The 72089-nt window shown below is 44.8% G+C and overlaps 1 protein-coding gene across 2 annotated transcripts; it reads right to left on the reverse strand.

Moving 5' to 3' along the window:
* Positions 1–38242: 38242 nt before the first annotated feature.
* LOC125546261 (protein DETOXIFICATION 35-like) lies at positions 38243–40988 on the reverse strand. 2 transcript variants are annotated; one of them, XM_048710472.1, is made up of 7 exons: positions 40948–40988; positions 40554–40839; positions 39841–40466; positions 39456–39751; positions 38926–39044; positions 38765–38851; positions 38243–38583 (listed from the first exon to the last, which is right to left on the reverse strand). In XM_048710472.1, exons 1-7 carry the CDS (start codon positions 40971–40973, stop codon positions 38497–38499), a joined length of 1527 nt encoding a protein of 508 aa, XP_048566429.1. In that variant the 5' UTR covers positions 40974–40988; the 3' UTR covers positions 38243–38496. The 2 variants fall into 2 exon arrangements, with proteins under 2 accessions (XP_048566429.1, XP_048566430.1); XM_048710473.1 differs by lacking the exons at positions 38765–38851; positions 38926–39044.
* Between the last annotated feature and the right edge of the window lie 31101 nt (positions 40989–72089).

Below are 72089 nucleotides of genomic sequence, written 5' to 3' on the forward strand. Positions count from 1 at the left end.
TTCCTAGACAATTTCCAGGGCACTTATGTGCGAACCCCAGATGCCGATGACCTAAGTCACGTAATTCAGCAGCCAGATGAATCGACTAGGCAATTCTGGACACGGTTCCTAACAAAGAAAAATCAAATAGTCGACTGTCCGGACGCCGAGGCCCTAGCAGCCTTCAAGCAGAATATCCGTGACGAGTGGCTTGCCCGGCACCTTGGATAGGAAAAGCAGAAATCTATGGCAGCACTCACGACACTCATGACCCGCTTTTGCGTAGGAGAAGACAGCTGGCTTGCTCGTAGCAACAATATGACCAAGAACCCTGGTAATTTGGATACCAGGGACAGCAGTGGCAGGTCGGGTCGCAACAAGCAGAAGCGCCGCATTAACGGCGACAATGTTGAGGATACTGCAGTTAATGCCGGATTCAGAGGCTCTAAATCCGGTCAGCGGAAAAAGCCATTCAAAAGGAATCCTAGGGGCCCGTCCATTTTGGACTGAATACTCGACCGCTTGTGCCAGATACATGGCACCCCCAAAAAGCCGGCCAATCACACCAACAGGGATTGTTGGGTGTTCAAGCAGGCAGGCAAGTTAAATGTCGAAAGCGAAGACAAGGGGCTGCATAGCGATGACGACGAAGAGCCCCGGCCGCCGAACAATAGTGGACAAAAGGGTTTTCCCCCACAAGTGCGGACAGTGAACATGATATACGCAACCCACGTCCCCAAGAGGGAGCGGAAGCGCGCGTTAAGGAACGTATACGTGGTAGAGCCAGTCGCCCCAAAGTTCAACCCATGGTCCTCCTGCCCGATCACTTTTGATCGAAGGGACCACCCCACTAGCATCCATCATGGCGGATTCGCCGCATTGGTTCTAGACCCAATTATTGACGGATTTCATCTCACTAGAGTCCTTATGGACGGCGGCAGCAGCCTGAACTTGCTTTACTAGGATACAGTGCGGAAAATGGGCATAGATCCCTCGAGGTTTAAGCCCGCCAAAACAACCTTTAAAGGCGTAATACCAGGTGTAGAGGCCAACTGTACAGGCTCAGTCACACTTGAAGTGGTCTTCGGATCTCCGGATAATTTCCGAAGGGAGAAGTTAGTCTTCGACATAGTCCCATTCCGCAGTGGCTATCACGCACTGCTCGGGCGTACCGCATTTGCCAAGTTCAATGTGGTACCGCACTACGCATACCTTAAGCTCAAGATGCCAGGCCCTCGAGGAGTAATTACGGTCAAAGGAAACATTGAACGCTCCCTCCGAACGGAGGAGCACATGGCGGCCCTTGCAGCGGAAGTACAAAGTAGCCTCTCCAGGAAGTTCTCCTGTCCGGCCACTAAACGACCGGACACCGTCAAGCACGCCCGGAGTAACCTACAACAAGACTGCCTGGCATGATCCGAGCAAGCGTCGCAATGCGGCCCCAACCCCAGCCCTAGCAAAAAGGCGATGCCAGTGCTTCGCATACATAACTACGCTCTAGAAATACCATGGGTACAGGGGGAGGGGCACCATCACGGCACGCCTGAAACACGGTTTAAACCGCACCAGGGGCTGCCAATTTTTTAATTTTCTCTTACTTTCAGGACTCCATTCTTCGGTAGGCCTGTTCGGCAGTTCAATTGCCACACAAACGATGCAAGAACCAGGGAAGCAGACAAGCCATGCCGCATTACGGAACTCCCAGGTGGTCTCTATCACGAGCAGCATACCTGTTTCGCATATTATTCCGCAGCTTGCCCCTGGAACGGACATGTTAAATAGTCCAACCTTTTGCTTATTGCATTATTTGTATCGTTCTGCTTTGATCGCAGCCCTCTTTAATAAACAATGCATAGCTTTTGTCTATTTTTGCATTACTCTTTTTCTATATGTTCCTTAACGACATGTTGCACCCGTACACTTTGGTACGGCCAAAATACGCCAGGGGGTTCAGTACCCCTCAACATGGTGTGAGAAGTCCGAACACTTTAACAAGTGCGGCACCCCGAACTTATAGCATTATATGCATCGGCTCCGAATCATGTCTTGGGTCAATAGTTGGGTTTGCCCGGCTCCTATGTTTTGGTGCCTTACGTTCCGCTATATCGGCTAAGGTAGCACTAGGAGAACCACTGCGATTGTGCCCCAGTTGAGCTAGGTCGAGCACCTCAATGGAGAAAGCTAAAACTGACTGTCATGATGAAGCGAGAGCTGGTCGCTGTTCGAGAGGTTTTTTCGAGTCCTTAAAGACTTATGTCGCTTCGGGCGAGGAGTCGGCTCTGTCCAGCCAAGGCGTGGATAGCGCCCCGAACTCAGTCTTCCGAATACCAGGGGCTTCGCTGAAATTTAAAATTATAGAATTCTATGGCTAAGTGAGAGTGTTCACGCATTATAGTCCGATTGCCTTGTTCGTTGGTCTGAGCGCCTCCCTCGAAGGACCCAAACATGGGAAAAAGAGCACTCAGGTTTATCCCCGAACACCCCAGCACTAGCGGCACGGGGGCAGAAGCCGATGACTCGCCATCTCTAAGAATTGATAAACAGCCGCACAGAAGGTAATATTTTAAATTCAAACAGCATTGCTTAGCGCATATGAACAAGTTTTCAGCGCACAGGACAAAACAAGCGAGTTTTACTCAAAAATTACATCCCTAGAACATTCATCCGCCACAAGGCGGGCACCCTTCAGAACATCCTTATAATAATTCTCAGGCTTGCGATGCTCTTTCCCCGGCAGTGGCCCGTCCTTCACAAGCTTCTCAGCATCCAGCTTGCCCCAGTGCACCTTAGCACGGGCAAGGGCCCTACGGGCACCTTCAACGCAGACGGAGCGCTTGATGACTTCGAGCCTTGGACAGGCCTCCACCAGCCGCCGCACCAGCCCGAAATAGCTCCCAGGCCGAGCCTCTCCAGGCCACAGCCGAACTATGAGGCCCCTCATGGCCTGTTCGGCCGCCTTGTGGAGCTCGACCAGTTGCTTCAGCTGATCGCTCAGGGGCACGGGGTGTCCGGCCTCAGCATACTGAGACCAGAACACCTTCTCTGTCAAGCTGCCCTCCTCGGCTCGATAGAATGCGGCGGCATCAGACACACTCCGGGGAAGATCTGCGAACGCTCCTGGAGAACTCCGGATTCGGGTAAGTAACAAGTAACTCACATTTATGTGTTTGCTTTTTATAAAGAATTCCTTACCCGCCGCTATCTTCTTCACCTCATCCAACTCCTGGAGGGTCTTCTGGGATTCGGCCTTGGCAGACTTGGCACTTTCAATAGCCGCCGCGAGCTCGGACGCTCGCGTCCTTGAGTCAAGCTCCAAACTCTCATGTTTTTCCATGAGAGCCTGGAGCTCTTGCCGCACCTTGCCAACCTCGGCCTCATACTTTTCTCGCTCGGTGCGCTCCGTGGCCGCCCTCTTCGCGGCCTCGACCAGCGCTTGCTTAAGGGTCGCCACCTCAGACGTGGCCCCTATAATAGCCACGGTAATCCTGTCATTTTTTGCAATTGCACCTTTTTATATATATTTAAACAAGGTATTTCTTACCTTCATTGTCCTCGAGCTGCTTCTTGGCATGCCCGAGCTCTTGCTCGGACCGCTCGAGGTTCTGCTTTAGCATGTCCACTTCCGCAGTCAGTGCGGCGGACGCCAGCAGAGAAGCCTGCATACGCATATTGACTCCTTTTTGTTAGACTCCTGCGAATTTTATTTGATCCTCTATTCGTCTTTTCTTCCCGAACGCCAAACAGAGCATCAGGGGCTACTGTCTATGCAGTAATATTATTTACACATTCTTTACCTACCTCAAAGCCTGTTAAAAGGCTAGTACAAGCTTCAGTCAGTCCGCTCTTGGCGGACTGAACCTTCTGGACCACCTCACTCATAATGATGCGGTGCTCCTCGTCGATGGAGGCGCCTTGGAGCGCCTCCAACAGATTGTCCGGCGCCTCCGGTTGGACGGAGGTCACCGGCACGGTGGGCTTGCTCCTCTTGGAAGGAGGTCCCCCGCTGGACTCTGGAACTTTTGAAGGTTCTGGAGCGGTGTCCGGCCTAGGGCCGGAATTGGAGCCCTGGGGTGTTTCATCCCCTTTACTCCTGGAGTCCGGGAGGTCGCCTTGCGGCGCCTCCAGGACCACCTCCTCCCGGCTTGGAACCTGTTGGGACAACACTTTGGTGTCGTCCGTAGGGCGGGGGGAGGAAGCCGTCGGAAGCGAGTTCAAATCCGACGAGTCCAGTGAGCCGCTCGACGACGCGTCGAGCCAGTCTTTGGGTGGGCTGCATAAACATATTCGACATAAGGGAAAGTTGTGGAATAAACGAATACTATGAATTACTCTGGTATCCGGATACTTACGATGTCGCCAGGGGCTTCGCACTGGGCGGCCACTCCTCTTCGCCGTCGTCGGCATTGGTGGAGTAGTCCGGAGGAAGGGTTCTCCCCTTCTTGGACCCTTCGGCCTCCCCAGTTGGGGCGGCCTTCCTTTTCTTCCCGTCCCCCGCTGGAGGGGGAGGGGTCTCTTCTTCCTCCTCCTCGTCTTCATGGGAGGAGTGCGTCTTCGATTCGCCGGATGATGAATCCGACACCTCCGAGCGTCGGGCACTCTGTCGAGTCCCCGTGGCCTTCTTCTTGGCCTTCTTCTCCGGCACTACATAGGGTGTCGGAACCAGCAGCTTCGCCAATTGGGCATCGGCTGGGTCTTAGGGAAAAGGTGTCGGACAGTCGATCCGTCCAGACTTCGCCTGCCAATCGTGTCAAATGTAAGGGAGCTTAGATCCCGCACAGAGTTAAACTATGAAAAACTAGTGCCCTGTAAAAGGTTCAAAAAACTTACTGCGCTAGCGTGATGCTGTGTGCTGAATCCGCGATCCTCGGTAGCGGATGCGGGAGCCTCGGTGCCTTTGAAAAGCATCTTCCAGGCATCTTCGTACGTCGTGTCGAAGAGCCTACTCAGAGTTCGGTGCTGCGCCGGATTGAACTCCCACAGATTGAAGGACCGTTGTTAACATGGGAGGCTCAGGCGGATGAGCATAACCTGGATTACATTGACGAGCCTGAGCTGCTTGTCCACCAGGGATTGGATGCATGTTTGCAGTCTGGTCACCTCTTTTTTGCTGCCCCACGACAGGCCCGTCTCTTTCCAGGACGTGAGCCGCGTTGGGGGTCCGGACCGGAACTAGGGGGCTGCGACCCACTTAATTAGGGTCGCGCGGCTCGGTGATGTAAAACCACCCCGATTGCCACCCCTTCAGGGTCTCCACAAAGGAGCCCTCGAGCCATAAGACGTTGGGCATCTTGCGCACCATGGCACCTCCGCACTCCGCCTGGTTGCCGCGCACCACCTTCGGCTTGACATTGAAATTCTTGAGCCACAGGCCGAAATGGGGGCGGATGCGGAGGAAAGCCTCGCACATGACGATAAACGCCGAGATGTTGAGGAAATCCAGGCCATAGTAGAACATGAGCCCCCGGACAAATGGGTGGAGTGGGAAGCCCAGTCCGCGGAGGAAATGGGGGAGGAACACCACCCTCTCATGGGGCCTAGGGGTGGGGATGAGCTTCCCCTCTTCGGGAAGCTGGTGCGCGATGTCGTTGGACAAGTATCCGGCCTTCCTTAGTTTTTTGATGTGTCCCTCGGTGACGGAGGAGACCATCCACTTGCCTCCCGCTCCGGACATGGCTGGAGAAGGTTGAGGTGGGGAGTGCGGACTTGGGCACTGGAGCTCGAGTGCGCGAGAATGGATAAGCAGGGGAGGAAGAAGGAATAGGTGAAAAGGTGGATCCTTATCCCCTTATATGGGTGGACGCAACTACGTTTCCCCACCAGCCTGGTGAAACTCGCTTATCTCCCAAGCACCGTAATCAATGGCGCGGTTGGGTTACCCACGCCCGTATTGATGAGAATCCCGGAATAAGGGGACACGATCTCTGCTTTAACAAGACGTGCCAAGGAAACCGCCTCGCATGACGTGCTGAGGTGGGATAATGAAACGACTCGGATAAAGGCTTGGCCGTGGTGTGTTGCACTACGGAATACGTCAGCAGATTAGATTTGTGTAAATATTATTCTCTCTATGGCAATATGTGGAAACTTGTTTTGCAGAGCCGGACACTATCCTGGTGTTCAAAATCTTCTATGAAGTACTTGGAGGTGGAACCGGCCTTGGAATGCCGAAGACAATCTGCACACCGGACTCGTCGTCATTGAAGCCTAGTTCAGGGGCTACTGAGGGAGTCCTGGATTAGGGGGTGTTCGGATAGCCGGACTATACCTTCAGTTGGACTCCTGGACTATGAAGATACAAGATTGAAGACTTTGTCCTGTGTCCGGAAGGGACTTTCCTTGGCGTGGAAGGCAAGCTTGGCGATACGGATATGTGGATCTCCTACCAATGTAACCGACTCTATGTAACCCTAACCCTATCCGGTGTCTATATAAACCGGAGGGTTTTAGTCCGTAGGACAACATACACAACAACAATCATACCACAGGCTAGCTTCTAGGGTTTAGCCTCTCCGATCTCGTGGTAGATCTACTCTAGTACTACCTATATCATCAATATTAATCAAGCAGGACGTAGGGTTTTACCTCCATCGAGAGGGCCCGATCCTGGGTAAAAGTTCGTGTCCCTTGCCTCCTGTTACCATCCGGCCTAGACGCACAGTCCGGGACCCCTACCCGAGATCCGCCGGTTTTGACACCGACAAGCATCATGTAGATTATTATCACAGCAACAAATTTAAACATAAGACTTTTTATCATAGAACTTTTATCATAGACCACCCATGAATAGGTGACAATTCATCACACAACCGAAGTATAAAGCATAAACTCTATTAGAAACCAATAAACTATGTTCTCAGTCAACTTTGCAACTACAATTCATCATCTTTCCAAGAAGGGTCACGTATCGGAGCCTTTAGGAAAGTCCACGTACTGAACCATCATATAGTCTTTCATAATTGCTAACACTCACCGCATACACATGAGCAAAACGTTTCATCCGGACACATAGAAAGATAGGGGCTTATAGTTTCGCCTCCCAACGTACTCACCTCAAGGGTGATGTCAACAATAATAACTCATGCCACCCATATTCAACTGGACATATGTGCCTAGAACTTTCCTCACCACATGATGCTTGCCAAAGGAGAAAAATAAAAGGAATAGAGAGAAAAACTTTGACTTTTGCATAAAAGTAAAAGATAGGCCCTTCGCAGAGGGAAGCACAGGTTGCCATGCACTTATTTGTTTGTATGCTCAATCCCTTAGTGCAAAAGAACGTCACGTTGTATTGCCCCTTAAGATGGCAACCTTTATTATGTAGTTTGTCGATTTTATTCTTTGCCATCCAAGTTTGTACAACGCTCAATTTTCATATACACTAAATGATCTCACATTTTTAGAAGCAATATTTATTGCCTTATTGCACCGACGACAACTTACTTGATGCGGAATTTGGGTTTAAGGGTTTTTGGATGCACAAGTGGTATCTCTACTTAATGCGGAATTTTTTGGCTAGCAAAGATAGGGGCAAGCACCACATGTTAAAGGATCAATGACAATAGTACTTCTATGTGAATATGAACAAGAATAAATCATTACGTTGTCTTCCTTGTCCAACGTCAACAATTTTGGCATATAATATTTTGATGAGGGCTCACAATCAACAAAAGATTTCTAGGATAGTATATTTATATGTGAATCTTCTCTTCCCTTATTAATTCTTTCATGAGTTGCATCATTGACTAATGCTATGTTTGTCAATCTCTAATAAAATTTTCTACTTATACTTTTCCTTATGTGGTGTCATCACCTACCATAAGATTAATATATGATCTTTTTCATTCATTTATTTCCTTTCCTTTTCATTTACAGCAAGAAAGTAAAGAAAGTAAAACTCAAACTAAACTTTATTATATAACTTGCACATGATTACAAGGATATATCACTAAGCAAACTCTCGAAAAGAAAGGATCGAACTAAACTTTTCTTGGTCGATCTAAAGCAAAAGATCGAACTAAAATAAGTAAAGCAAAAAGATAGTGGGGTGATACGATACCGGGGCACCTCCCGCAAGCTTGGCGGAAGCCAAGGGGAGTGTCCATACCTGACACTCAATTCTCTTTTGGCGGTGAAGAAGATGATGGTGGTGATATAACTCCCAATATGTCCACGAGTGTCTCCTTTATGCTTTGAATCTCACCAAGGGCTTTGTGGAGCAGCTCCCTATGAGGCAACCAAGCATCAACCCGTTCATGATCAGAGGAGGGAGATTCCATGGTACCTGGCCTAGCAGACCTGATGGAAATCAGCAAGAAAAAACAGAAGATTTCTCCGCGATACGGTGGTTAACAGGTTCGGGGAGTATATATAGATTTTTTATCTTGGGAAAGAAGACAGCTTCAGAAACAGAGTCCAGAATGTGTCCTAGGTGGGCACAACCCACCTAGTCGCGCCGTATCACGCACCTCCTTATTTTCACGATTCTGGAGTGTTCCGGAAGGACTCTTTGATGTGTTCTTTCGGTGTCAAAGGTTGGATAATATTCCTTTCAACACTAATGGGCATACCTGAGATATAGTGTTTTATTCATTGCCCATTGACAACCTTCGGATTAGTACCTTCGGCGTTATTTATTTTGATGGCTCTAGACCTGTTGGGATATAACTATTGGATATGACCCGCCGTGGAGGGGTGATACGTCCATTTTGCATCATGCTTTTATATCGATATTTATTGCATTATGGGTTGTTATTATACATTATGTCACAATACTTATGCATATTCTCTCTTATTTTACAAGGTTTACATGAAGAGGGAGAATGCCGGTAGCTGGAATTCTGGGCTGGTGTAAGTGCATCAAGTGCCACCCCTAGTTGATTTTGGAGTATTGACGACAAACCTAGTTGAGGGACTAATGTGTTTGTGAGAATTATAGGATAACACAGGTAGAAGTCCCTCATTGATTCAGTTTTCCTACCAGAGATGACCCCTAAAAATGTATGAAGACATTGAAGTCAAAGGTGGTATGTGAAGATATTCACATTCAAGACTATGCAAGAGAAGACATCGCATGAAGCCTATGGAGCTCAAAGACTTAGATCTTTTGTAGTTCTTTTTCTTTGTTGAGTCATAGGAACCACCGTACTGTCAAGTGGGGTTCAAGAGAACCAGTCAGAATGACTGAAGTGATGCTTAACCAAAATCCTATGTCTTCGAGTGAAGACTATGAGAGCGAATCTTGCCCACAGTTCGACAAGTCAGCTTTTCTTGTAGCCCAAGTAAAGTTGCCATGTGTGTTTGAAATCTGACCGTTGGAACACGTGTCAGTTCCTTAGTGACCCAGGGTCATTTCAGATAAATCAGGTCGGGTTTCCTAGTGGCTATAAATAGCCCAACCCCTACAACCATAAACGGTTGGCTGCTCAGAGTTAGAGTACGGCTTTTGTCGTTTGAGAGCAACCCACCTCGAAGCCTTTGAGAGAGAATTCCTTGCGGCGATAAAGCCCTAACCACCCAGAGCCAAAGAGTGTTAGGCATCACTTAAGTCTTCCTGTTTGTGTGATCTGAAGACTTATTACACTTGAGGACTGTGAATCCTCCAGCCGGTTAGGCACCGCGTTCTGAGCATCCAAGAGTCATTGTGGATCGCCGGTGAACGAAGTCTGTGAAGGTTTGGGAGTCTACCTTGAAGACTTACTAGAGTGATTGGGCGAGGTCTGTGTGACCTTAGCTCAAGGGGAATACGGTGAGGACTGGGTGTCCTGAGCTGTGTGTTCAGGACTGGGTGTCCGGGACTGTGTGTCCTCAGGTTTAAATACCTAGCCGCCCTAACCAGACGTACAGTTGTCACAGCAACTAAAACTGGTCTAACAAATCATTGTCTTCAACGAGTCACTGGTTTCATCCTTTCCTTCCCTTTACTCACTGTTGGTCCTTGTGAAGTCATTGTATGATTGCATTATCCTTTGTCTTCACTGAGTGACTGCTTGTTCTGATTGGCTTCATAATATCTTCCTACCTGATCCTTACTACCTAGCTACTATTAGTCATTGTGCTTTCACTTCATTGAATACTTGACTATGGTTTGCCTAGTGTAGTCTACCTTCCGATGCATGGTAATAGGTTTATTTCTATCATTTGTCTTCGAAACTTCCACGTTTTGAAGACTTTCATAAAAATCGCCTATTCACCCCCCTCTAGTCGATATAACGCACTTTCAATTGGTATCAGAGCAAGGTACTCCCTTGTTCTGTGTGATTCGGTTTAACCACCTGCAGTTTTAGCTATGTCGACTGCAGGGATAACTAAAGTCTCCGCTGCATGCCCCGTCTTCGATGGAACTGAATATCCCTACTGGAAGAATAAGATGCGCATGCATCTTGAAGCCATTGATGTCGACCTATGGTATGTCGTCAAGAATGGTGTTTCCAAGGCTGGTGAAGGTGTCACCGCTACTGATGTCAAGAAGTTCGTTCAACTGGACTCCACTTCTAAGAACATCATCTGTGGTCATCTGACCAAAGGACAGTATGGCCGTGTAAGTGCTTTGGAAACATCTAAGCTAGTCTGGGACTGGCTCTCCAAGGTCAATGAAGGCGTCTCAACCCAGAGAGATCGGAGAATCAGTGTCCTTCGCAACCTCTTCAACCACTTCAAGAGAAATGACAATGAGAATGTCCAGCTCACGTTTGATCGACTCACTGACATCACAAATGAGCGTCAAGCTCTCTGCGCCACTGAGATCACCAAGCATGAAGTCGTCAAGACACTCCTGAGATCACTTGACAGCTCGTTTGACACCCTAGCCCTGATGATTCAAGAACGTCCTGACTTCAAGACACTCGATCCGTCTGACATACTTGAGAGGCTCAACACACACGAGTTTTAGCTTTCTAAGAAAAGAGACATCTACGGTACCAACTATGGGCGAACTCATGCCTTGAAGGCAAAAGCTGTCTCCACATCTGAAGAAGAATCTGATAGCAGTTCTGATGATCCTGAAGACATTGGAAAGGAGCTTGCTATGCTTGTGAAGAAGTTCCAAAAATTCACCAAGAAGAAAGGCTTCAGAAAGTCTTCACGATCAAGCTCAAGGAATGATGAAGCTTCTTCTCATGACAACAAGAAAAGATCATGCCACAAGTGCAAGAAACCTAGCCACTACATCTCTGAGTGTCCGCAGTGGGACAATGAGAACAAGAAGAAGAAGAAGAGCAAGGAGTATGAATCTGACGACAAGAAGAAGAAGAAATACTCAAATTCTTCCTCCAAGTCTTCATCACACAAGAGGAGCTCATCTGGCAAGGCACGTGCGTTTGTTGGCAAGGAAATGGATTCAGAGGAGGAGTCTGCTTCTGAGGAGGCGGAGGTGGAGTCTGAGGAGGAGTTCGATTCTGGCGTTGCGAGTCTGGCTACAACATACGTTGCCAAGTCCATCTTCAACACTGAAGACAATGACTTCATCACTGACACCGATGCAAATGACAAGGACTACTCCGCTCCTACCTACTGCTTCATGGAACGCGGTGCCAAGGTAAACACATGCACTACTCACTATCAAACATCTAGTGAAGATGACTCTGATTGTGATTCCAAACCCAGCTACAAAACACTTGCTAAAATTGCAACTGAACAACAGAAAGCTATGGAACATATTCAAAAACTGTTAGACAAAAGCGATGATCTGTTAGACGCTGAAATGACTCGATGTCAGTCCTTAATTGAAGACATCAAAAATCTTCATGTTAAGTATGAGGAACTTGAAAGTCGTCATGAAACGCTCTCAACAACTCATGAAAGGCTTTCCTATGATTATGTTTAAAGGAAGCAAGATGTTGAGAAATTGAGGACGGCTCATGAAGATCTTCAAAAGGAAAACGAGTCACTTCGCGCCAAACAGATCAGTTCCGCTCAGGAAGGATTTGAACCACCATGTCTTAAATGCATTGAGCGTGATAACGCTACCTCTGTTGCTGAATGTTCTACTGTTGCTACTATTGCAATATCTTCAACTGTTGATGTGGTAACTTACCCCTCTGCTGAGGATACCACTGCTATTGCTGATGAGAATGCTAGGTTGAAGACACTTCTTGAAACAGGGATGTACAAAAGTCTCAAAGGGCATCAGACACTATGTGATGTCCTCAAAAGGCAGATCCTGAACCAAAACCCTAGGAAAGAGGGTGTTGGGTTCGAAAGAAAAATGAATGCTGATGGTTCTTACTGGAAACCTTCAACTGTTCAAGAATCAGAATGGTGAAGAGTTTGCCAGGTATATTGGTACTAACTGCAGGAATGGACCGCCTATGAAGAAGATCTGTGTGCCGAAAAGGTGTTTGGAGAATCTTCCTGTGAATGTCATCATGACACCATAGGTGAAGAAGACAAACCCCAGACCACAGGCTTCATACGGTCCAAAGGCTTCATAAAGATAGAGGACTCACCTGAGTCGCACTAACGCAAATGTTTTGTAGGGAAGCCATACTCAGGCCTATGAATATGAGCGCGGTTCATCAAACCGCCATGTTCATAAGACCAAGAACTATTCTGCTTATTCTTGTGAGTACTATTGTCCACCTGCAAGACTTTTTGCTAGGGCTCCAAATCCAAAGTTCTCGGATGCTGCACTTAGACTCATTGCTTCAAAGCCACCCTTGAAGATGTGGGTGGCTAAGAAAGCTTAACTCTCTTTTGCAGGGAAGGGTCTCCAGCAGAAAACCAAAATCGTCTGACGCTATTGCTGGGGACCTTAAACATCTTGTAGGGTGCAAGATCAAATTCCCAAATGGTCTTATTATGTACTTTGTTCCTGAATTGCTTGCTACTCGCCCTATCAGTCCAAATCTCGATCTAAGCTTTCATAACCCACTGGTTCGTCAAATGTTTTTTCTTCACAATGCTCTTCATGAAGCCTATACCCCTAACTGCACTGTAGGGTACGACACCAGCAGCTTCAAAATGGATTATTGATAGTGGGTGTACCAATCACATGACTGGCAAGAGAAGCCTTCTTATGGACTCAACCTTACGTCCATTCGACAAGAGTCACATCACATTTGCTGACACTGGTAAAAGTAAGGTATTGGGTCTAGGTAGAATTGCAATCTCAAAGGATCAACACATGGATAAAGTCATGATTGTTGAATCCCTTGGTTTCAACTTAATGTCTGTCTCAATGCTTTGCGATTTAAACATGATCGTGATGTTTGGAAAATATCGTTGCCTTGTTCTAATGGAATCTGACAAGTCTCTAGTGTTTGAAGGGTATAGGAAAGATGATTTGTACGTGGTAGATTTCTCAGTAGGACCACAGCTTGCCGTATGTCTTCTGGCAAAAGCTTCAGAATGCTGGCTCTGGCATCGGAGGCTAGGGCATGTTGGCATGAGGAACCTGCACACCCTTGCAAAGAAGAAGCATGTCATAGGCATCGAGGGAATCAAGTTCAAGAAAGATCACTTATGCGGTGCCTGTGAAGCAGGAAAGATGACGAGGGCCAAGCATCCCTCGAAGACAATCATGACAATGACTCGACCCTTCGAACTGCTCCACATGGATCTTTTCGGTCCACCTCATTACTCAACTCTTACTACTACTTCTTGTCTCTATGGCTTTGTCATTGTTGATGATTATTCTAGATATACTTGGGTGCATATAATCCTCTACAAGACTGAAGTGCAGGATGTCTTCAGACGCTTCGCCAATCGAGCAATGAACAACTATGGCACCAAGATAAAGCACATTGGAAGTGACAATGGCACTGAATTCAAGAACACTGGCCGTGATACATATCTTGATACTTTGGGCATCACACATGAATTCTCAGCTCCGTACATGCCACAGCATAATGGCGTCGTCGAACGCAAGAACAGAACACTCATTGAGATGGCCCGAACGATGCTTGATGAATACAAGACTCCAAGAAAATTCTGGCCTGAAGCCATTGATACTGCATGCCATACAATCAACCGTGTTTATCTCCACAAGCTTCTGAACAAGACATCTTATGAGCTCCTTACTGGCAAGAAGCCAATTGTCAGTTACTTCAGAGTATTTGGCGCCAGGTGCTGGATCAAGGATCCACTTCACACATCAAAATTTGCACCAAAAGCACATGAGGGTTTTATGCTTGGATATGGAAAGGATTCGCACTCCTACAGAGTCTTCAATCTCTTTCATTATAAAGTGGTTGAAACAGTGGATGTGCGGTTCGATGAAACTAACGGCTCACAAAGAGAGCACCTGCCAAATGTGCTAGATGAAGTTCCATCCAGTGAATCAATCAAACTTATTGGAACTAGAGAAATCATACCCTCTGAAGCTCAAACTGAAGAGGAACTTATCATCCCCGCACCTGATGAACCTGAAGACAATGCTCAGCCTGAAGACAATCCCTCTAACAATGACAATGATCAGCAAGAGCAAAATCTTCGTCCTGTACATCCTCGTGTTGCAAATCAAGTGCAGATTGAAAGAATAATTGATAGCATCAATGCACCAGGTCCACTCACTCGTTCAAGGGCAACATAGCTAGCAAATTTCTATGGGCACTTCGCATTCGTCTCAATAACAGAACCCAAGAAAGTTGAAGAAGCCTTCATGGAACCTGAATGGATTCAAGCTATGCAAGAAGAGCTTCAACAATTTGAGCTGAATAATGTATGGGAAGCGTCCTGATCCTCGGAAGCACAATATAATAGGCACCAAATGGATATATCGCAACAAGCAAGATGAGCATGGTCAAGTTGTCAGAAACGAAGCTCGTCTCGTTGCTCAAGGATATACTCAAGTAGAAGGGATTGACTTCGATGAAACATTTGCTCTTGTGGCTCGACTTGAAGCCATACGCATACTGCTGGCCTATGCAAATCATCATAACATACTTCTATATCAAATGGATGTGAAGAGCGCTTTTCTCAATGGCAAGATTGAAGAAGAAGTGTATGTTGCACAACCGCCTGGCTTTGAAGATCCAAAACATCCTGACATGGTATACAAGCTCAACAAGGCACTGTATGGCCTCAAACAAGCCCCTCGGGCTTCGTATGACACACTCAAATACTTCCTGAAGAGCAAAGGCTTCACACCTGGTTCCCTCGACCCCACTCTCTTCACGAAGACATATGATGGTGAACTGTTTGTGTGCCAAATATATGTGGATGACATTATCTTCGGCTGCACCAATCAGAAATACAGTGAAGAGTTCGGATATATGATGCAAGAGCAATATCAGATGTCCATGATGGGAGAGCTGAAGTTCTTCCTTGGTCTTCAAATACGACAGCAACGCAACGGCATCTTTATATCTCAAGAGAAGTATCTCAAAGATTGCCTGAAGAAGTTCGGTATGCAAGACTGCAAAGGCTTCACGACGCCAATGCCAGCCAAACATCATCTGGGTCCCGACGACAATGATAAAGAGTTCGATCAAAAGGTATACCACTCCATGATTGGTTCTTTACTTTATATATGTGCATCTAGGCCAGATATTATGCTTAGTGTTTGCATGTGTGCTCAATTCCAAGCGTCGTAGCGTCACTTAGCTGTGAAGCGAATTCTTCGATATTTGGCTTACACCCCAACTCTAGGATTATGGTATCTAAAGGGCTCAGAGTTTGATCTGGTTGGATTCTCGGATTCTGATTATGCTGGTGACAAGGTGGATCGCAAGTCTACATCAGGCACATGTCATTTTCTGGGACGATCACTTGTATGTTGGTCTTCAAAGAAGCAGAACTGTGTATCTCTCTCCACTGCTGAATCCGAATACATTGCTGTTGGATCTTGCTGCGCTCAGCTTCTATGGATGAAGCAAACACTCAAAGACTATGGCATTCATCTGAAGCAAGTGCCACTCTACTGCAACAACGAAAGCGCCATCAAGATTGCCAACAACCCAGTTCAGCACTCGAAGACAAAGCACATTGAGATTCGTCATCACTTTCTCAGAGATCATGTTGTGAAGGAAGATATTGATATCATACATGTCAACACTGAAGAGAAATTGGCAGGTATCTTCACCAAGCCCTTGGATGAGAAGAGATTTTGCAAGTTACGGTGTGAGCTAAATATCTTGGAATCCTCAAATGTCCTGTGATCAGGCACACATCCTAACACTTATGCATATTGATGACTTAGATGTGCAACACACAAAGTAAAGTATATCTTCAATCAATGAAGACATGCATTCTAAGTGTGAATACATTAATGAAGAATTTGACTTTGGAGCGCCACGATAATTGTGCGCCGTGTCTGGGTCTAATACTTCCTATACAATGGGTAACGCCACCACCAAATGTTCTTTTTGAAGTGTTTCACTCATGGCGTTACATTTGCTATGTCTTCACATTTGGTTTGGCTTCAATCTCAACATGTCTTCATGATTATCTTCACTATGTTGATTATATATATATATATATATACTAGTGTTCTGTCCTCTACAGCATCCACTTATAGCTATGTCTTCTTGTTGAATCTTTTGAACTAAGTAAATGTGATCGGACCCTAACCTCTCTATGCTTTCTATCTCAAACTCTATCTCTCCAAATCATATGCATTCTCTTGAAACTGTCAAATGTCTTCTCTACGTCCTTGTCAGCAGAAGATATAGAGACAAACATTAAGTCCGCTTTCAATGCTAATTCCTTCACCTGAAACCCAGAGAAGTGGGAACGACCACCCGACAATCCAGGCGTGCGTGGGACATGGAACAACCTCCGATATGCTGCATGATGGCCATGTGTTCCTCAGATGTGAACCGCCAGGGGCACCTATGTAATAACACTGAGCCGCCCCTGTCCCTATAAATACATGCCTCACCACAGTCATTATCTCTTCTTCCACTCCCTAGTGCCACCGCTAGCCCTCGACGATGCCGGCGACGAAGCGCTTAGCTGCTGCAACCTCTCCGCCACCGTCTTCACGCCGACCGCGGACATCGTCTTCTCCGCCGTCGCCGAAGGTGTCCTCCGTCGCCAAGTTAGGGCACAGACGATCGAACTGCTCGGCCTCCTCTTCCACTCCGTCTAGCAGTTCTACGTGTGGTAAATAAAACGTCCTTTTTATGGCCCCTTTGATCCTATAGATTCGTCACTTTCTACCACAAGCAGTTTCTGTTCACACAAGTTGGATCTCTTTCATACTGCATCTCATAATATGCCTAGTATATTCACTTATGCTTCACAAAGTAGTTAGATTCCTCACTTGTACTGATCTGTGGATTCGTACAAATCTGGAACCAACTCCTTATCTATGAGTGAATGTCTTCGCACGACGAGGTCAATGTCTTCTAAACTGATTTATCTTCAAAATCTTCTAAGAATGCATATGACCTCTTCCCCTTCCCTCGCGCCTTAATGCTGTCATAGGTACATGTCCGTGGGAGAATCCCTTGGTTCTCATAGTCTGCATTCATTTGCAGAATTCTTATAGCATCATATAAATTCTCCTGAAGCCAGTTCCTGTTTGTCCAGCAAACGAAAGCCTTTGAAGCCTTTGAACGTATTGAAGCCATTCAGTTTGAAGTTCATGGCTGCAGAGAAATTAGTAAGGAAGGGTGGCAGACAGTGTCGTGGGGGAACATCAAGAGATTTGCCTGATGAACTCTCAGAGCTTTACAAGACAGATCCCGAAGAGGATTACAATCAGCGCAAGACCCGAGTCCAATGGATTCGAAGATATTGGGCGGAACAATGGTTCAAATACCGGTTTGTGACCCAGGAATATGCTGAGAAAAATGCCATCAAGCGACCGTGGGGAGACATCCTATACAAAAATCTTCAACCCAGGTCCAGAGAAGAAGCCATTGAACAAGGCTTCTATCCCTGCATGGTCCGAGGACCACAGCCTGCAGATGCACACCCATCGTCACTACTATGGTGTTGTGACGACAATCTGTTCAAGCGCAACTTCCAATTTGCCCAGAATTCGGCGAAGGAGAACAAGAAGTCTTTGGGATTAGACTTCAACCCTGGTCCATCTGCTCCCCGTGCCGAGGGAACCCGCGAAGCTGAACCCAATCTTGTTGGGCCCTTCTACAACCTGGAAGGTCTCATCACTCATATCGTGGTTCAAGGGACAGTCGTGGATGAGCTTGCAGATGACGCTGAATCAGATGAAGCGCCTGCAGTGCCAAAGCCAAAGAAACTGAAGTAGCCTAAAGCTTCAAAGCCTGACTCTGCACCAAAAATCTCACGGGCGAAGCCACTGGCTACTGCACCTCCTAAAGACAGTGTGCAGTCTGAAGATCTGTCACGCATCTCCATGCCCCAGAAAGTCAAGATGCCTCTGCCACACACCAGCCAAGAACAGACTGCTGCTGCTATTCTGCGCAACGATGCCATTGATCTGTCGAGTGATGAAGATCTAGCAGATGACGCCTTGAGCAACTGATCAAGAGCAAAGAAGAAGCAAAAATCTTCAATGATCTTCCTCTCTTTGACGTGGCACTCATACACAACTTCATTGATGAGTGGTTTGACACGCCCAACCTCAGCTTTGAAGATCTGCAACTTCCAATTGGCCTCAGTGTTGCCTTCCATGGCGCCATTGCTTCAGAGTTAGCTATAGCCCAGCGCATCATTGAACTGAAGCAGAAGATTGACTTTGAGAAAACTCAGTTCAAGAAGCATATGGCCAAGCTCAGCGTGCAAGAGGTGAAAAACTTCAAGACTATGCTGCACGAGCTCAAAGAAGCCTTTCTCAAGAAATGTGCAGAAGCTCAAGGTTCTCATGAGTGCATGAAGATCCTGGCTGACAAGAGTGTGCAAGCCTACAATGAGGCTGAGAAGCGCAAGGCCCTTGGGCGTCCTGGCATCGACCCCAGGATGGCTGCAAAGCAGAAGAAGAAGAAGAAGAAGAAGAAGAAGAAGAAGAAGAAGAAGAAGAAGAAGAAGAAGAAGCCCGCTATGGCCGAACCCAACGCACCAAGGCAGGAAGCACATCCCATTGTCTTCCCAACCAGCATGACTGGCTCGAAGCCAAAAGCCAGGTCTACCGCTTCAGAACTGAAGAAAACGAGGACTGCTGAGGCTGAAGCTAGAAAGAGGAAACATCCTGAAGCCTCTGCTGCTGCTCCCTCCAAGAAGAAGCGGAAGACCAAGAAGGAACGGCTGCTCCCACAGAGCCCTTAATTGTTGAACCCATCTCCATGGTTCGCCCTGCCGCTGAACATCAAGAGCGCCAACTGACTGTCCATGAGCCTGCTTTCACAGAGGCTCATGAAGCTGAAGACTTTCCAGCAGCTGATACCCCTGCTTCTGAAGACATTGGTCACCATGACCGTGTTGAAGATGATGCAGTTCTTCCTCAGATCGAGCACCAACAGGTATCATCGCCTGTGCTTCGCACAGCGAACTCATCAGCATTGGTCATCCTCTGATGCCAATTGCTCAGGATGCATCATGGCCTGATCACCCACAGCAACAAGTCACACCACCCCGGCAAGAAGAAGAGGATGACTTTGAGGCCCAGCCAACTCCATCTCCACAGGCATCGCCAGCGTTATGCAGGCTTCGCAAAGGACCAAGGCCTCCAGTCTCTGAGTCTGAAGCTAAAGCTGCTGAAGACATTTCGGCTGCATCAGCCGATGACACCCAAGAAGAAGAATGTGTCCCCACTCCCCCAACTACTAACGAAGCTGTTCTCGCGGAGAACGTGTCTGTGCCCGACCCTCCAGCTCATCAAGTGGAGGTAGAAAATCTTGAGGCTGCCACCACCAACACCAATGAAGCCACTGACGCTGTCATGGCTGAAGCAAATGTGGAGCCTACACCAACCCAAGAACCAGAAGTCAGCGAAGCCAATGCTACTGCTTCTGTTCCTGCGCCTGCTGCTGGTCCTCAGTTTGACTATCATATAGAGCATAAGCCTTAGGTACAGAAGCCAATGCCAAGGTTGCCCAGGTTTCCAGGTCCTGCATCAGCACCTGGATCCTTCAATGTCAACAGCTTCAAAGCAGACAACACCTTCTTCAATAGCACCAAGAACCCCTACTCAAGGGAACGAATATCTTCTGATCGGTTCTGGAGCTATCCGCAGCGAAGCTATTACTCCTGCATTCTATACAATCAAGGTCGCATCTTCCCACATATGCGTCTTGACACCGAATCAATAGCTGGTCTGCCCTGCTTGGAAGAAGCTCTAGACTGCTTCAAAGAGGTTGGATTGTTGCCTTTCGTCACCGACCAAGAGCAATGGAATGAAGAGTTGCTGCCCCAATTTTATGCCACACTTCACATACGTGGTTACAACAGAGACCCGAAGACTTGAACCCTTGAGTGGATGACAGGAAATGTTCATCACGAAGCCAAAGCCTTTGATATCATTGAGATCACTGGTCTGCCCACTCCTGGAGATCTCTATGAACCTGGATGTGAACTTCACACTGAAGCTATGGAGAGCATCTTTTAGAATCCTGAACCGAACATGAGTCAGATGCTCAGCATGATGAAGCCTTTGCCACAACACACTGCATATCCTAAGGAGTTTCTTGTTGAAGACCTAGAGTATCTTCCAAGCACCATCTATCACATTTTAAGGCGAACTCTCTGGCCCATCAAAGGACATTCCCCATATGCAAAGCTGGAAGGTGCAATGAAGACTTTGGTCTTCTATATTCTTCACGGCAAATGCTTCAACGCACAAGACTTCTTCATCCGCCAACTTGCTGCTTCAGGATCTGATCTTTTTGGCTTGAAGTTCTACGCTCCATGGATAATGCGGCTGATCAAAATCCACTCAGCTATCTCATATCAGCCCTCTGCTCACAATCATCGGATCTTTATGCCTGACGTGGATATGTCCATTGAAGCCCTCTATCCAGAGCCTGCCAAGGAGCCTATTAGTCTTCAGACTGCGGAGCATCAAAGTTTCTCTCAGAACATTGAAGGAGTTGAAGCAGTCACTCGTGTTTATGCTCTGGCTGGCACTACACGTGCACCTCATCGGGCCCTCACTGAAGCCACTGAAAGCACCATTGCCCAATGGCCCAAGAAGCGATCTCGTGTTCTCAATGACCGAGAGCTTCTGGTTGCTCTTCATCAGAAACAGGATCGGCATCATGACTGGCTGAAGCGTCAAATGAAAAGCCTCTTGGTGGATGTCAACCGCATTCGCAATCTTGCCACCAAAAATGCCTTTGTTGCCCATGAAACTTGTCGGCGTACATGGAAAGGGCTCACGCTTATGTGCTCTGAGGATGATCTTCAAGAGGATGGCTTCTCTGAACGTTTCAAGTTTGACTCCACACCTCCCCGAAGGGCTGTGCTGCGACGAACTCCCTCTCTTGAAGACTCATAGTTCTCTTCCTCTGCGGCAACTGTGAATGCCAGAGTGATCGAGGACAAAGACGATGCTACTTCACCGCCCCCTCCTTCAGCACGCGTCGACACTGCCCCAAGCTCGTCTGCACCGCCTAACAACACCGACGACCTTGCTACTTCACCTACTCTTCAGGGGAACGAGTAGATGCTCTATGTCTTCGAACCTTTTTGGTCCTTACTGACAAAAGGGGGAGAAGCATATGAGTTTGATAGTCTTCAAGCGGGTCCATATGGGCGGTTACTTAATGTTTTGCTTAGTGTTTACAACTCTCGTTTTGATACATTTGGTTCTTTGAGTTGTAACACTTAAACTCGATGGTCGTCTGCTACTTATTTTCTATTTTGTGATGCGATGATAAATTCCGCATGTGCGATGATAAATTCCGCACTTAGATCATTTTGCAGACGTCCATTTTCCATTATGCATGATGAGTTGTCATCATAAGTTGAAGAGGATCTCCACAAGTACAACCTGCCATGTGCATTTGCATTCCAAAAGAAAATTACTTATATGCACATCTTCAGGGGGAGCCCTTACAACTTATGAAGACAATTCCTTATCCTTTACAATTTCACATATTATATTCCCCGTTGAATACTTCAACTAGTTTGTCATCAATCACCAAAAGGGGGGAGATTGTAAGTGCATCCAGTGCCACCCCTAGTTGGTTTTGGAGTATTGACGACAAACCTAGTTGAGGGACTAATGTGTTTGTGAGAATTGCAGGATAACACAAGTAGAAGTCCCTCATTGATTCGGTTTTCCTACCAGAGATGACCCCTAAAAATGTATGAAGACATTGAAGTCAAAGGTGGTATGTGAAGATATTCACATTGAAGACTATGACAAGAGAAGACATCGCATGAAGCCTATGGAGCTCGAAGACTTAGATCTTTCGTCGTTCTTTTTCTTTGTTGAGTCATAGGAACCACCGTACTAACAAGTGGGGTCCAAGAGAACCAGTCAGAATGACTGAAGTGATGCTTAACCAAAATCCTATGTCTTCGAGTGAAGAGTATGAGAGCGAATCTTGCCCAGAGTTGGACAAGTCAGCTTTGCTTGTAGCCCAAGTAAAGTTGCCGTGTGTGTTTGAAATCTGACCATTGGAACACGTGTCAGTTCCATAGTGACCCAGGGTCATTTCGGACAAATCAGGTCGGGTTGCCTAGTGGCTATAAATTGCCCACCCCCTACAACCATAAACGGTTGGCTGCTCAGAGTTAGAGTACGGCTTTTGTCGTTTGAGAGCAACCCACCTCGAAGCCTTTGAGAGAGAATTCCTTGCGAGGATAAAGCTCTAACCACCCAGAGCCAAAGAGTGTTAGGCATCACTTAAGTCTTCCTGTCTGTGTGATCTGAAGACTTATTACACTTGAGGACTGTGAATCCTCCAGCCGGTTAGCCGTCGCGTTCTGAGCATCCAAGAGTCATTGTGGATCGCCGGTGAACGAAGTCTGTGAAGGTTTGGGAGTCTACCTTGAAGACTTACCAGAGTGATTGGGCGTGGTCTGTGTGAACATAGCTCAAGGGGAATACGGTGAGGACTGGGTGTCCTGAGCTGCGTGTTCAGGACTGGGTGTCCGGGACTGTGTGTCCTCAGGTTTAAATACCTAGCTGCCCTAACCAGACGTACAGTTGTCACAGCAACTGGAACTGGTCTAACACATCATTGTCTTCAACGAGTCACTGGTTTCATCCTTCCCTTCCCTTTACTCACTGTTGGTCCTTGTGAAGTCATTGTATGATTGCATTATCCTTTGTCTTCACTTAGTTACTGCTTGTTCTGATTGGCTTCATAATATCTTTCTACCTGATCCTTACTACCTAGCTGCTATTAGTCATTGTACTTTCACTTCATTGAATACTTGACTATGGTTTGCCTAGTGTAGTCTACCTTCCGCTGCATGGTAATAGGTTTATTTCTATCGTTTGTCTTCGAAACTTCCACGTTTTGAAGAATTTCATAAAAATCGCCTATTCACCCCCCCCCTCTAGTCGATATAACGCACTTTAAGCTGGAAAAGGAGCAAATATTAGAGACCTATTTTGCACAACTCCAAAAGTCCTGAAACTCCACGAAAGTCAGTTTTGGAATATATAAAAAATATTGGGCAAAGAAAGCACCAGAGGGGGCCACCCACCATCCACGAGGGTAGGGGCGCGCCCTACCCCCTGGGCGCGCCCCCCTACCTCGTGGGCCCCCTAGAAGGATTCCAGTGCCCATCTTTTTCTATATGAACTCTTTTGCCCTGGAAAAAAAATCAGAAGGAAGCTTTTGGGACGAAGCGCCGCCGTCTTGGGCGGAACCTAGGCAGAACCAATCTAGGGCTCCGGCGGAGCTGTTCTACCGGGGAAACATCCCTCCGGGAGGGGGAAATCATCACCATCGTCATCACCATAGATCCTCTCATCGGGAGGGGGTCAATCTCCATCAACATCTTCAGCAGCACCATCTCCTCTCAAACCCTAGTTCATCTCTTTTATCCGATCTTTGTCTCAAAGCCTCAGATTGGTACCTGTGGGTTGCTAGTAGTGTTGATTACTCCTTGTAGTTGATGCTAGTTGGTTTATTCGGTGGAAGATCATATGTTCAGATCCTTTATGCATATTAATACCCCTCTGATTATGAACATGAATATGATTTGTGAGTAGTTACTTTAGTTCTGGAGGACATGGGAGAAGTCTTGCTATAAGTCATGTGAATTTGGTATTCGTTCGATATTTTGATGAGATGTATGTTATCTTTCCTCTAGTGGAGTTATGTGAACGTCAACTACATGACACTTCACCATTGTTTGGGCCTAGGGGGAGGCATGGGGATGTAATAATTGGATGATGGGTTCCTAGAGTGACAGAAGCTTAAACCCTAGTTTATGCGTTGCTTCATAAGGGGCTGATTTGGATCCATATGTTTCATGCTATGGTTAGGTTTACCTTAATTCTTCTTTCGTAGTCGCGGATGCTTGCGAGAGGGGTTAATCATAAGTGGGATGCTTGTCCAAGGAAGGGCAGCACCCATGCACCGGTCAACCCACATATCAAATTATCAAAGTAACGAACGCGAATCATATGAGCGTGATGAAAACTAGCTTGACGATAATTTCCATGTGTCCTCGGGAGCGTTTTCCTTTATATAAGAGTTTGTCTAGGCTTGTCCTTTGCTAAAAAAAAGGATTGGTCCACCTTGCTGCACTATGTTTACTTTTGTTACTTGTTACCCGTTACGAATTACCTTATCACAAAACTATCTGTTACTGATAATTTCAGTGCTTGCAGAGAATACCTTACTGAAAACCGTTTGTCATTTCCTTCTGCTCCTCGTTGGGTTCGACACTCTTACTTATCGAAAGGACTACGATAGATCCCCTATACATTTGGGTCATCAAGACACTTTTCTGGTGTCGTTGCCGGGGAGTGAAGCGCCTTTGGTAAGTGGAATTTATTAAGGAAAAATTTATAAAGTGTGATGAAATTTATTGTCACTTGTTACTATGGAAAGTAATCCTTTGAGGGGCTTGTTTGGGGTATCTTCACCCCGACTAGTAGAGCAAAGAGTTGCTCCTCAACCTACTAAACCTACTAAAAATGTTTACTTTGAAATTCCTTCGGGTATGATAGAGAAACTGCTAGCTAATCCTTTTACAGGAGATGGAACATTGCATCTGGATTTGCACCTAATCTATGTGGAAAAAGTTTGTGGATTATTTAAGCTTGCAGGTATGCCCGAGGGTGTTATCAAGAAGAAGGTCTTCCCTTTATCTTTGAAGGGAAAGGCATTGACATGGTTTAGGCTATGCCATGATATTGGATCAAGGAACTACAACCGATTGAAATTGGATTTTCATTAGAAGTTTTATCCTATGCATCAGGTTCATCGTGATCGTAATTATATATATAATTTTTGTCCTCGCGAAGGAGAAAGCATTGCTCAAGCTTGGGGGAGGCTTAAGTCAATGTTATATTCATGCCCCAATCATGAGCTCTCAAGAGAAATTATGATGAAGACTATTGAAATCAGATGGGATTTATTGGAAAGAATTAAATGCAACTCTGAAGATTGGGAACTCGACAAAGGTAAGGAGTCAGGTATAACACCTAAGTTTGATTGTGTTCAATCTTTTATGGATACTGATGCTTTTCGTGAATTTAGCACTAAATATGGACTTGACTCTGAGATAGTAGCTTCTTTTTGTGAATCATTTGCTACTCATGTTGATCTCCCTAAGGAGAAGTGGTTTAAAAATCATCCTCCCATTGAAGTAAAAGTAGTTGAACCTATTAAAGTTGAAGAAAAGACTATCACTTATAATGTTGATCCTCTTATTCCTACCGCTTATATTGAGAAACCACCTTTCCCTGTTAGAATAAAGGATCATGCTAAAGCTTCAATTGTAGTTCGTAAGAGTAATACTAGAACACCTACACCCTCTGAGAAAATTAAAGTTGAGCCTACTATTGCTATGGTTAAAGATCTCTTGACCGATAATATTGATGGGCATGTTATTTACTTCTGTGATGAAGCTGCTAGAATTGCTAGACCCTATACTAAAAATAAACATAGACATGTTGTAGGCATACCTATTATTTGTGTTAAAATAGGAGATCATTGCTATCATGCCTTATGTGATATGAGTGCTAGTGCGACTGCAATACCTCACTCTTTATACGAAGAAATTATGCTTGATATTGCACCTGCTGAGTTAGAAGGTATTGATGTTACAATTAAGCTTCCCAATAGAGATACCATTTCACCAGTTGGGATTGTTAGAGATGTTGAAGTCTTGTGTGGGAAAGTTAAATATCCTACTAATATTCTTGTTCTCGGTTCCCCACAAGATAACTGTTGTCCCATTATATTTGGCAGACCCTTCTTGACTACTGTTAATGCAAAGATAGATTGCAAAAAGGATATTGTTACTATTGGTTTCGGGGATATGTCTCATGAGTTTATTTTTGATAAATTTCATAGACAACCCCATGATAAAGAATTTCCTAGTAAAGATGACATCATTGGTCTTGCTTCTATTGCCGTGCCTCCTAATGATCCTTTAGAACAATATTTGCTAGACCATGAAAATGATATGTTTATGAATGAAAGAAGGGTCTATTTTGAAACAGGGACCTATTTTTTAAACAATATATGAAGTATTCTTTAAACAGGGACCTATTTTGAAACACAACTTGCCTGTTGAAATTCTAGGGGATCCTCCTCCACCCAAGGGTGATCCCATGTTTGAGCTTAAACCATTACCTGATACTCTTAAATATGTTTATCTTGATGAAAAGAAGATTTATCCTGTTATGATTAGTGCTAACCTTTTAGAGAAGGAAGAAAAGAAATTATTGAAAACTCTAAAGAATCACCATGCTGCTATTGCATATACTCTTGATGATCTTAAGGGTATTTGTCCCACTCTATGCCAGCACAAAATAAAATAGGAGAAAGACGCTAAACCAGTTGTTGATCACCAACGACGGTTAAATCCTAAGATGAAATAAGTGGTAAGAAAATAAATACTAAAGCTTCTGGAGGTAGGTATAGTTTATCCCGTTGCTGATAGTCAGTGGGTAAGTCCTGTCCATTATGTCCCTAAGAAGGGAGGTATTACTGTCGTTCCTAATGATAAAGATGAATTGATCCCACAAAGAATTGTTACAGGTTATAGAATGGTAATTGATTTCCACAAATTAAATAAAGCTACTAGAAAAGATCATTACCCTTTTATTGATAAAATGCTAGAATGATTATCCAAACATACACATTTTTGCTTTCTAGATGGTTATTCTGGTTTCTCTCAAATACCTGTGTCAAAGGAGGATCAGGATAAGACCACTTTTACTTGCCCTTTTGGTACCTTTGCTTATAGACATATGCCTTTTGGTTCATGTAATGCACCTGCTACTTTTCAAAGATATATGACTGCTATATTCTCTGACTTTTGTGAAAAGATTGTTGAGGTTTTCATGGATGATTTCTCCGTGTATGGGACTTCTTTTGATGATTGCTTAAGCAACCTTGATCGAGTTTTGCAGAGATGTGAAGAAACTAATATTGTCTTGAATTGGGAGAAGTGCCACTTTATGGTTAATGAAGGTATTGTCTTGGGGCCTAAATTTTCTGAAAGAGGTATTGGAGTTGATAAAGCTAAAGTGGATGCTATTGAAAAGATGTCGTGTCCTAAGGACATTAAAGGTATAAGAAGTTTCCTTGGTCATGCCGGTTTTTATAGGAGGTTCATTAAAGACTTCTCTAAAAGTTCTAGGCCTCTGACTAATCTCTTACAAAAAGACGTTCCTTTTTTCTTTGATGATGATTGTGTAGAACCATTTGAAATACTTAAGAAAGCCTTGATTTCTGCACCTATTGTTCAGCTACTTGATTGGAATTTACCCTTTGAAATTATGTGTGATGTTAGTGATTATGATGTAGGTACTGTTCTAGGACAAAGAGTTGATAAGAAATTAAATGTTATCCAATATGCTAGTAAAACTCTAGACAGTGCCCAGAGAAATTATGCTACTACTGAAAAGGAATTTCTAGCGGTTGTATTTGCTTGTTATAAGTTCAGACCTTACATTGTTGACTGTAAAGTAACTGTTCACACTGATCATGCTGCTATTAAATATCTTATGGAAAATAAAGATGCTAAACCTAGACTTATTAGATGGGTTCTCCACTACAAGAATTTAATTTGCATATTATTGATAGAAAGTGAGCTGAGAACTCCGTTGTAGACAACTTGTCTAGGTTAGAGAATGTTCTTGATGACCCACTGCCTATTGATGATAGCTTTCCTGATGAACAATTAGTTGTCATAAATGCATCTCGTACTGCCTCATGGTATGCTGATTATGCTAATTATATTGTTGCTAAATTTATACTACCTAGTTTCACATACCAGCAAAAGAAAAAGTTTTTCTATGATTTAAGACATTACTTCTGGGATGACCCACACCTTTATAAAGAAGGAGTAGATGGTGTTATTAGACATTGTGTACCTGACCATGAACATGAAAAGATCTTGCGCAAGTGTCACTCCAAGGCTTATGGAGGACACCACGCTGGAGATAGAACTGCACATAAGGTATTGCAATCCGGTTTTTATTTGCCTACACTTTTCAAAGATGCCCGTAAGTTTGTCTTGTCTTGTGATGAATGTCAGAGAATTGGTAATATAAGTAGACGTCAAGAAATGCCTATGAACTATTCACTTGTCATTGAACCATTTGATGTTTGGGGCTTTTATTTTATGGGACCGTTTCCTTCCTCTAATGGGTATACATATATTTTAGTTGTTGTTGATTACGTTACTAAGTGGGTAGAAGCTATTCCAACTAGTAGTGTTGATCATAACACCTCTATTAAGATGCTTAAAGAAGTTATTTTTACGAGGTTTGGATTCCCTAGATACTTAATGACTGATGGTGGTTCACATTTTATTCATGGTGCTTTTCGTAAAATGCTTGCTAAGTATAATGTTAATCATAGAATTGCATCTCCATACCACCCACAGTCTAGTGGTCAAGTAGAACTGAGTAATAGAGAGATTAAATTAATTTTGCAAAAGACTGTTAATAGATCTAGAAAGAATTGGTCCAAGAAATTTGATGATGCATTATGGGCCAATAGAACTGCATGTAAAAATCCTATTGGTATGTCTCCGTATAAAATGGTTTATGGAAAAGCATGTCACTTACCTCTTGAACTAGAACATAAGGCATATTGGGGCTTTAAAGAGCTCAATTATGATTTCAAACTTGCCGGTGAGAAGAGGCTATTTGACATTAGCTCACTTGATGAGTGGAGAACCCAAGCCTATGAGAATGCCAAACTGTTTAAAGAAAAAGTTAAAAGATGGCATGACAAAAGGATACAAAAGTGTGAGTTTAATGTAGGTGATTATGTTTTGTTATACAACTCTCATTTAAGATTTTTTGCTGGAAAACTTCTCTCTAAATGGGAAGGTCCTTACGTTATCGAGGAGGTCTATTGTTCCGGTGCCATAAAAATCAACAACTTCGAAGGCACCAATCCGAAGGTGCTGAATGGTCAAAGAATCAAACATTATATCTCAGGTAATCCCATAAATGTTGAAACTAATATTATTGAAACCGTAACCCTGGAGGAATACATAAGGGACACTTTCCAGAACATTTCAAACTCCGAAAAGGGATAGGTATGTGGTACGGTAAGTAAACTGACTCCAAAACAGTTCTAATGGAAATTTTTCTCCGTTTTGTAATATTTAAGAAAATAGGAAAATAAGAAGTAGTTCGGGAAGGACACGAGGCGTCCACGAGGGTGGAGGGTGCGCCCTACCCCCCTAGGCGCGCCCCCTGCCCCGTGGGAACCTCGTGTGCTCTCCGGACTCCGTTTTCTTGCAGGATACTTCTTTTGGTTGGTAAAAATTCATTATATAATCTCCCAAAGGTTTTGACCACCGTATCACGCAAATATCTCATGTCTTTGTTTCGAACTGTTTTTTTCTGACAGATCTAGATCACCATGACGTCTCCAAGCGCCCCCAAGGACAAGTTCTCCGAGAAGGTCATCAATCCCTACCTCGCGGAAGTGCTGCAACATCCTCAAACAATTGAGATGCGTGAGGGGTTGCTTCACATCAGCGATGTTGAGGGACCAAGGAGGACCGGAAGCGCGGAGACAAGGCTCGAAGCACTAGAGCCACAAGTTTTCAAGTGCCAGGAGATGGTGGAATGTGGACTCGACGCCAATCACATAATGATCACGGAGTTCACCAACAACCATAAGTTGGATGCCAAGAACATTGGGGAGACCATCTTCAAGCTTCACAAGAAAATCGAGCGCCTCCAAGCCTAGATCTATGACCTGCAAAACCAAAATTGTGAGTGTGAATATAGGTTCAAAAGGATGAGTTTGGCTGCAGATTTGAGGATCCCGGAGACTCGATCATCCTTCTATGATGGTGAGCCTATGCCTTGGAAGATGGACGACAAGCCTACATCATCAACAACTCCATCATCACCATCCCCAAGGAAAGAGACATAATCACATGGGTATGGGCACTCCCCTTGGCAACTGCCAAGCTTGAGGGAGGTGCCCCGGTATCGTATCACCATCACACTTCTATCTTTACCGTTTTTCTTAGTTTGATCCTTTTGGTAATATCTTGATCTAATAGAATAAAGTTTTAGTATGATCTAGTTTTGAGTTTGCTTTATGATCCTTCTATGTAATCGAGTCCATGAGCTATATATAATAAATATTAGTTTCTAGTCAAGGGCTTGATTATCTTGATATGATCTTGAGGGAATAAAATAAAAAGAAAGAATAAAAATAAACAAAGAGATCATACTGATCTTATGAAGAGTAATGACTTCACATAAAAAGAGTATGATGAATAAAAGTTGTTGAGAGTTGACAAACATAGTTTTGGTCATCGTTGCAACTAATAGGAAGTAATAAAGAACGAGAGGTTTTCACATATAAATATACTATCTTGGACATCTTTTATGATTGTGAGCACTCATTAAAATATGACATGCTAAAAAGTTGATGTTGGACAAGGATGACAACGTAATGGGTTATGTTTTCTTATATCCGAAATAAAGTATATTGTCATGGATCATCCAACATGTTGGGCTTGCCTTTCCCCCTCATGCTAACAAAATTATTTGCACCAAGTAGAGATACTACTTGTGCTTCTGCATATCCTTAAACTTAGTTTTGCCATGAGTGTCCACCATACCTACCTATGGATTGAGTAAGATCCTTCAAGTAAGTTGTCATTGTTGCATGCAATAAAAATTTATCTCTAAATATGTATGATCTATTAGTGTGGAGAAAATAAGCTTTATATGATCTTGTGATATGGAAGAAATAAAAGCGATGGACTGCATAATAACGGTCCCTATCACAGGTGGCAATATAAAGTGACGTTCTTTCGCATTAAGATTTTGTGCATCCAACCATAAAAGCACATGACAACCTCTGCTTCCCTCTGCGAAGGGCCTATCTTTTATTTTTATGTCTTATGCAAGAGTCGCGGTGATCTTCACCTTTCCTTTTTACATTTTATTCTTCGGCAAGCACATTGTGTTGGAAAGATCCTGATATATATATATATATATATATATATCCAATTGGATGTAAGTTATCATTAAATATTATTTTTGACATTACCCTTGAGGTAAAAGGTTGGGCGGCAACACTATAAGCCCCTATGTTTCTCTATGCCCGATTAAAACTCCATACCCATAAGTATTGCGTGAGTGTTAGCAATTGTGAAAGACTAAATGATGGTTGAGTATTTGGACTTGCTGAAAAGCTCTTATATTGACTCTTTCCGATGTTATGATAAATTGCAATTGCTTCAATGACCGAGATCATAGTTTGTTAGTTTTCAATGAAGTTTTTGATTCATACTTGACATTGTGAATAGATTGTTACTTTAGCATAAGAAATCATATGAGAATATATATATATATATATATATGATCATGATGCCCTCATGTCCGTATTTTATTTTATCGACACCTTTATCTCTAAACATGTCGACATATATTTCGTTATCGGCTTCCGCTTGAGGACAAGCGAGGTCTAAGCTTGGGGGAGTTGATACATCCATTTTACATCATGCTTTTATATCTATATTTATTGCATTATGGGTTGTTACTATACATTATGTCACAACACTTATGCCTATTCTCTCTTATTTTACAAGGTTTACATGAATAGAGAGAATGCCGGCAGCTGGAATTCTGGGCTGGAAAAGGAGAAAATATTAGAGACCTATTCTGCACAACACCAAAAGTCCTGAAACTCCATGAAAGTCAGTTTTGGAATATTTAAAAAATATTGGGCGAAGAAAGCACCAGAGGGGGGCCACCCACCGTCCACGAGGGTGGGGGGCGCGCCCTACCCCCCTAGGCGCGCCCCCCTTCCTCATGCGCCCATCTTTTGCTATATGAAGTCTTACGTGCTGGAAAAAATCAGAAGGAAGCTTTCGGGACGAAGTGCTGCCGTCTCGAGGCCGAACCTGGGCAGAACCAATCTAGGGCTCCAACGGAGCTGTTTTGCCGGGGAAACATCCCTCCGGGAGGGGGAAATTGTCACCATCATCATCACCATCGATCTTATCATCAGGAGGGGGTCAATCTCCATCAACATCTTCACCAACACCATCTCCTCTCAAACCCTAGTTCATCTCTTGTATCTGATCTTTGTCTCAAAGACTCAGATTGGTACCTGTGGGTAGCTAGTAGTGTTGATTACTCCTTGTAGTTGATGCTAGTTGATTTATTCGGTGGAATATCATATGTTCAGACCCTTTATGCATATTAATACCCCTCTTATTACGAACATGAATATGATTCATGAGTAGTTACGTTTGTCCTGAGGACATGGGAGGAGTCTTGCTATAAGTAGTCATGTGAATTTGGTATTCGTTTGATATTTTGATGAGATGTGTGTTGTCTTTCCTCTAGTGGTGTTATGTGAACGTCGACTACATGACACTTCACCATTGTTTGGGCCTAGGGGAACGCATTCGGAAGTAATAAGTAGATGCTGGGTTGCTAGAGTGACAGAAGCTTAAACCCTAGTTTATGCGTTGCTTCATAAGGGGATGATTTGGATCCATATGTTTGATGCTATGGTTAGGTTTACTTTAGTTCTTCTTTCGTAGTTGCGGATGCTTGCGAGAGGGGCTAATCATAAGTGGGATGCTTGTCCAAGGAAGGGCAGCACCCAAGCACTGGTCCACCCACATATCAAATTATCAAAGTAACGAACGCGAATCATATGAGCATGATGAAAACTAGGTTGACGATAATTTCCCATGTGTCATCGGGAGTGTTTTCCTTTATATAAGAGTCTATCCAGGCTTGTCCTTTTCTACATAAAGGATTGGGCCACCTTGCTGCACCTTTTTTACTTTTGTTACTTGTTACCCCTTACGAATTACCTGATCACAAAACTATCTGTTACTGATAATTTCAGTGCTTGCAGAGAATTCCTTACTGAAAACCGCTTGTGATTTCCTTCTGCTACTCGTTGGGTTCGACACTCTTACCTATTGAAAGGACGACGATAGATCCCCTATACTTGTGGGTCATCAAGGGGCCGGGTTATACCAATGGTGGTTTATCAAGAGAAAGCCCATGAAGATATTGAAGGTTGCGATTCATGAAGGCCTGAAGCCCAAAGGCGACTTAAAGGCCCATAAGTGTAAACTGCCATATATGTATGACTTGTATTGTAAGGAAAGTGTAATTAGTCACCGAGCCAGACACGTTGCTTATGAGCCGACCGGGACTCTATGAGCCGCGGGGTGCCAACCTGTGTATATAAAGGGACGACCCGGCGTCGGCTTAGGGGAAGAGACAACAGATCGAAAGCTAGGTCAAGCGTATTCGCTCCCTGGTAATTGAAACATAAGAAATACCACCTCAAACTGGATTAGGCTTTTACCTTCACCGCAAGGGGATGAACCAGTATAAACTCCTTGTGTCCTTTGTCCCATTTAACACCTTTAAGCCAACCTAGATGCGATGGCTCCATGAATAAGTCCTTCTTCTAGGACATCTGCCGTGACAATTCCATGACAGTTGGCGCCCACAGTGGGGCCAGCGCATGGCGGTTTCGAGTTCTTACAGGGCAGCTTCGGAGGGATCAAGGGATACGTTGTGGGCCGGATGACCAAGAGTCATCACGGCAATCTCTACATCGACGACGCGGGCTGGGGCCCCGAGGCCAGCTCAATCGAGTACGGGTACTGGGTCCCCTTCGGCAGAATCCGTGTCTTCATCGGCAAGATCGGTTAACCGGGCCCTGAGCCGGACATCTGCACCGACATCATCGAGACGGCTCAGCGTGCACGACCCGCCTGGGTTCAACCCGCCGTGAAGCATGCCTTTGTTGGATTTATCCATGGGGCAGAATTTAAGGAAGGATTTGTTTCTGGCTGTGAGACGGCCATCTACTCCGATGGTGAATCGTCCACAGGCGAGACTAACTCAATGTATCAGCTGCAAGATGGCCCGCTTCTGGGCTGTTTCGATGGTGACAGTATTCCGGACCCCCTATGAGCCACCGATCAGGGTGGCGATTTTCATGGCCGGTACATAGCCGGTGCTCGGCTCAATGGCTGCTGCGGCTATGATCTCTAACTCAGCGGCAGCAGCGGCGGCTGGTGCTAGCGGTTTAGCGGGCCCACCGGCTCAAGTTTTCACAGAGCTGTTGGAGGCTCTGTCAACCTTGATGGGGGTCGAGGTAACCCCGGACAACCAGGAACAACATAAGGTAGATGTGGCTAAGCTGAGAGATGAGATAGCTCAAGCCAAGGAAGATCTGGCGGCTGAGAACGCTAGGATGACTACAGAGCGGGCTGTTTTGGATGCTCAGGCATAGCGGATTCAAGCAGATTTCTACCGGCTCACATTGGACCAGAACGCTTCAAATGAGATCCTGAGGAGGAGGCACCAGAGTCATTTACCCCCAATTTAGGAGCCAAGGAACCTCTTCAATACGCTTGGAGCAGGGACCAGTAACCTGCCGGTGGTAAATCAGACGGCTGAAACGCCGGGGGGTGGAGCGCCGGTTCAGCCACGCGTGATAACTCTCCGCGTGTGAATAATACCCCACCTCAGCATGTGTTGACACCGCCGGGTCATTATTCCAACCCTTTGGACAATATGATTGCTGCGGGAACGGGATTGGCGGCTCTGCCGGTTGAAGGCGAGTCTCCGACGGCGGTTGAAACACGGAGGGCCAGAGAACTTCTTCAGACGGCATTGGAACAGCAAGCGGCTTATTCTTATAGTCATGAGCGGATTCATTCAACCCCTTGTCCAAGCCGGAGCTACAGTAGGAACATTGACTCACCAGCGGTTTCAAGTACTGAACGGCGCTGTAACCAGCCTCATGGACATGACCCGGCGCGCGGAGGTGCTAATGCTCAAACTCTACTAGATCAGGGCAGAGCACGTCGGGAGGCCGAGCTGGCGGCTCAGCTAGCGGCTCATCAACATGCGCCGGCTTACCCGACGACTTCGGTGGAGGCAGGCATGACCTCTAGAACATTGGGTGTAGCATGTTTAGCGCCGGCTCTGCGTAACGAGCATTTGCCCAAGGATTTCAAGGATCCTCGTAAGGTGCCTAATTACACAACAGATCAGCCCCCTGAAGTTTGGGTTGAGAGTTATGAGATGACCATGAAGATGCTGGATGTTAGTGAAGCAGCATGTGCTAAGTATTTCACCATGATGCTGGAAGGGCCGACTCGTACTTGGTTGAAGGGGCTGCCCGCCAACTCAATTAGTTCGTGGGCGGAGCTGAAGGCCAGTTTTATTCAAAATTTCAAGGATACGTGCAAGTAGCCAATGTCAATCATGGATTTGGTTTCTTGTGTTGAAGGTGAGGGAAAGTCAACAACCAGCTGGGTACGTTGGGTCTCGACTATCATACACTCATCAGATAATATCAACGTCGGCTCAGCAGTTTTAATGTTGGAGAAAAATTGCCGTTTCCTCCCTCTCAAACAGAAGCTTGGGTGTATTAAGCACCATTGAAGTGACATGGGGGAGCTCATGGCGGCCCTTGTCAAGTATGCCGACTATAATAGTACCAAGGACCCTGATTCTGATGATAAAAAGTCGGGAAAGGGAAAGAAGAGTACCGGCATGAGACAGTAGCACAACTCGGCCAGCCAGGGCGGCAACGGTAAGCGCAAAGCTGATGGGAATTTAGACTTCATGGCCAACACTTGTGTACGGAATAATAACCAGCGTCGTAAGGGGAGGCCGGCTTAGGGGACGAGATTCGACCTCGAAGCAATAATGAATCAGCCATGTCCGAAGCACGGAACACATGAAAAGCCATCTGCCCATTTGTGGAAGGATTGTTTTATCATGAAACAATTCAGGGATTCTCATCTTTTCCAGCAAAACCATGGCCCGAATGGCGGTTTAGGGTACGGCCCTCTTGGTCTGGGTCATGGATGGGGCGGTTCAAGTTCCGGTTGTCAAAGCCAAGGCTATCAGGGTGGTTATAACCAATAGAATAATCAGGGAAATCAGCAGCAGCAACCTAGTTATCAGAGTAACCCAAAGCAATTGAATAGTGGGCAGTACCACGTCATCACCACGAGTTTATGTAAGTGGGATCAGAAGCTCCATAAAAGGGCAGTGAACACTGTTGAACCGGCAGTGCCCCGTTACTTACGGTGGTCTGAACAAAAAATCCTCTAGAGCCATGAGGATCACCCGCCCGGGGTTGATAATCCGGGTCACTTGGCTCTGGTAGTAGCTCCTCAAGTTGGAGGATTGATAATCCCCAAGTGCAGGGAATCATCGTAGCAATTCCCAATGGTGGAAGTGATAAGTATGGAGTGTCGAACCCACAAGGAGCTAAAGGTAAGATCAACATTCTCTCAAGTCCTATCTTCCACTCATACGACTCTACGTACACTCAACATTCCCTTCCAACTAGAAACGAGAAATAAAACTACGTTGTGGGTAAGAGAATAACTTTGCATGATATCGGAGAGCTGTAGGTGTTGTTATCATAAAGTTAGAATATATTACTAAATATTATAAATAGCGAGTGTGGAATAATGATCGATCGATGTGCGGAATTGTCCTAGGCAATTGTTAACAAGACCGGTAGTCGTCATTGCAATTTCATATGAGGGAGAGGCATAAGCTAACATACTTCCTCTCTAGCAAGCATCCGCAACTACTACAGATCATTAAGGTAAAACCCAACCATAGCATTAACATATCAAGTCCCCTTTATCCCATACGCAACAACCACCTTACTCGGGTTTATGCTTCTGTCACTCAAGCAACCCACTATAAGTGAATCATGAACGTATATTGCAACACCCTACAGAGGGAACCCCTCACGCTTGCGCGACACGGAGGGCACAATAGGACAGCACTAAAATAAAACATACAACTCATATCAATCTAGATCATCAATCAACCCAAAGACAAAGGATATCTACTCAAAACATCATAGCATGGTAACACATCATTGCATCATAATATGTGGCATAAAGCACCATGTTCAAGTAGGGATTACAGCGGGGTGCGGAAGAGTGGACCGCGTAAAAGAGATGATGATGGTGATGTTGATGAAGACGATCACCGCGGCGATGATTCCCCTCCCGATGTTGGATCCGGTGACGGCGGCTATTGAGCGCCGCTCCTTTCTTGAAGGCATTGCTGTTGAAGAATCTCCTCGTTCGTGTGATGTAATGAGATGGATGGTGCGGATATGGTCATTGATGTAGTTGCAGATTGTGGATCTGATCGTTTTAGGGTCTTTTTCTCGCCTACACATAGCTTTGGTCTTATATGACTTTGCTATTTGTTGGCATGTTCTTGTGTGCGTGGGTTGGTGTTGGCTATGTGCATCCTATTTATGCAAAGGTCGGGTGTGCTTATTGTGTTTGTATTCTCTTGATTCTTCATTCCGAGCAATAAATTCACCCTTTATCAAAAAATCTTTATCAGAAGGAGCCAGCAAGAATTTCAGATAACAGAATTTCTCTAAGCCCGAATAGAACGAACCGTATTAACTGAACAGACCGAACGCCCAGGGTTACTTATGAGGGAGGCTACACGAATAAAAGCTGCGTGTATATATGTGTTTTCTCTTTTTTTTAGGGAATATATGTGTTTTCTCTTACATACGAGTGGATCATCTTTTGTACTACAAACTCAGCACAGCAGCTATAGCTAAGCTAGTTTTCTACTGTGAGTGAAGCAACACCACACCCTGTATTAAATATATAGAATCCTTCCTGATATAGGTTGTAGCTGAAATTCCAACAACCAACCAAGGCAGAACCAATTGAGGCCACATCGACGTGGATTTGTACCAGCTAGCGATTAAATAAAATGGGCCTTGCAGAGATGGTGGCCAACATCCAGGACCAATCACGACACACAGACAGACGCTTCAAGAAAAATAATAGCCTTGTTATGTCTTTGCAGCACATGAATCAGATAGATTGTGTCCAGCATGTACGTACTGCTTATTGGCCTCTTATTTCAGATAATAGGTGAAAAAACATCCTGGCATCCACATACAGCCTCATGATGATGTATTGATGGATATAGTAATTCAACATTTCCGACCTGTTTTCCATATCCTATTGATGATACCATCTGGCTCAAAACATCTAGAGTATTGAGATGAGATAAAAGATGCTTCAGTTCTCTAGCCAGTTCTCTTCCAGGAGTGGGCTGGTTACGTCGGTGCCGCCCCATTTGCGCACACGGCTCGAAGCTAGTCTGGCCTAGAAAATTTGACATTCAAGAAAAGGAATATAAGTAATGAATGAATCATATAGTATATCCAAAGTTGCTAAGGTGGGACTTGTAGCTATTTATATGGACGAACTAAAATAATTCAGTTATATTTCTATCTCCATTTCCTGCAAACTTTTGAGAGGAATGGCGATGGATGGGATTTTATACCTCTACATTCCAATCCGTTCTCCACACTACGAAGAGTAACATAAGTGTCTGGAGTGCAACCCCGCAAAGCATGCCACCCCAGACCCCCTGAAATCATTGTTTGTTAATATAACATTCTTTTCTTGCAGTGGTTCTTCAGATTAACATGATATATTAATTACCCCAACTCCGTAGTTGAAGTGGTAGCCGAGAAGGTACCCCAAGGGTAGCCCAAATGCGTAGTAGCAGCCTAGATTGATGTATGCAACAAGGCCTTGCCATCCTCCTCCAATAGCAACCCCTGAAGCATGCATGCAGAGACGTAGGAGGTTGAGGTGTCATCCTCCTTAATCATCTAATTAAGAGGCATGTATCTAATTATATATACACATGCATATATGTATGTATGTGTGTGTGTGAGAGACGTGATTCAGGACCATGCATCAGCCGAACCGATGGTCCATGCCGTACAATTGAACATCCTACATGTGGATCGATGTCATGAATGCCATCTCCATCCAACACTTTGTCTCATGCATTGTTTAACATGCAAACAGCTCACGCTGTGCAGTTTTAATCAACCATGTATGGATCCTCATGAACAGTGTCTAGAAATCAATGATGTCGAGTGTAGGTTCTGTTGAACCATGGTTCCGTAAAACATCTTCGATGTGTGTGACACACACACATACATACACATACATATATATACCTGAAATCACAGGCTGCAGGCTGTTGAGCACCATGGTCACCCCAAGCAGTCCAGCAATCTTGGAGACAGCGTATCGGAGCTCCAAATCGCTAGTGAAGATGATGGAGAACTTATCTCTAAAGATCAAGACGAGGAGCATGCATAGCAGCCCGATGAGGAGCGACTCGGCGATGACGACGATGACAGCGTGCATGGCTGCCATTGGACGTCCAGCACCAAGCTCATTGGAGACTCGGACACTGATAGCAGAATTGAGGCCAACGAAGATCATAAGCGCCCATCCTTCTACGCTCATGCTGAACAAAATATAGCATAATTAAGGGTCTAGTAAGTTGAGAAAGAGAGTTGAGACGTCATCGTCTGTCTAGTAAGCCGCAGTACGTACCAGATCCCAAGCGAGTCTACGGCTAGCTGCGCATCCTGAAGATGGCCAGTGAGAACCGGGATCATGCTCATGTACCAAATATCAAGGCAGAGCATGACGGCTGACTCAAGCGAGAGCCTCACGAACGACCACATGTCTTGCAAAGCCGCCATGGACCATCCCCTCCAGCCGTCCTTGCACCAGCCGATGATGTAGGCCGCCTGGCACAGCGCGATGGCCCAGAGCGAGATGTCGTATGCCACGGCGGCGCCTGGGGATCCCCATCCCAACACGGTGACGAGGAGGTAGGTGAGCGTGATGTGGAAGCCGAGTCCGGCGACCCCGATCCAGGCTTGGACCAGGACCTTGCTCTGCGCCTGGAGGAACTTGCCGCTGGGGAAGTTGACTGCCAAGGAAAGGGCGCCGGGGAGAATGTACAGCGCGAAGCATGCGGCCTCGCGCGCCACGTTAGGGTCCTGGCCCAAGGCCAGGAGCACCGGCTCGGCAAAGACGTACAAGGGCACCATGAGGAGCGCGGCGACACCGAGGACAATCCAGGAGCGCTGCAGGTACACGCCGAGCATGGCCACCTGACCGGCGCCGAACGCCTGCCCGCACAGCGTCTCCAGCGCGCTCCCCATGCCCATCTGCACGCAACTCCAAGTAAGTTATGATCCCCTCTATAGTTAGTTAGTATGGAACAATGATGCATGCATGGCTGGGAGCACACGTACCATGAATCCAAGGGCGAAGGTGGAGAAGACGGAGATACCGATTGAGGCCGCGGCCAGTGGCAAGTTGCCGAGGTGGCCGACGAAGATGGTGGTGATGGAGCCAACAGCATACAAGCTAAGTGTGCTGACGGCGATAGGCGTGCCGATGCCCCACAGGAGCTTCGATTCCTCCCACACCATATGCGCGGCCTTCCGGAAGGTGTGCACCCCCGCCACGTCGCCGTCGCCTAACCGCATCGCTGGCTCCCTCGTCCGTTCGTGCTCGCTCGTGCAATAGAAATGTGAGCTGCTTCCAGGTGAGCCACCGTAGAGCTTTATACAAATCAACTAAGAATGGCAATGGACCGGGTTTGGACGGATATATCCATACTATATCCATGTCCATTAGCCTCACCGTTGCCCGCCCACAAAGGCATCCATGGCCACGGATGTCGCCCTATATCCAAACCGGCAAATATCCTGGTATCCGTTGGTGTACAAACTAGGTGCACCGATTCAGCAAAACAACAATATTTCTGCAGTATCTAGGCAACTTTTCAAAACTATATCAGCAATAATTCTATCCCCAAGGCATAGAAATAGCAAAGCAACAATATTTCTACCACATAGATAACACCACAAAATACATGTCAGATGGTTATCCATGGATATCCATGGGCATAAAATCCTTTCCATTCCTAGCCACTCAGGCCCAACCTATAGGCTCGAGTCGCTGTCTATCATGGAATGTTCTCTATTTCACTTACCAAGATCTCACGGTCATCGATAGTGACTTTTTGAGGTATTCATGGATACGACCAACACTTATTAACATATTGTGCTAGATGCCTAGATAAACATCACGTCAAGTCTTGCCTCTCGGGTATCTTTCCTCTCAAAATAAGACATACTAGCAAAAGAGCCCGTGCATTGCAACAGGAAAAAAAATAATCATAACCAGTAATGGCTATGACCACAATTTGTTCATATCTCATCCCATGATTTTAAAAGTTTGTTCAAAAATGCAAGAAAATGTTCCTTTTTTTACACTTATTCACAAATTGCAGCAATGTTCACGTTTTATAAAAAAAAAATCATGGTGTTCAAAAAACTTGGTAATTCAAAGAATTATTCTGATTGTCAAGACACGTTTTCTAAAAAACATACTATAATATTCTTATCTAGGACCAGATAATTCTTAAAAATTCAGGCGTGTATATAATCACAAAGAATCAGAAGCATTACAATTGAACTGTATAAGTGAAGCATAAACTTATTTTTATAATTGTGAACATTTTTTAGCATTTTCTTATGAATCGGCGAACAATTCTAAAATATGTGAACATATTTTTAAAAATTGGTGGGTTTTCTTAAAATTCACAACCATTTTTTAAATGTATGAACATTTTTTGAATGAGCAAACACTTTATGAATCAATAAACTCTTTTGTAATTCATGAATGTTTTTAAAATTTTAGGACATACTTTAAATTTCATGAACGTTTTTGGAATTAGAAAACATTTTGTTCAATTTTATTAGCAATGTTTAATACATGGACTTGTTTTGATTTTATGACCATTTTTTCAAATTTGAGAACATTTTTAGAAAAAACCCTAGTATTTTTTGAAATGAGAAACATTTTATGTTTTTTTGAACATTTTATTTCAAAATTATCAGTTTTCTGAATTCACAGAATTTTTTGAACTCCAAATTATTTAAAGTATAAAAAAATAAAATGGAAAATAAAAATAATAATAAAAAAAGAAATTAAAATTCAGTCCGCCCGCACATGGGCCGGCCCAAACGGTTGCGCTGCCTCTTCTCCTACATGCAGAGCACAGTATAGGTGGTCCCTAGTGCGTGGGCTTGCCCAGTCGGGGGATTCCCTGCAAAACATTTTTTGTTACTTATAGGTGGCATTGATGTGTCATATTTTACAACTTTGAGGGCAATTTTAATGACATGCCGCCAGAAGCAATAGGAACTTTGTCATTAGCTATAGATTGAGTGTCATTAATTTGGCAAAAATATGTCATTAATCATATTACTATATACAATTTAAAGTTTAGTGCGAACATGTCAGGACACATGAGGCCGATTGTTCTCGGCAGCCAGAGCAAGATGATGACTACTGGCTCTTGTACACAGAAGGCCAATGGAATCAAAATAGGCGATTGTAAGCGATGTATACTTGTTTTTGATAAGCGTTGAAATTAACTTGATTAAAAAATATTGGTCCCATTATTAATGAGATATTATATGATCAACTCGTATAGTTGCAACTCATATCTTGGCGCCATATAGGTATGGTATTTGATAAGACGTCATACAATCAAAAAAATCATACCGGAGTATAACTTCTAGGATACTAGTTTAGCATACTAACATCATGATGCAAAACATTACAAACTAGTATCCTAATATCATCATATTTATTTACTTATAAAATCCAATGCAAAGCTATTTACATGGTCTATTTTTATTAGTGTTTTTTGGATCTACGAGTCATGATACTTAATAGAGCATGATACTTATATAACCTCTGTTTATTAATTGGTGTGGCAGAACGGCTTATTATTGATTGTGCTGCAATATACATCAATGAATTTTCCATTGGGCGGGCATAACAATGTTACATCACCAGAGGTCCCACTATTAGATTTATACAATGAGACCACGCTTATTACTTGCTTCCTACACTCAGTGGTGAAGTGGACCGGCCGGTTAGGTGGATCTAGAATGATCTTAATGGGCATGCCGACACAAACTCAATCAAGTATGTGCAGAAATCAACCATAAGGGCCCGCGAAGGAGATCCACAAAATATGCATATAATACATTGTACGAAATCATCAAAGCTGCCAACAAGCTCATGCATGTGGACTCAAATGGGCATATCCGACGGTTGTCTGCTAGTAGTTTAGCCTGATCTTTTTTCCTAGCCTAGAGGAAAAATCAATGTGTTGTCCATTGCCCAAACCGGTAAATGTCCAAGGTATATTGTTTCAAACACCTAACTTAGAAATAAAATTGGGAATATTTCATAAATAATACTAAAAATGAAATTGAAGATAGTATTGTTCCCTTTAAATTTGAAGATTATTCACATCCATTGAAGTACCTAATACCTCTTTGTCCATCAATAGCCATTATATTCTAAAGTAATTTTTGGTTAATCTATAATTCTAGTTTGCTTCATTATTCTTGACAAGCTAAATACACATGCATGCCAGCCACTAAGGAAGGTGAATTACCAATTTTTCAAACTGATTGTTCAACTTTGTTATATAAACTTCGGATGGTACAAAAATAATGAACCATATTCTTAATGCATGACTAAAATTTCGCGCAGCCATTTGTTAAGCCGGCAAAAATATGCTCAGTGGTCTCTCTTATGCCTCTTCCACACGGAGCTCCAATGGAATCAAAATAGGCCATTAGCGTCAATGTTGCCCGCCCACAAAGGCATCCATGGCCACGGATGTCGCCCTATATCCAAACCCGCCAAATTTCCTGGTATCCATTGGTGTACAAACTAGGTGCACCGATTCAGCAAAACAACAATATTTCTGCAGTGTTTAGGCAACTTTTCAAAACTATATCAGCAATAATTCTATGCCCAAGGCACAGAAATAGCAAAGCAACAATATTTCTACCACATAGATGACACCACAAAATACATGTCAGATGGTTATCCATGGATATCCATGGGCATAAAATCCTCTCCATTCCTAGCCACTCACGCCCAACCTATAGGCTCGAATCGCTGTCTATCATGGATTGTTCTCTATTTCACTTACTCAGATCTCACGGTCATCGATAGTGACTTTTTGAGGTATTCATGGATACGACCAACACTTATTAACGTATTGTGCTAGATGCCTAGATAAACATCACGTCAACTCTTGGCCTCTCGGGTATCTTTCCTCTCAAAATAAGACATACTAGCAAAAGAGCCCGTGCATTGCAACAGGAAAAATAATAATAACCAATAATGGCTATGACCACAATTTGTTCATATCTCATCCCATGATTTTAAAAGTTTGTTCCCAAATGCGAGAAAATGTTCCTTTTTTACACTTATTCACAAACTGAAGCAATGTTCACGTTTTAGAAAAAAATATCATGGTGTTCAAAAAACTTGGTAATTCGAAGACTTATTCTTAATGTCAAGAAACGTTTTCTAAAAAACATACTATAATATTCTTATCTAGGACCACATAATTCTTCAAAATTCAGGCGTGTATATAATCACAAAGAATCAGAAGCATTACAATTGAACTGTATAACTTCGATCATTCGTGAAATCTTTTACAAATTTGAGAAAATTATTATTAAGCAGAAACATTTTTTATAATTGTGAACATTTTTTAGCATTTTCTTATGGACAGGCGAACAATTCTAAAATAGATGAACATATTTTTAAAAATTGGTGGTTTTTTTTTAAAATTCAAAACCATTTTTTAAATGTATGAACATTTTTTGAATGAGGAAACACTTTATGAATCAATAAACTCTTTCGTAATTCATGACTGTTTTTAAATTTTGAGGACATACTTTAAATTTCATGAACGTTTTTGGAATTAGAAAACATTTTGTTCAATTTCATTAGCAATGTTTAATACATGGACTTTTTTTGATTTTACGACCATTTTTTCAAGACTGAGAACATTTTTAGAAAAAAACCTAGTATTTTTTGAAGTGACAAACATTTTATGTTTTCTTGAACATTTTATTTCAAAATTATCAGTTTTCTGAATTCACAGAATTTTTTGAATTGCAAATTATTTTAAAAAGAAAATGGAAAATAAAAATACAAATAAAAAACAAATTAAAAATCAGTCCGCCCGCACATGGGCCGACCCAAACGGTTGCGCCGCGTCTTCTCCTACACGCAGAGCACACTATAGGTGGTCCCTACTGCGTGGGCTGGCCCTGTCGGGGGATACCCTGCAAAACATTTTTTGTTACTTATAGGTGGCATTGATGGGTCATATTTTACAACTTTGAGGGCAATTTTAATGACGTGCCGCCAGAAGCAATAGCCCCTTTGTCATTAGGTATAGATTGAGTGTCATTAATTTGGTAAAAATATGTCATTAATCGTATTACTATATACAATTTAAAGCTTAGTGCGAACATGTCAGGACACATGATGCCGATTGTTCTCGGCAGCCAGAGCAAGATGATGACTACTGGCTCTTGTACACAGAAGGCCAATGTGTCGGTGTACAAAAGTACGGGGCTATCCTTTTGACCCCTTTACTTGTGCACGAGCAGTCAGAGCCGCGCGCCACGGCCAGACTTAACAAAGCAGAGGGAAGAAACCGAAGATCAAAGACACAAAGAGCAAAGGGACGAAGCAAGTCCCCCCAGGCAAGGCCCTTGCCGGGGCAGCTCACCCAACACAATTGGGGCACACCACCCTTGAGCCCACGGCCTCCAACATAGTCAACCACGTTGGGGCAAGGGCTCGGGAGGCACCTCCTTGGTGGCATGCAGATCTTCGTCAAGATCATGAACACACAAGATCAGATGAGGACGAGAAGACGGCGCCCCTCGGCAGGATCCTAGCCGAGGAGATCCACAAGACCCCCGGCAAGCACCTTGCCGGGGACAAATGCAACGCCACAGCAAGACTCTTGCCGGGCCCCCAGGAAGGCCCTTGCCAAGGGCATCGACGAGGCCACTGCCAGGCCCGCACCAACCAAGACGCCACCACCATTTCCGTGCAGCTGCAAACCCAGCCAGCTCGGCAGGCACCTGCGTAGCGACGAGCGGCTTCCAAGCCAACTCAACAAGCACCTACATGGTGGCATGCAGATCTTCGTGAAGATCCTACCACCGCACCACCTCAGCTGCCTGCCTGCCTACATGGCACCACACGCATCGCTGACCTGGGCGCGTGTCGAAGCCAGGCGAAGCGGCAACGGACAGGACCGGCCTCGTTCCCGTCCCCGATAAAGCTAAGGGACACCTAACAACGCATTTAATGCGCTTTGTCCTGTAATACGGGCGGTAAGCTTGCATGCCTGCAGGTCGACTCTAGAGGATCCCCGGGTACCGAGCTCGAATTCGCCCTATAAAAGGAGGCCCGAGGCGACTAGGAGAGGGATTCGGCTCTTTTGGGCAAGTTGCACCTCGTAGCTAGCTCAAGAACACAAGAACACTCAATACATCCACCAAAGCAGGACTAGGGTATTATGCATCCTCGCGGCCCGAACCTAGGTAAACGAACCGTGTGCTTCCTGTTAAACCTGCTCTTCGCTCAACCCCGCGCCCCGCAACCGTAGTAGGGATTCTTGTGATCCCATAGGTGTCGTTTCCCCGACACAATGGAATCAACATAGGCGATTGTAAGCGATGTATACATGTTTTTGATAAGCGTATGTTGAAATTAACTTGATTACGAAATATTCGTCCCATTATTAATGAGATATTATATGATCAACTTGTATAGTTGCAACTCATATTTTGGCGCCATATAGGTATGGTATTTGATAAGACGTCATACAATCAAAAAATCATACCGGAGTATAACTTGTAGGATACTAGTTTAGCATACTAACATCATGATGCATAACATTACAAACTAGTATCCTAATATCATCATATTTATTTACTTATAAAATCTCAATGCAAAGCTATTTACATGGTCTATTTTTATTAGTGTTTTTTGGATCTATGAGTCATGATACTTAATAGAGCATGATACTTATATGACCTCTGTTTATTAATTGGTGTGGCAGAACGGCTTATTAGTGATTGTGCTGCAATATACATCAATGAATTATCCATTGGGCGGGCATAACAATGTTACGTCACGACAGGTCCCACTATTAGATTTGTACAATGAGATCACGGTTATTAATTACTTGCTTCCTACACTCAGTGGTAAACTGGACCGGCCAGTTAGGTGGATCTAGAATGATCTTAATGGGCATGCCGACACAACTCAATCAAGTATGTGCAGAAATCAACCATAAAGGCCCGCGAAGGAGATCCACAAAATATGCATATAATACATTGTACGAAATCATCAAAGCTGCCAACAAGCTCATGCATGTGGACTCAAATGGGCATATCTGACGGTTGTCTGCTAGTAGTTTAGCCTGGTCTTTTTCCTAGCCTAGATGAAAAATCAATGTGTTGTCCATTGCCCAAACCGGTAAATGTCCAAGGTAGATTCTTTCAAACACCTAACATTGAAATAAAAGTGGGAATATTTCATATAATACTAAAAATGAAATTGAAGATAGTATTGCTCCCTATAAATTCGAAGATTATTCACATCCATTGAAGTACCTAATACCTCTTTGTCCATCTATAGCTATTATATTCTAAAGTAATTTTTGGTTAATCTATAATTCTAGTTTGCTTCATTATTCTTGACAAGCTAAATACACATGCATGCTAGCCACTAAGGAAGGTGAATTACCAATTTTTCAAACTGATCGTTCAACTTTGTTATATAAACTTCGGATGGTACAAAAATAATGAACCATATTCTTAATGCATGACTAAAATTTCACGCAGCCGTTTGTTAAGCCGGCAAAAATATGCTCAGCGGTCTCTCTTATGCCTCTTCTACACAGAGCTCCAATGGAATCAAAATAGGCCATTCTAAGTGATGTTTACGTATTTTTTGTAACTCTACGTCGAAACTTTATTACAAAATAATTGTTCCATTATTATGTGGACCACAATACTTGAGATATATTTTAAGAATATGCCTTTAGAGTCACAGTGATTTTCAAAAGAACGTATGCATATAAGTTAAATGAAATCATCATGTAACACCACCAAACTAATATGTTTTCCGATAACAAAGAATCATACTATATTGCTAACAGTTCAATAATATGATGATACAATCATGTGTGAACAATTTCCCTAATAAAATGTTTGTTGGTCTCATTTGGGAAGGACGTAGAGATGCCGAACATCCTTTTTTTTATGTATAGATTATGGCCTTCTATACTTTTAACTATTCAAACAAAAATGTTGACCAATAAATATTCTAGATAGTCGAGCAATTTATTTCCATTACCATATTTATTTCCGATCTATGCTAATATATCCTGAATGATATTGTTCTTTTCAACCCGTAGTAACTAATTAGCCTTTCATCCAACTCCTGCAAAGAATGTGAAGACAAATATTGGGTGTTAGAAATCCATATTGACTAATGACTATACCATTAAATGCAGTGTTAAACCATAATAAATTGTTACAGGACGACATTTAAGGTAAGTTCATTATTCGTATCTATACATTAATCTGGCATTTATAATAAAGATCGTAATAGTGATGTCAAAGTTGCCAAAAGAATACCGCTTTTTGGTGTTGGAATTGTTCCGTCGAGCCAAGAGAAAAGAGAGATATTTAGAAAGCTCAGGATCACTATACAACACGATACCGGCAATAGGAAACAATATGTGCCATCCAAAGGAAAATAGCTAGTGACATAACTGGTTGAGCACCTCCTCACCCACATGTAAAAAATGAAGGAAATATAAACAGTATAATTTTTTAATGATTGTTTTGGTCAGGAGTGGTAGTAAGTTGAGAATGGTATTGTCACAACATTAGAGTTATACATGAAGCTTCCTACACAGAAGAGGAACCTGTAACAACAATGTGTTCATGTGTACCGTCTCAAACTGGCTGAACTCACAGTCCCGCCTTAAAATAACATAAATATTTATGTAATTCCCCATGAAATTAAGAAAGGCATAAGAATTAACATGATTCATGTGATGTAAGATCAAAAGCAAGAAGGGAACCACGCGGTTGAGGAAGTAGGTGTGGCCTACTGCCATGAAAACATAAGGAATTTCACCTCATGTCCCAATTCAACTTATAGTGATAATTGAGTTTAGAAGCATCTCCTAATTAATGAAGCGATAAGAAGTTGATGAACATCCATGTGAAACAGTCCTAGCAAGTTAATCTCTTCTAGACGACTACTTTCCGCTGAGAGCATGCTCACAGTCATCAAATCGGCCAAGTTATTTCTGGCCATACATGTAGTGATGGACACATGCGTACACGCTAGCTTGATCCGACCAAGCATGTCACAAGTCTATGTCAAAGAATTGTTGACATTGTGTGCGTGAGTTTTCCCGAATAGATCGAAGGAATTAGCATAGTATACCTCCGTCCCGGAGCGGAATTGATCCAGCAGCCTGTTAGCTTCTTTACGTGCATGCTTCAATCGTATATTTTCATCTGCTCTCAATACCGATCGGCTAGAAAATAATCGAGCTAACCTGTGATAAGGCACCGCGCTGCATCACCCCAACCTGCTTGCTTCAGCTCGAGAGAGATGATGTATTTTTTCCGTGGGAAAAAGGAGAAGACGAACTATTTCTTCACCTGTACGTGCGTGTAGTCTGCAGTATATTTCCGTCTCCTCCCAACACTGATTCGCAAAGAAGTAATCTAGCTAGCTCCATACATGCGCCGCCTCAACTTGCCTCCTTCAGCTTGAGACAGATGATCGATTTTTTTCCATCGAAGAAGAAACATGTTAGAATATTTTTCCATGGGAGAAGAGATAGTTCATGAGAAGGAATAGAACATGGAGAATAGTTAGATAGAAATCATCAAGGATGAGGCCGTGGAGCTCTAGGTAGTTTGAGATTGAGGGGAGAGTTTTTCTCCTACTGTTCTGGCCGTGAAAAGTGGCATGGAGTTGTAATAGATTGGGATTGTTTTTTTTACTTCTATTTTTTGACCGACCAAAATTATGGGCCTTGGGCGTTTTCTTCGGAAGTTTTTTACTTCCATTTTCAACCAAAAAATATTATGGGGCTTGATTTTTTTCCTGATGATTTTGTGGTTTTGAGAGAGGGAGAGAGGTGCGTGAAGGAAGAGAGAAACGTGAGTGAGCGAGCCAGCCAAAGAAAAGACATACGTGAGAGATGGGAGTTCATAGGACTTCTTCTATTTTTATAACCAAGAAAAGAGACCGGGAGTCTTTGATAGATTGAGGTAGAAGTTATTTAAATAAGTTTTTAATAACCATATCGGGAGTGTTTAAAATCAAGATTTTTTTTACACATGATTTCATGAGTCGATCTACACCGTAATAATTCGGTCCCACCAGATTAACGGCTCATAAAATCTAATTAACGTGGGAATTTCTTGGAAGTCTAGAATTAGTATAGGTAGGTATAGACAGATAGATAGATGAGATAAATACGTCTAGTTCCAATTCATATTTTGGAACCATATAAGTATGGTACTTGATATTTATTTTATCTATCTATCACTATTAAAATTAATCCTTGCAAATAACGAGTTGAAGGGGAATGACAACCCTCTTGCCCGTGTTGTGTGCAAGTATTTTCTTTTTTGTGTAGGTGTTCTTTACGAGGTTTTGCATGGTTCTCCTACTAGATTGATACCATAGTTCTCAGTGAGGGAAGTACTTATCTCTACTCTGCTGCTGCTACTTGTAGATTGCGTTGGTATTTTCCTCAAAGAGGAGAGGATGATGCAGTATAGTAAAGATAAGTATTTCCCTCAGTTAAGAACCAAGATTATCAATCCAGTAGGAGAACCATACAAAATCAAGTAAGCAACACCTACACATACAAAAGCAAACACATGCACCCAATGCAAATAAGAGGGTTATCAATTCTCTTACCGGTTATTTGCAAGGATCAAGTCTAGTAATGTTAAATAGATAAAGTACATTAATAAATAAAAAAAATAAAAAAAAATTACAGCAAAGTATTTTTTGATTTTTTATATGATAAAGTGACCTGGGGGTCATAGTTTTCACTAGAGGTTTCTCTCTCGAGCGCAGAACATACGGTGGGTAAACAAATTAATGTTGGCAATTAATAGAAAAGTAAATAATTATGATGGATTCATGGCAATGATCACGTCTGAGACAAGTAGAAATAAATGATTCTTTATCTACTACTATTACTCAACCCATCGACCGCTATCCATCATGCATCTAGAGTATTAAGTATAAAAACGGAGTCACACCTTAAGCAAGGTGACATGATGTAGACAAGGTAAATTCAAGCAATATGATTAAACCCCGTCCTTTTATCCTTAATGGAAAAAAATACAAATATGTGTCATGTGCCTTTATGTCACTGGGATTGAGCACCGCAAGATTGAACCAGTAAGAAATCACCTCTCCCGTTGCAAGATAAACCAATCTAGTTGGCCAAACCAAATTGATAGATCGGAGAGAAATACAAAGCTGTAATAATCGCACAAAAAAAATTCCAGCAAAGACTCAAATATTTCTCATGAATAATCTGATCATAAACTCACAATTCATCGCATCCCAACAAACACACTACAAAAGAAGATTACCTCAGATAAAACTCCAAGAATGTTGAGGAGAACTTATTATTCAAGATCAAAGAGAGAGAGAGAGAAAAAGACATCTAGCTACTAGCTATTGACCCGTAGGTCCGTGGTAAACTACTCACACATTATCGGAGGGGCAGCAAGTTTGATGTAGAAGCCCTCCGTGATCGATTCCCCCTCCGGCAGAGTGTCGGAAAAGGCCTCCAGATGGGATCATGGAAGAATAGAGACTTGCGGCCGCGGAAAAGTTTTCTCATCTGGTTCTTTGATGGGTTTCCAATATTTGAGAATTTATAGAAGTGGAATTAGGTGAAATGGAGTCACGTGGGACCCACAAGGCAACACAGCACACCCCCCATGGCCGCGCCCTATTGCCTTGTGAAGCCTTCGTGAGGATTCTTGCCTCCTACCAAAGCTTCCAAAGTCTCTTTTGTCCAGAAAAAATCTCCAAAAAATTTCGTGGCATTTGAACTTTGTTTCAGACTGATTTCCTGAAAACCCAAACACAAGAAGAAAAAAAACAACTGACACTGTGCATTATATTAATAGGCTAGTAACAAAATTTGATATATAAGTGCGTATATAACATCCAACATTAATAATATAATAGCATGGAACAATAAAAAAATATAGATAGATTGGAGATGCATCAGCTGCATCTCCCCTCCTCTTCAGGGAAATCACAACGTAGTTTGGAAGTAGTAGTCACCCGAGCACCATCGCGAACCTTGGCCAAAAACTATTCCGTCGTCCGATTCTTCCCTTCTGTAGTCCCAGACGCAACCTCGAGCGGCTTGACCTTCGGAAAATGCGCCATGGTGGACGCATATACCCGGTCCACGCCTTCCAAGCAGGATGAACGCTTCCAAATCTTGACATGAGGGCTTGCATCTCTCAGCCTGTGCATCGAGCCGAAGAAACTTGTCGACATCGGCTCTTGCGGCCAGAGGTTGAATTAGAGATCTTCCATCACCATTCGTGCTGGACGGAACATTTGGCAAGCTGCTTCATCTGATTATCCAAAAGAGGCGGATGCTCTGGCGCTTGGAATTGGAATTGGGCCTAGAAGGCCTTCTCCAGTGAGTCATTAGGATGGGCAGACACTAGTAGAAAACAGGGCTTTGGTTTTTGCCAGATCAGAGCATTAGTCCCAGTCTTGTTACGAGCCAGGACTAATGGGTGCATCAGTCCCAGTTTGAGCTGCTAGGGTGCCGGTCGGGCCTCGGCAGGCATCTGTCTAGGTTAGTCTGGGACCTTTAGACCCAGTTCCAGACACCAACCAGGACTAAAGGGGTTGCTTCCCTTTAGTCCCGGTTTGTGTCTCGTACTGGGACTAAAGGGTAGCCATTTGTCCTGGTTCCAGACACAAACCGGGACTAATGTTTTGCCTATATATATCTGCGGCTCCCCATCTCCTCTAATTTTTTGACGTGGAAGGGTGGGAGGTGTGGGCTGATACGTCTCCAACGTATCTATAATATTTGATCGTTCCATGCTATTATATTATCTGTTTTGGATGTTTAATGGGCTTTATTATACACTTTTATATGAATTTTGGGACTAACCTATTAACCCAGAGCCAAGTGCCAGTTTCTGTTTTTCCTTGTTTTTGAGTATCGCAGAAAAGGAAAACCAAATGGAGTCTAATTGACCTGCAATTTAACGGAGATTATTTTTGGACCGGAAGAAGCCCACGGAGTATCGGAGATGGAACAGAAGAATCCCGGGCTTCCCACGAGGGTAGGGGGCACGCCCACCCCTCTGGGCGCGCCCCCTGCCTCATGGACAGCCCGGAGACCTCCCTGACTTGTTCCCGACGCCAATACCTCTCATATATATCCAAACTTCCAGAAAGGAACCTAGATCGGGAGTTCCGCTGCCGCAAACCTCCAGAGCCGCGAAAAACCAATCGGGACCCTGTTCCGGCACCCTGCCGGAGGGGGGATCCATCACCGGTGGCCATCTTCATCATCCCAGCGCTCTCCATGACGAGGAGGGAGTATTTCACCCTCGGGGCTGAGGGTATGTACTAGTAGCTATGTGTTTGATCTCTCTCTCTCTCTCTCATGTTCTTGAGGTGGTACGATCTTGATGTATCGCGAGCTTTTTTATTATAGTTGGATCTTATGATGTTTCTCCCCGTCTACTCTCTTGTAATAGATTGAGTTTTCCCTTTGAAGTTATCTCATCAAATTGAGTCTTTAAGGATTTGAGAACACTTGATGTATGTCTTGCCGTGCTTATCTGTGGTGACAATGGGTGAGGAAGTCCTGGATTAGGGGATCTCCGGACAGCCGAACTATATCCTTTGGCCGGACTGTTGGACTATGAAGATACGAGATTGAAGACTTCGTCCCATGTCCGGATGGGACTCTACTTGGCGTGGAAGGCAAGCTAGGCAATACGGATATGCGTATCTCCTCCTTTGTAACCGACCTTGTGTAACCCTAGCCACCTCCGGTGTCTATATAAACAGGAGGGTTTTAGTACGTAGGACAACAGACAATCATACCATAGGCTAGCTTCTAGGGTTTAGCCTCTCCGATCTCGTGGTAGATCAACTCTTGTACTACTCATATTATCAAGAATAATCAAGCAGGACATAGGGTTTTACCTCCATCAAGAGGGCCCGAACCTGGGTAAAACATCGTGTCCCCTGCCTCCTGTTACCATCCGCCTTAGACGCACAGTTCGGGACCCCCTACCCGAGGTCCGCCGGTTTTGACACCGACATTGGTGCTTTCGTTGAGAGTTCCTCTATGTCGTCGCCATTACGCTTGATGGCTACTTGGATCATTGATAGCGATGCAGTCCAGGGTGAGACTTTTCTCCCCGGACAGATCTTTGTATTCGGCGGCTTCGCACTATGGGCCAAGTCGCTTGGCCATGTGGAGCAGATCGAGAGTTACGCCCCTAGCCACTGGGTCAGGTTTGGAAGCTTAAACTACACGACCGACATCCGCGGAGACTTGATCTTCGCCGGATTTGATCCCCTGCCGAGTGCGCCGCACGGTCATGATGAGCATGATTTAGCTCTGCCGTCAGACAGTGTTCAGGAGATCGCTCCGGCAACCGCTCCGGCCCTCAGTTCGGAGCCAATTGCGCCATCCATGGACGGGTGGATAGACCCCGCCACGGAGGCCGTAATCTCAGTGGCGATCGAGCCGAACATCGACCTTGCCCTTCACGGGAGCCGTGACGCCGAACTACTGGATTCTTCCGCGGCCACGGACTCCGAACCGCCTGCGCCCGTGCCTATCAAATCTGACTGGGCGCCGATCATGGAGTTCACCTCCGCGGATATCTTTCAGCACTCGCCCTTTGGCGACATACTGAACTCATTAAGGTCTCTATCCCTGTCAGGAGAGTCCTGGCCGAACTATGTTCGGTAGGATTGGGATGCGGATGACGAAGAAATTCGCCGCCCACCCACCACCCACTTAGTAGCCACTGTCGACAATTTGACCAACATGCTAGACTTCGACTCCGAAGACATCGACGGTATGGACGACGATGCGGGAGACAAAGAGGAACCACTGCCCACAGGTGGACACACCCAAAGAAGGCAATGGCGACGAGACAGCGGAGGATGACCCCTCCAAGAAGCAACCCAAGCGCCGACGTCAGCGACGCCGCTCTAAGTCTCGCCAAAGGAAAAGTTGTGATACCGGCACAGGAGATAATAGCACTTCAGACAGTGCCGATGTAGAGCAGGAGGATGGAGAAGCCAGCCCTCCCGAGAGAGCGGCAGATGGAGAGGCGGTGGACGATAATTACATGCCTCCCTCCGAAGACGAGGCAAGCCTCGACGATGATGAATTTTTCGTACCGGAGGATCCCGCCAAACAGGAGCACTTCAAGCGCCGGCTTATAGCCACGGCAAATAGCCTTAAGAAAAAGCAGCAGTAGCTTCAAGCTGATCAAGATTTGCTAGCTGACAGATGGACTGAAGTCCTTGCAGCCGAGGAATATGAACTCGAATGCCCCTCCAAGAGTTACCCAAAGCGCAGGTTTCTACCCCGACTAGAGGAGGAAGCAATAAAACCTACATCTCCAGCATATGACGAGGCTGATCGGCCACCTCGTGGCCGCGACAGAAAGGCATTTCAGCCAAAAACTCAACCCGCACCCCGATGCCACTCAAATTAAAATGACAAGGCACGGGGTAACATGCTAGACCTGCGAGAAGTATTGGAGGACAAAGCAAAACACACAAGATTGATCTACGGATCACGAGGGCGCGCCACTACGCAAGACGATAATCGTCACGCCGGATACAGTAAAATAAATCCGGCCGGGCCGAACACAGCGGACAAGAATCATTCGAGCTGCGTCGCGACATAGCCCACTACAGAGGCGCCGCACACCCCATATGCTTCACAGATGAAGTAATGGATCACAAAATCCCAGAGGGTTTCAAACCTGTAAATATCGAATCATACGATGGCACAACAGATCCTGCGGTGTAGATCGAGGACTTACTCCTGCACATCCACATGGCCCGCGGTGACGATCTACACGCCATCAAATACCTCCCACTCAAGCTCAAAGGACCAGCTCGGCATTGGCTCAACAGCCTGCCAGCAAAATCCATTGGCTGTTGGGAAGATCTGGAAGCCGCATTCCTCGACAACTTCGAGGGCACTTATGTGCGACCACCAGATGCCGATGACTTGAGCCAAATAATTCAGCAGCCAGAGGAATCAGCCAGGCAATTATGGACACGGTTCCTGACAAAGAAAAATCAAATTGTCGACTGTCCGGATGCAGAGGCCCTAGCAGCTTTTAAGCACAACATCCGCGATGAGTGGCTCGCTCGGCACCTTGGCCAGGAAAAGCCGAAATCTATGGCAGCCGTCACGACACTCATGACCCACTTTTGTGTGGGAGAAGATAGTTGGCTGGCTCACAGCAATAACATATCAAAGAACCACGGTACTTCAGATACCAAGGATAGCAATGGCAGGTCACGTCGCAACAAACATAAGCGCCGCATCAACATCGACAATACCGAAGATACGGCAGTCAATGCCGGATTCAGAGGCTCTAAACCCGGTCAGCGGAAAAAGCCATTCAAAAGAAGCACTTCGGGCCCGTCCAGTTTGGACCGTATACTCGATCGCTCGTGCCAAACACATGGCACCCCAACAAGCCAGCTAACCACACCAACAGGGAATGTTGAGTGTTCAAGCAGGCCGGCAAGTTAAATGCCGAAAACAAAGACAAGGGGATACATAGCGATGACGAGGAAGAGCCCCGACAGCCGAACACCAGAGGACAGAAGAGGTTCCCCCCACAAGTGCGGATGGTGAACATGATATACGCAACCCACATCCCCAAGAGGGAGCGGAAGCGTGCGTTAAGGGACGTATATGCGTTGGAGCCAGTCGCCCCAAAGTTCAACCCATGGTCCTCCTGTCCGATCACCTTCGATCGCAGGGACCACCCCACTATTATCCGTCATGGCGGATTCACCGCACTGGTACTAGACCCAATCATCGACGGATTTCACCTCACTCGAGTCCTTATGGACGGTGGCAGCAGCCTGAACCTGCTTTATCAGGACACAGTGCGCAAAATGGGCATAGACCCCTCAAGGATCAAACCCACAAAAACGACCTTCAAAGGCGTCATACCAGGTGTAGAGGCCCATTGCACAGGCTCAGTCACAGTGGAAGTGGTCTTCGGATCCCTGGATAACTTTCGAAGCGAGGAGTTAATCTTCGATATATTCCCGTTCCGAAGTGGCTATCATGCATTGCTCGGGCGAACCGCATTTGCAAGATTCAACGCAGTACCGCACTATGCATATCTCAAGCTCAAGATGCCAGGACCTCGGGGGGTCATCACAGTCAATGGAAACACAGAGCGCTCTCTCCGCATAGAGGAGCACATTGCGGCCCTCACAACAGAAACGCAAAGCAGCCTCTTAAGGCAATCCACCAGTTCGGCGATCAAAGACCCGGACACCTTCAAGCGCGCCTGGAGTAATCGGCAACAAAACCACCTGGCACGTTCCGAGCTTGCATAGCAATGCGCCCCCCACCCCAGTACCAGCCAAACGGCGAAATTCGTGCCACGCGTATATCATTACGCATTGAAAATACCATGGGCACAGGTGGGGAGGGGGCATGACTACGGCACGCCCCAAGACGCGGCTCAACCGCACTAGGGGCTTCCTGCTTTGTTATTTTTCTCTCTTTCAGGACTCTAATCTCTGGAAACCCCGTCCAGCAGTACGATTGCCGGACACATGATGCAACAACCAAGGAGGCAGAAAGCTACGTCGCACCACGAAACTCCCAGGTGGTCTCTGACAACGAGTGGAATACCTGCTTTAAATACCATTCCTCAGCTTGCCCTTGGTGGGGACATGTCAAATAGTCCTAGTTTTTGCTTATCGCACTACTTGTATCATTCTGCTTCGACGCACCTTTTTGAATAAACAATGCATAACACTAGACTATTACCGCATTCTCTATTCTTTCTTTATATATATGTATGTTCATTTACGACATTCAGCACACGTACACTCTGGTATGGCCAATACACCAGGGGCTAAAGCGTACTCCATAATACAGCGTGAGAAGTCCGAACACTTTCGATAGTGCGGCACCCCGAACTTATAGCATTATATGCATCAGCTCCGAATCATGTCTTGGGTCAATAGTTGGGTTTGCCCGGCTCCAATGTTTTGGTACCTTATGTTCCGCTATATCGGCTAAGGTAGCACTGGGAGAACTACTGCGATTATGCTCCGGTTCAGCTGGGCTAAGCATCTCAGTAGAGAAAGCTAAAACTTACTGTCATGATAAGGCGAGTGCTGGTCGCTGTTCGAGAGGTCTCGAGTCCCTAAAGACTTATGCTGCTTAGAGCGAGGAGTCGGCTTTGTCCAGCTTAAGGCGTGTATAGCGCCCCGAATTTGGCCTTCCGAATACTAGGGGCTTCACCAAAATTTAAAATAGTAGACTTCTATGGCTAAGTGAGAGTGATAAAGTATTATAGTCCGATTGCCTTGTTCGTTGCACTGACCACCTCCCTCGAAGGACCCAACAATGGGAACAAGAGTGCTCAAATTTATCCCGAACACCCTAGCACTCGTGGCATGGGGGCAGAAGCCGACGACTGGCCATCTCTCAGATTTGATAAATAGCCACACAGAAGGTAATATTTTAAATTCAAACAAGCGCTGCATAGAGCATATGAACAAGTTTTCATAATACAGGATCACACGAGCGAGTTCATTCAAATATTACATCCTTCGCACACTCGTCCGCCACAAGACGGGCACCCTTCAGGACACCCTCATAATACATCTCGGGGTGGCGATGCTCCTTGCCCTACGGTGGCCCCTCCTTCACCAGCTTCTTGGCGTCCATCTTGGCCCAGTGCACCTTCGCACGGGCAAAGGCCCGGCGTGCACCTTCGATGCAGATGGACCGCTTTATGACCTCCAGCCGTGGGCAGGCATCTACAAGCCGCCTAACCAGGCCGAAGTAGCTGTTGGGAAGGGAGTCGCCAGGCCACATCCGGACTATAAAGCCCCTCATGGCCTGTTCGGCCGCCTTGTGCAGCTCGACTAGTTGCTTCAGCTGGTCGCTCACAGGCACCGAGTATTTGGTCCTAGTATACTGAGACCAGAACAACTTCTCCGTCGAGCTTCCCTCCTCGGCCTGGTAATACTTTGCGGCATCCGACACGCTGCGGAGCAAATCTGCGAATGCTCCTGGAGAGCTTCGGACTCGGGTATGTAACAAGTAATTTACTTTCACGTGCTTGCTTTGCATATTGAATGCCTTACCCGCCGCTATCTTCCTCATCGCCTCAATTTCCTGGAGTGCCTTTTCGTCATCGGCCTTGGCATGCTTGGTGCTCTCAAGGGCCGCGGCAAGCTCAGACTCTCGCGTCTTCGAGTCAAGCTCCAAAGTCTCGTGTTTCTTCACGAGAGCCTGGATCTCTTGCTGCACCTCGCCCACTCATGCCTCTTGTCTCTCCCGCTCGGTGCGCTCCTTGGCCGCTTTGTTTTCGGACTCAGGCAATGCTTGCTTCAGGGTTGCCACTTTGGTCGTGGCCCCTGGCACATTCATGATGATCCTGTCAGTTCGCAACCACATTTTCTTTTTTATATAGACAAGGTATTACTTACCCTTGTTCTCCTTGAGCTGCCTCTTGGCAAGGCCAAGCTCTTTCTCGGACCGCTCAAAGTCCTGCTTCAGTGCGGCGACCTCCGCAGTCAGTGTGGCAGAGGTCAGCAGCGAAGCCTGCATACAGACATACTTAGACTCCTATAGATGTTATTTGATCCTCTATTCGGCTTTTCTTTGTGAACACAAAACAGAGCATCAGGGGCTACTGTCTATGCGGTAACATTTTTCCTATATTTTAAATACTTACCTCAAAGCCTGTTAGAAGGCTGGTACAGGTTTTAGTCAGTCCGCTCTTGGCGGACTGAATCTTCTTGATCACCGTACTCATAATAGTGCGGTGCTCTTCGTCGATGGAAGCGCCGCTAAGCGCTCCCAACAGTTCATCTGGTGCCTCTGGATGGACAGAGGTCACCGGCATGGATGGCTTGCCCCTCTTGGAAGGGGGCCGCCTTCCCGAGTCCGGAACCACCGGAGGTTCCGGCGCAGTGTCCGGTTGCGGGCCGAACTTGGAGCCCCTGGGAGCCTTGCTCCCTTTGATCATGGAGTCTGGAAGGTCGCCTTGAGGCGCCTCCGGGACTATCTCCCCCCGGCTCGGTGCCCCTTGAGACAGTACCTCGGCATTGTCTGTAGGGCCAGGAGAGGTGGCGGTTGGAAGTGTATCACTATCCATGTCCGACGAGTCCAAGGAACCGTCCGATGATGATACGTACGGGCTTGGGGCGGACTGCAAAATCATATTCGACGTTAGGAGAAGCAGTGCAACAAAAGTATGCTATGAGGTACTCTGGTATCCGAGTACTTACGATTTCACCAGGGGCTTGGCGATGAGCAGCCACTCGTCTTCGCCATCGGCGGCGGTGGTGGAACAGTCCGGAAGGAGAGTCCTTCCCTTCTTGGACCCTTCAGCCTCCCCGGTTGGGGCGGCCTTCTTTTCTTGTCTCCCCCGGCTGGAGGGGGAGAGTCTTCGTCATCCTTCTCCTTGTTTTCATGGGAGGAGAGTGTCTCAGAGTTATCGAACGATGAGTCCGATACCACCTGGCACCGGGAACTCTTTCGGGTTCCCTTGGCCTTCTTCTTGGTCTTATCCGGCACCTCATAAGGAGCCGCAGTCCGCATCTCCATCAGGAGAGCGTCCGCAGGGTCTTCGGGCAGAGGGGCCAGACAGTTAATCTACTCCGATGTCTCCACCCAGTCCAGTCAAGGGCATGGGAGCTCAGACCCCGCACATGGTTAAGCTATGGGAAATAAATACCCTGCCAGATGTACAACACTTACCGGATTCGCAAGGCGCTTCGCGCTTAGCCCACGTTCCTCGGTAACAGAAGGAGGGACCTCGGCGCCCTTGAACAACACCTTCTAGACGTCCTGATGCGTCGTGTCGAAGAGCTCACGTAGAGTCTGGTGCTGGGCCGGGTCGAACTCCCATAAGTTGAAAGCCCGTTGTTGACACGGGAGGATCCGGCGGAAGAGCTTGACCTGGACTATGTTGACAAGCTTAAGTTTCTTTCTTGTCATGTTCCGGATACACTTCTGGAGTCCGTCCAGCTCCACCGAAGAGCCCCTAGACAGGCCCTTCTCCTTCCAGGAAGTGAGCCGCGTGGGGACTCCGGATCGAAACTCGGGGGCCACCACCCAGTTGGTGTCGCGCGACTCGGTGATGTAGAACCACCCCAATTGCCACCCCTTTACGTTCTCCACGAAGGAGCCCTCGAGCCATGTAACGTTGGGCATTTTTCCCACCATGGCTCTACCACATTCTGCTTGTTGGCCGCCTACTACCTTCGGCTTGATATTGAAGGTCTTCAGCCATAGGCCGAAGTTGGGCGGGATGCAGAGGAAAGCCTCGCACACGACGATGAACGCCGAGATGTTGAGGATGAAGTTCAGGGACAGATCATGAAAGTCCAGCCCATAATAGAACATGAGGCCGCAGACGAATGGATGGAGGGGAAACCCCAGTCTGCGGACAAAGTGGGGGAGGAAAACCACCATTTCGTGAGGTTCCGGGGTAGGGACGATCTGCCCCACGGCGGGTAGCCTGTGCGCGATATCCACGGCTAAGTATCCGGCTCCGCGCAGTTTTTTGATGTGCCCCTCCGTGACGGAGGAGGCCATCCACTTGCCTCCCGGTCCGGACATGTTTGGAGAGAGTGGGGGAAAAAGATGTGGACTTGGGCGCTGGAGCTCGAGTATGCGAGAATGGATGAGCAGGGAGGAAGAAGGCGTGGGTAGAAAAAGGTGAGATCTTATCCCTTTATAAGGGTGGACTAAACTATGCGCCTGCACTAGCCTGGTAAAACTCGATTATCCCCCAAGCGCTGTGATTGATGGCGCGGTTGGGTTACCCACGTCCGTATTGATGAGAATCCCATAATAAGGGGAGCACGATCTTTTCTTTGACGAGACGTATCAAGAAACCGCCTCACGTTATGTGCGGGGCTGGTTAAACAAAAACGGTTCAAATAATTACCAAGCCGTGGCGTCATGTCATGCTGCCGAAACGTGTCAGCAGATTAGATTTGTGGAAATATTATTCTCTCTATGGTGGTATGTGGAACTTATTTTGCAGGGCCGGACACTATCCTTGTATTCAAACTCTTCCATTGTGTATTCGGGGGAGGAACCCGCCTTGCAATGCCGAAGACAACACTGCACACCGGACTCATCATCACTGAAGCCTGGTTCAGGGGCTACTGAGGGAGTCCTTGATTAGGGGGTCTCCGGACAGCTGGACTATATCCTTTGGCCGGACTGTTGGACTCTGAAGATACGAGATTGAAGACTTCGTCCCGTGTCCGGATGGGACTCTACTTGGCGTGGAAGGCAAGCTAGGCCATACGGATATGCGTATCTCCTCCTTTGTAACCAACCTTGTGTAACCCTAGCCACCTCCGGTGTCTATATAAACAGGAGGGTTTTAGTCCGTAGGACAACAGACAATCATACCATAGGCTAGCTTCTAGGGTTTAGCCTCTCCGATCTCGTGGTAGATCAACTCTTGTAGTACTCATATTATCAAGAATAATCAAGAAGGACGTAGGGTTTTACCTCCATCAAGAGGGCCCGAACCTGGGTAAAACATCATGTCCCCTGCCTCCTATTACCATCCGCCTTAGACGCACAGTTCGGGACCCCCTACCCGAGATCCGCCGGTTTTGACACCTACAATGGGATATTCACGTGATCTACTTGATGCATATTTTGGTGATCAACTTGCGGGTTCAATGAACTTATGCATAGGGATTGGCACATGTTTTCGTCTTGACTCTCTGGTAGAAACTTTGGGGCACTCTTTGAAGTTCTTTGTGTTGGTTGAATAGATGAATCTGAGATTGTGTGATGCATATCGTATAATCATAACCACAGATACTTGAGGTGACATTGGAGGATCTTGGTAACATTAGGGTTTTGGTTGATTTGTGTCTTAAGCTGTTATTCTAGTACAAACTCTATGATAGATCAAACGGAAAGAATAGCTTCGTGTTATTTTACTACGGACTCTTGAATACATTGATCAGAAAGAATAACTTTGAGGTGGTTTCATACCCTACAAAAATCTCTTCGTTTGTTCTCCGCTATTAGGCACTTTGGAGTGACTCTTTGTTGCATGTTGAGCGATAGTTAAATGATCCAGTTATGTTATTATTGTTGAGAGAACTTGCACTAGTGAAAGTATGAACCCTAGGCCTTGTTTCCTAGCATTGCAATACCGTTTACGCTCACTTTTACCATTAGTTACCTTGCTGTTTTTATATTTTCAGATTACAAAAACCTATATCTACCATCCATATTGCACTTGTATCACCATCTCTTCGCCGAACTAGTGCACCTATACAATTTATAATTGTAGTTGGTGTGTTGGGGACACAAGAGACTCTTTGTCATTTGGTTGCAGGGTTGCTTGAGAGAGACCATCTTCATCCTACACCTCCCATGGATTGATAAACCTTAGGTCATCCACTTGAGGGAAATTTTCTACTGTCCTACAAACCTCTGCACTTGGAGGCCCAACAATGTCTACAAGGAGAAGGTTGCGTAGTAGACATCAAGCTCTTTTCTGCCGCCGTTGCCGGGGAGGTGAGTGCTTGAAGGTATATCTTTAGATCTTGCAATCGAATCTTTTAGTTTCTTGTTTTATCACTAGTTTAGTTCATAAAAGAAAATTACAAAAAAAATGGAATTGAGTTTGCCTCATACGCTTCATCTTTTTAATATCTTTCATGAGAATGATGGAAAGGAAAATTGTGCTCAAGTGGTAGAAGAAGAAGTCTATAAAATGTTTGGCACTAAATCTTTGAACGATGAGCATGATTGCAATGTCGTTAGTATGAACGCTTTGAATATCCATGGTACTAATGATGATTGCACTATTCATGATGAAAATGTCTCTTATAAGAATGTCGATTTTTGTGGAGTGCATAGAGTTTGCAAGTACACACCAAATAGGGAAGATAGATTTTGCAAGAGGCATAAATATTTAGAAACCAAATGGTTGCAGGTAAGGCAAGGTGTTTGTGCTGAAAATTTAAATTTACATAGCCAACCTTGTGAACTTTGCAATGAACGTGGTCATTTAAATATCCAATGCAAATTGTTTCATGATCGTATCGTGTCAAATGACTTGATTTCCCTTGCGCATCATAATGAACTTAGTTTGCTTTTGGGTTATGAAAAAATGAAACATATAAATAAGATTATTCCAGAATTTGCCCTTGAGAGATTTCTCGAGTTTGATCTAGAAGAAATTTTTATGTATTGTGCGGTGAATTGCATTGGAAATCCTTATATTGCCAACTACATAAAGAAAAAAGAACAAATAGAAGATGAAGAGAATACTAACTAAAGGAAAGAGACTTCCCAATATCCTCCTATTATTTCTTATGATGAATCAGGTAACGGGGAGGAGCTTTCTATTCAACCCATCTCATTAATAAGTTGCTCAAAAGAGAGGGCTAAACCCACACATGATGTGAAGAAGAAAAAGAAAAGACGGAGAAGCAAAGGTAAAAAGGTATCCCTCCCAAATGATGTTGCTCCTACTACTCATTGTGATGATGATAATTGCTATACTATTGGTGCTATCCATACTATTAATGATGAGAGTGATTATGCTTATGATATGGAAAGGCCCAAGCTTTCATATACTTTTGGCAACATTTTATACTATTTTTGGGACTAACATATTGATCCAGTGCCAGTGCCAGTTCCTGTTTGTTGCATGTTTTTTGATTCGCAGAATATCCATATAAAACGGAGTCCAAACGGAATAAAAACCGATGGAGATATTTTTGGAATATATATGATTTTTGGGAAGAAAAATCCATGTGAGACGATGCTTGAGGGGACCACGAGGCAGGGGGCGCGCCCCTGACCCTCGTGGCCACCCCGTAAGGCGGTTGATGCCCTTCTTTCACCACAAGAAAGCTAATATCCGAATAGAGATCGTGTTAAAATTTAACCCCAATCGGAGTTACGGATATCCGGGAATATAAGAAACGGTGAAAGGTTAGAATCTAAGAACGCAGAAACAAAGAGAGACAGAGAGACAGATCCAATCTCGGAGGGGCTCTCGCCCCTCCCATGCCATGGAGGCCATGGACTAGAGGGGAAACCCTTCTCCCATCTAGGGAGGAGGTCTTGGAAGAAGAAGGAGGAGGGGGCTCTCTCCCCCTCGCTTCCGGTGGCACCAGAGTGCCACCAGGGGCCATCATCATCACCGTAATCTTCGCCAAGAACTTCACCGCCATCATCACGAACTCTTCCGCCCTCTAAGCAGCGGTGTAACCTCTCTCTTACCCACTGTAATCTCTACTTAAACATGGTGCTCAACGCTATATATTATTTCCCAATGATGTATGGCTATCCTAGGATGTTTGAGTAGATTCGTTTTGTCCTATGGGTTATTTGATGATCGTGATTGGTTTTAGTTGCATGTTTTATTATTGGTGCTATCCTATGGTGCTCTCCGTGTCGCGCAAGCGTGAGGGATCCCCGCTGTAGGGTGTTGCAATACGTTCATGATTCTCTTATAGTGGGTTGCGTGAGTGACTGAAACACAAACCCGAGTAAGGGGGTTGTTGCGTATGGGATAAAGAGGACTTGATGCTTTAATGCTATGGTTGAGTTTTACCTTAAAGATCTTTAGTAGTTGCAGAAGCTTGCTCGAGTTCCAATCATAAGTGCATATGATCCAAGTAGAGAATGTATGTTAGCTTATGCCTCTCCCTCATATAAAATTGCAATAATTATTACCGGTTTAGTTATTGATTGCCTAGGGAAAAATAACTTTCTCGTAACAACAAGCTCTCTAATAAACCTAACTTAGTTGTGTCTTTATCTAAACAGCCCATACTTTTTATTTACATGCTCTTTATTATCTTGCAAACCTATCCAAAAACACCTACAAAGCACTTCTAGTTTCATAGTTGTTCTAGGTAAAGCGAACGTCAAGCGTGCGGAGAGTTGTATCGGTGGTCGATAGAACTTGAGGGAATATTTGTTTTGCCTTTAGCTCCTCGTTGGGCTCGACACTCTTACCTATCGAAAACTGTTGCGATCCCCTATATTTGTGGGTTATCAAGACCTTTTTCTGGCGCCGTTGCCGGGGAGCAATAGCGTGGGGTGAATATTCTCGTGTGTGCTTGTTTGCTTTATCACTAAGTAATTTTTATTTGCTGTTCTTAGTTGTTTTCTATCTTTAGTTATGGGTAGGAAACACAAAATACCAAAAAATTAGTTGTACCTACTGAACCAATGGTTGAAGAACCACTCAAAATCTACCACACTCCTGAAGCATATTACTTGGATCATCTTCGATCCCTATGTGCTTGTGCTGAAACCCCAACTAGCTTAGTTGAGGGAAAATCTTTAGATGAGCATGCTTGTTATGTGCGACTGAAGGAAATATGCCCTAGAGGCAATAATAAAGTTATTATTTATTTCCTTATATCATGATAAATGTTTATTATTCATGCTAGAATTGTATTAACCGGAAACATAATACAAGTGTGAATAGATAGACAAACAGAGTGTCACTAGTATGCCTCTAATTGACTAGCCTGTTAATCAAAGATGGTTATGTTTCTTAACCATGGACAAAGAGTTGTTATTTGATTAATGGGATCACATCATTAGGTGAATGATCTGATTGACATGACCCATTCCATTAGCTTAGCACCCGATCGTTTAGTATGTTGCTATTGCTTTCTTCATGACTTATACATGTTCCTATGACTATGAGATTATGCAACTCCCGTTTGCCAGAGGAACACTTTGTGTGCTACCAAACGTCACAACATAACTGGGTGATTATAAAGGTGCTCTACAGGTGTCTCCAAAGGTACATGTTGGGTTGGCGTATTTCGAGATTAGGATTTGTCACTCCGATTGTCGGAGAGGTATCTCTGGGCCCTCTCGGTAATGCACATCACATAAGCCTTGCAAGAATTGTGACTAATGAGTTAGTTGCGGGATGATGGATTACGGAACGAGTAAAGAGACTTGCCGGTAACGAGATTGAACTAGGTATAGGATATCGACGATCGAATCTCAGGCAAGTAACATACCGATGACAAAGGGAACAACGTATGTTGTTATGCGATCTGACCAATAAAAGATCTTCGTAGAATATGTAGGAGCCAATATGAGCATCCAGGTTCCGCTATTGGTTATTGACCGGAGACGTGTCTCGGTCATGTCTACATTGTTCTCGAACCCGTAGGGTCCGCACGCTTAAGGTTTCAATGACAGTTATATTATGAGTTTATGCATTTTGATGTACCGAAGTTTGTTCGGAGTCCCGGATGTGTTCACGGACAAGACGAGGAGTCTCGAAATGGTCGAGACATAAAGACTGATATATTGGAAGCCTATGTTTGGATATCGGAAGTGTTCCGGGTGAAATCGGGATTTTACCGGAGTACCGGGAGGTTACCGGAACCCCTCGGGAGGTATATGGGCCTTAGTGGGCCTTAGTGGAAGAGAGGAGAGGTGGCCAGGGCTAGGCCGCATGGCCCTCCCCCCTAGTCCGAATAGGACAAGGAGAGAGGGGGCCAGCGCCCCCCTTCGTTCTCTCTCTCCTCTTTCCCCCCTTACCGAATCCTATTCCAACTAGGAAAGGGGGGGAATCCTACTCCCGGAGGGAGTAGGACTCCTCCTGGCGCGCCCTATCCTGGCCGGCCGCACCCCCCCTTTGAGCCTTTATATACTGAGGCAAGGGGCACCCCTAGAGACACAAGTTGATCCACGTGATCATATTCTTAGCCGTGTGCGGCGCCCCTTCCACCATAGTCCTCGATAATATTGTAGCGGTGCTTAGGCGAAGCCCTGCGACATTAGTACATAAAGATCGTCACCACGCTGTCGCGCTGACGGAACTCTTCCCCGACACTTTGCTGGATCGGAGTCTGGGGATCGTCATCGAGCTGAACGTGTGCTAGAACTCGGAGGTGCCGTAGTTTCGGTGCTTGATCGGTCGGGCCGTGAAGACGTACGACTACATCAACCACGTTAACGCTTCCGTTGTCGATCTACAAGGGTACGTAGATCACACTCTCCCCTCTCGTTGCTATACATCACCACGATCTTGCGTGTGCGTAGGAATTTTTTTGAAATTACTACGTTCCCCAACAGTGGTATCAGAGCCTAGGTTTTATGTGTTGATTTTATATGCACGAGTAGAACACAAGTGAGTTGTGGGCGATATATGTCATACTGCTTACCAGCATGTCATACTTTGGTTCGGTGGTATTGTTGGACGAAGCGGCCCGGACCGACATTACACGTACGCTTACGCGAGACCGGTTCTCCCGACGTGCTTTGCACATAGGTGGCTTGCGGGTGACAGTTTCTCCAACTTTAGTTGAACCGAGTGTGGCTACGCCCGGTCCTTGAGAAGGTTAAAATAGCACCAACTTGACAAACTATCGTTGTGGTTTTGATGCATAGGTAAGATTAGTTCTTGCTTAAGCCCGTAGCAGCCACGTAAAACTTGCAACAACAAAGTAGAGGACGTCTAACTTGTTTTTGCAGGGCATGTTGTGATGTGATATGGTCAAGACATGATGCTAAATTTTATTGTATGAGATGATCATGTTTTGTAACCGAGTTATCGGCAACTGGCAGGAGCCATATGGTTGTCGCTTTATTGTATGCAATGCAATCACGCTGTAATGCTTTACTTTATCACTAAGCGGCAGCGATAGTCGTGGAAGCATAAGATTGGCGAGACGACAACGATGCTACGATGGAGATCAAGTTGTCGCGCCGGTGACGATGGTGATCATGACGGTGCTTCGGAGATGGAGATCACAAGCACAACATGATGATGGCCATATCATATCACTTATATTGATTGCATGTGATGTTTATCTTTTATGCATCTTATCTTGCTTTGATTGACGGTAGCATTATAAGATGATCTCTCACTAATTATCAAGAAGTGTTCTCCCCGAGTATGCACCGTTGCGAAAGTTCTTCGTGCTGAGACAACACGTGATGATCGGGTGTGATAGGCTCTACGTTCAAATACAACGGGTGCAAAACAGTTGCACACGCAGAATACCCAGGTTATACTTGACGAGCCAAGCATATACAGATATGGCCTCAGAACACGGAGACCGAAAGGTCGAGCGTGAATCATATAGTAGATATGATCAACATAGTGATGTTCACCAATGAAACTACTCCATCTCACGTGATGATCCGACATGGTTTAGTTGATTTGGATCACGTAATCACTTAGAGGATTAGAGGGATGTCTATCTAAGTGGGAGTTCTTTAAGTAATATGATTAATTGAACCTAAATTTATCATGAACTTAGTACCTGATAGTATCTTGCTTATGTATGTTTGATTGTAGATAGATGGCCCGTGGTGTTGTTCCATTGAATTTTAATGCATTCCTTGAGAAAGCAAAGTTGAAAGATGATGGTAGCAATTACACGGACTGGGTCCGTAACTTGAGGATTATCCTCATTGCTGCACAGAAGAATTACGTCCTGGAAGCACCGCTGGGTGCCAGGCCTGCTGCTGGAGCAACACCAGATGTTATGAACGTCTAGCAGAGCAAAGCTGATGACTACTTGATAGTTCAATGTGCCATGCTTTACGGCTTAGAACCGGGACTTCAACGACGTTTTGAATGTCATGGGGCATATGAGATGTTCCAGGAGTTGAAGTTAATATTTCAAGCAAATGCCCGGATTGAGAGATATGAAGTCTCCAATAAGTTCTATAGCTGCAAGATGGAGGAGAATAGTTCTGTCAGTGAGCATATACTCAAGATGTCTGGGTATTGTAATCACTTGATTCAACTGGGAGTTTATCTTCCGGATGATAGCGTCATTGACAGAATTCTCCAATCACTTCCACCAAGCTACAAGAGCTTCGTGATGAACTATAATATGCAAGGGATGGATAAGACAATTCCCGAGCTCTTCGCAATCCTAAAGGCTGCGGAGGTAGAAATCAAGAAGGAGCATCAAGTGTTGATGGTCAACAAGACCACTAGTTTCAAGAAAAAGGGCAAAGGGAAGAAGAAGGGGAACGTCAAGAAGAACAGCAAGAAAGTTGCTGCTAGAGAGAAGAAACCCAAGTCTGGACCTAAGCCTGAAACTGAGTGCTTTTACTGCAAGCAGACAGGTCACTGGAAGCGGAACTGCCCCAAGTATTTGGCGGATAAGAAGGATGGCAAGGTGAACAAAGGTATATGTGATATACATGTTATTGATGTGTACCTTACTAATGCTCGTAGTAGCACCTGGGTATTTGATACTGGTTCTGTTGCTAATATTTGCAACTCGAAACAGGGACTACGGATTAAGCGAAGATTGGCTAAGGACGAGGTGACGATGCACGTGGGAAACGGTTCCAAAGTCGATGTGATCGCAGTCGGCACGCTACCTCTACATCTACCTTCGGGATTAATATTAGACCTAAATAATTGTTATTTGGTGCCAGCGTTAAGCATGAACATTATATCTGGATCTTGTTTGATGCGAGACGGTTATTCATTTAAATCAGAGAATAATGGTTGTTCTATTTACATGAGTAATATCTTTTATGGTCACGCACCCTTGAAGAGTGGTCTATTCTTATTAAATCTCGATAGTAGTGACACACATATTCATAGTGTTGAAACCAAAAGATCCAGAGTTGATAATGATAGTGCAACTTTTTTGTGGCACTGCCGTTTAGGTCATATCGGTATAAAGCGCATGAAGAAACTCCATACTGATGGGCTTTTGGAACCACTTGATTATGAATCACTTGGTACTTGCGAACCGTGCCTCATGGGCAAGATGACTAAAACGCCGTTCTCCGGAACTATGGAGAGAGCAATAGATTTGTTGGAAATCATACATACAGATGTATGTGGTCCGATGAATATTGAGGCTCGTGGCGGATATCGTTATTTTCTCACCTTCACAGATGACTTAAGCAAATATGGGTATATCTACTTAATGAAACACAAGTCTGAAACGTTTGAAAAGTTCAAAGAATTTCAGAGTGAAGTTAAAAATCATAGTAACAAGAAAATAAAATTCCTACAATCTGATCGTGGAGGAGAATATTTGAGTTACGAGTTTGGTGTACATTTGAAACAATGTGGAATAGTTTCGCAACTCACGCCACCTGAAACACCACAGTGTAATGGTGTGTCCGAACGTTGTAATCGTACTTTACAAGATATGGTGCAATCTATGATGTCTCTTACTGATTTACCGCTATCGTTTTGGGGATACGCTCTAGAGACAGCCGCATTCACGTTAAATAGGGCACCATCAAAATCCGTTGAGACGACGCCTTATGAACTGTGGTTTGGCAAGAAACCAAAGTTGTCGTTCCTGAAAGTTTGGGGCTGCGATGCTTATGTGAAAAAGCTTCAACCTGATAAGCTCGAACCCAAATCGGAGAAATGTGTCTTCATAGGATATACAAAGGAAACTATTGGATACACCTTCTATCACAGATCCGAAGGCAAGATTTTTGTTGCTAAATTCGGAAACTTTCTGGAGAAGGAGTTTCTCTCCAAAGATGTAAGTGGGAGGAAAGTAGAACTTGACGAGGT

The sequence above is a fragment of the Triticum urartu genome, chromosome 3 (genome assembly GCF_003073215.2).
Source record: "Triticum urartu cultivar G1812 chromosome 3, Tu2.1, whole genome shotgun sequence".
Classification (NCBI taxonomy): Eukaryota; Viridiplantae; Streptophyta; class Magnoliopsida; order Poales; family Poaceae; genus Triticum; species Triticum urartu.

Excerpts from the sequence above, each read along its gene's own strand:
- LOC125546261 (XM_048710472.1), bottom strand. The coding sequence starts at position 40,973 with ATGGATGCCTTTGTGGGCGGGCAACG. Across the intron at positions 39,045-39,455 it reads CCTGCAGCCTGTGATTTCAG|GGGTTGCTATTGGAGGAGGA; the intron begins GTATATATATGT and ends TGCATGCTTCAG. Across the intron at positions 38,852-38,925 it reads ACTTCAACTACGGAGTTGGG|GGGGTCTGGGGTGGCATGCT; the intron begins GTAATTAATATA and ends CAATGATTTCAG.